The sequence below is a fragment of the Zea mays genome, chromosome 7 (assembly GCF_902167145.1).
Source record: "Zea mays cultivar B73 chromosome 7, Zm-B73-REFERENCE-NAM-5.0, whole genome shotgun sequence".
Classification (NCBI taxonomy): domain Eukaryota; kingdom Viridiplantae; phylum Streptophyta; class Magnoliopsida; order Poales; family Poaceae; genus Zea; species Zea mays.
The window spans coordinates 170,178,487-170,250,575 of record NC_050102.1 but is presented as its reverse complement, the minus strand read 5'-3'; the positions used below and the strand labels follow the sequence as shown (position 1 = coordinate 170,250,575).

The 72,089-nt window shown below is 45.7% G+C and overlaps 3 protein-coding genes, 1 long non-coding RNA gene and 1 pseudogene across 6 annotated transcripts; 4 read left to right on the top strand and 1 right to left on the bottom strand.

Moving 5' to 3' along the window:
* Positions 1-10,148: 10,148 nt before the first annotated feature.
* Positions 10,149-14,213, bottom strand: LOC118472997 (uncharacterized). The gene is made up of 2 exons (XR_004851591.1): positions 13,159-14,213; positions 10,149-11,704 (listed from the first exon to the last, which is right to left on the bottom strand). It is a non-coding gene; the product is annotated as an uncharacterized lncRNA (long non-coding RNA).
* Positions 14,214-43,625: 29,412 nt separating this feature from the next.
* On the top strand, positions 43,626-47,256 carry LOC100381468 (uncharacterized). Of its 2 annotated transcripts, none has more exons than XM_035960639.1 (3): positions 43,626-43,862; positions 45,009-46,199; positions 46,798-47,256. In XM_035960639.1, the coding sequence occupies exons 2-3, from the start codon at positions 45,917-45,919 to the stop codon at positions 46,842-46,844; spliced, it is 330 nt and encodes a 109-aa protein (XP_035816532.1). In that variant the 5' UTR covers positions 43,626-43,862; positions 45,009-45,916; the 3' UTR covers positions 46,845-47,256. The 2 variants fall into 2 exon arrangements, with proteins under 2 accessions (XP_035816532.1, NP_001313620.1); NM_001326691.2 differs by having other exon boundaries at positions 43,705-43,862; positions 46,046-46,199.
* Positions 47,257-48,687: 1,431 nt separating this feature from the next.
* On the top strand, positions 48,688-50,607 carry LOC100285008 (uncharacterized). Its single transcript, NM_001157903.1, is given in 3 exon segments — positions 48,688-48,776; positions 49,161-49,291; positions 49,457-50,607. Coding segments are annotated over 2 exon segments (1,266 nt in total). The 5' UTR covers positions 48,688-48,776; position 49,161; the 3' UTR covers positions 50,593-50,607.
* A 2,926-nt stretch (positions 50,608-53,533) lies between these two features.
* LOC100501319 (uncharacterized) lies at positions 53,534-55,900 on the top strand. Of its 2 annotated transcripts, XM_008653573.4 has the most exons (2): positions 53,534-53,943; positions 54,035-55,900. In XM_008653573.4, the coding sequence occupies exons 1-2, from the start codon at positions 53,835-53,837 to the stop codon at positions 55,453-55,455; spliced, it is 1,530 nt and encodes a 509-aa protein (XP_008651795.1). In that variant the 5' UTR covers positions 53,534-53,834; the 3' UTR covers positions 55,456-55,900. The 2 variants fall into 2 exon arrangements, with proteins under 2 accessions (XP_008651795.1, NP_001182999.1); NM_001196070.1 differs by lacking the exon at positions 53,534-53,943 and having other exon boundaries at positions 54,213-55,485.
* Positions 55,901-66,548: 10,648 nt separating this feature from the next.
* Positions 66,549-69,728, top strand: LOC103633357 (protein FLX-like 2; annotated as a pseudogene).
* Positions 69,729-72,089: the final 2,361 nt, after the last annotated feature.

Sequence of the window (72,089 nt, the reverse complement as noted above, 5' to 3'; positions counted from 1 at the left end):
CCGAGTTAAGTGAGCGTGAGCATGTTGCACCACCTTAAGTCGTTGTCGACTTAAGCCGATTGCTCCGTTAGCAGGGTATAGTGGTCACCCCGAGTTAAGTGAGCGTGAGCATGTTGCACCGCCTTAAGTCGTTGCTGACTTAAGCCGATTGCTCCATTAGCAGGGTATAGTGGTCACCCCGAGTTAAGTGAGCGTGAGCATGTTGCACCACCTTAAGTCGTTGCCGACTTAAGCCGATTGCTCCATTAGCAGGGTATAGTGGTCACCCCGAGTTAAGTAAGCGTGAGCATGTTGCACCACCTTAAGTCGTTGCCGACTTAAGCTGATTGCTCCGTTAGCAGGGTATAGTGGTCACCCCGAGTTAAGTAAGAATGCAAGTCAATCATGAACAAACTGAGTATCTTTGAAGCCTTTTTTATTGATGACCTATTTCCCATTTTACAGAGTACATCGTCGTCCCGATAGCTTTTGAAATACAGCTAGGGATAAAACTTCCTGAGGTGTTCTATATTCCAGGAGTTCCCAATTTCTGTGCCGTCCATCTGAGTGAGACGATATGATCCTGGCCGAGTGACTTCTGCTATTATGAAGGGTCCTTCCCATAAGGGCGATAACTTGTGCCGTCCCTCCCCCGTTAGAATTCGGCGGAGGACGAGATCTCCTACTGAGAAGGATCGCTGTCGCACGGCCTTGTCGTGAGAGCGCCTTAGAGTCTGCTGGTACCGTGCTGATTGGATTACTGCATCCAGCCGTTCTTCCTCATGATAGCTATGCTTTCGAAGATCAACCTTGGCGCCCCGAACTTGAGATCGGCGGGTAACACTGCCTCCGACCCATAGACCATGAAGAAAGGAGTGTTTCCATGCAGAGCTCGGCTAGGTTGGGTTCTTAGGCTCCAAACGACGTAGGGCAATTCCCTTATCCACTTTCCTGCAAACTTTTCATTCTTATCGAAGACCTTTTTCCTGAGTGCCTCCAGTATCATCCCGTTGGCTCGCTCAACCTGCCCGTTGGCTCTTGGGTGTGCTACAGAAGCATACTTGATCTGAATGCTTTTTTGCTCGTAGAAATCGAAGAACTCTGAACTTATGAAGTTGGATCCTAGGTCAGTTATGATGCTATTTGGTATCCCGAATCTGAATATTATGTCTTGTATGAATTCCACGGCCTTAGCTGAGGTTAAAGAAGCAATGGGTTTGAACTCTATCCATTTGGTGAATTTGTCGATTGCTACCAGTACATGAGTGTATCCTCCTTGAGCTTTCTTGAAAGGTACAATCATATCGAGTCCCCAGCATGTGAAGGGGCAAGTTACTGGTATGGTCTGCAGTTGCTGTGCTGGTAGATGTTGTTGCTTCGACAAGTACTGGCAAGCTTCGCACCTCTGAACTAACTCGGCTGCGTCATTCTTCGCTGTTGGCCAATAGAATCCTGACCTGAAGACCTTCCCGACTAGTGTCTTGGATGCTGCGTGTATTCCACATTGCCCAGCATGGACCTCATCCAGAAGTCGCTTCCCGGTAGATGAGAGAATGCACTTCATGAAGACGCCTGATGCACCCCTTCTGTATAATGTCTCTCCAATGAGTGTGTAGTGAGCCGACTGTCGGGCGATACGCTCGGCTGCATTTTTGTCATCTGGTTCCTCTTCATTCTTTATATACCTGATGATTGGCCTTCTCCAGTCATCAGAGTCTGACTCTGGTTGATTCACGATATTACACTCTTCTGCTTGATCCATTGAGATGCTCGGCTATAGTATTTCTTGCACAAAGACTCCAGGTGGGACCTGAGTTCGACTGGATCCTAGCTTGGACAATACATCGGTCGCCGTGTTCCGATCTCTTTCTACATGATGAAATTCCAGACCCTCAAATTTATCCTCTAGTTTTCGGACGGCAGTGCAGTACTTTCCCATTGAATCGCTTGAACAATCCCATTCTTTGTTTATCTGGCTTATGACTACCAGAGAGTCTCCGTACACCATCAGTCTCTTGATGCCCAATGATATGGCGATGTTCAGTCCATGGATCAAAGCTTCATACTCGGCTGCGTTGTTGGAGGCTGGAAACAGCAACTGGAGGGCATATTTGAGGTGCTCGCCTCCAGGTGCGGTGAAGAGAATTCCTGCTCCTGCTCCCTGCAGCTTCAGCGAGCCATCGAAATACATTCGCCATACTTCTGCAGTCTCTGGGTTATCTGGTGCTTGCTGTTCAGTCCACTCTGATACGAAGTCAACCAATGCTTGAGTTTTGACGGCAGTGCGAGGTCGAAATTCGATGTCATGAGATCCCAGCTCACAGGCCCACTTGGCTATTCGGCCAATGGCTTCCTTGTTGTGAAGAATATCCCTGTCGCAGAACCTCCCAAGTTATCAGGCCCACATGCACCTGTCCTTGTCTCAAAGACCTCAGACAGCTATGCGTGTGCACCAAACAACTTAACAGGATCTGTCCGAGTGCCCCGAGGACCCCGGATAAACGACTTATCGCCAAGATCGCATGATTAAGTAAATACAAATCACACACAAACATTTGCAGCGGAAATAAATTCTTTATTACAAAATGATTACATGTTACAATAATTTTACATTATACAATTATCGGAGTGATTACAAGAGAAAATGATTCAAAAGAATTACAAATTAAAATGTATAAAATATTTATAGGTTTTCAAATACATGCTAGCTTAAGTGACAATCCTCAATAAAGAAGCTAAAGATGGGATATACTTATATAAGAAGGCCGAGCCCACCAGCACTTAGCACCATCCACAACAGAACAAACTTATAACCTGAAAAACAACAGGGAATAAAGCCCTGAGTACGCAATTACTCAGCAAGACTTACCCGACTAAAGAAAAGACTCTCAAGGGTATGCTGGTTTAAAAAGGATTCAAGGTAAGGCTCATCAAGTTTCAAAGACTCATTTTTGCAGAAAAGCTTACTAGTAGTGGATCCTTATGCCAAAACTTTTACTTCACAAATTAAGTACTTTTCCTGAATCTAGATTTGCCTAATCTAGAGCATTCACTTGTCCTATACTAGCTTCATTTTAGCAGCTTTAGTTTCACTTGTTATCTACGATGCAGGGCAGTGATCCAGTCTTCATATCCGAGAAGTAACGGCGATCCGAATCGATTAATACTCAGCTGAGGATCTCCAACCACACGACATATGTAGCACTTAACCCTTGCATATGTCAACTCACCCACAGGTTTCTCAAGACCAGAACGGGTTCACGCGACCCGAGAGCACAGTACTCCACCGTCCAGCCATTGGCCTGGTTGGTACACGTTACTCTCGCCATGGTGCCCGCCATGTTTCCGAGAGTACAGCACCCCACCTTCCAGTCTCTTGCCACGGAGGGTACAAGCTACTCTCGCCATCTCTCCACTCCCAGTGCGTGCGAGCTGTTCTGGTATTGGTCCGACCGAGGCAAAGCTTACCCATGATGAGGCATGTGGCCAGTTAAAGGGTCCTAGATCAGCAAGCCTACTTTCAGTACGGTCCTTAGTCGACACAGACGGGCGACCTTTCCTGCTCAACGTCTGGTCTCATCTTATTATTTAACACCCAAACCATGTACCTGACAGAGGTACCTTACTTGAATGATGAATTCATCACTGCAGATGATGCACTCACCATTACAAGTCCTTTTTCATAAAACAAACCCATACCAGTGTTACACAACATTCTTTTAAAAAGAATCAAGTTTTAGTTCTTTAGGCAGGGCTAAGCCTCATTAGTTCTTTTTGTAAAACAGGTATCAAGGAGGATAATCAAATTCCAAGGAATGGTAATGCATCAACTGTTTCATCACTCAACTCCTATCACCTAATGCAGCATATAAGTGATAAAAGTTTTAAAACAACAAGGAGGTGGCAAATGCACCGGGGCTTGCCTGGAATAACACTAGGTTAGTGTTTGTTAGACGACGTCCACTTGGCGATCAGCTTTTGGTCTGGCACTTGTTCGGGTCATCCATCCTTAAGTTCGTTCGTCCGCATCGCCTTGCGAAGAAGCCCACGATTAACAGCATCTTGTGGTCGACTCAGCACTGGTCCTTCGCATCAAGCGCTCAACTAGCGCACCTAATGAAATGCAAAATGCACATGTATGAATATAAGAAATAGCACAATACTAGACAACATTACACGGTCGAGGATTACACGCTACTAACAAGACCTTAGAACCAATTACAAGAAGCGCCAGCTGTCGATAAGATTAACTATAATATTCGCGCTTCTTATGCTCATCCGGTGCTAGCTCAAACATCACGAAACAACACACTAAGCATAAATTTTATTTCTTTCTTAACTAACACCTAACACCAAAGACTAACAATACTTAGGTTAATTAATCTAGTATACCTCGGACTTAGGGTAACAATTAGTAGCTTTACAATTAGCTTTAAAATTACTATTCTAAAATATTATGCAAAGCATATCGACTAAATAAAGCACCCAACTAATGGTTCTAATAAGTAGAACATAATCCTATCGCATAGAGTTCTACAAAACGAATTTCCTAACAACTAAAGATCTAGAGCGTTTATAAGCACTCTCCACTGGCAGTTCTCAAGCTTTCACATAAACGAACTTATCGATCTTACTCGCCTCCTAATTATTTTGGGTAATAACAATTATTTATTTATGACATTTAATATATTAATAAACCTATAGAATGTGATGTCTGATATGATAAGGTATCATCTCTATCCGACAGCACACTAGGCATAAATAACAATAATATAAGTTATCGACTGATTGCTAGAAACATCAATCCATCCTACTCATTACCGATATGCCATTCCCTACAAACATAGAACCAATTCCATCACACTAGACGTAGTATTTCAACAAGCATTCTACATAATATTAATCGTACCACTTATCACATGCATAACATATAGTTAATCATACTCGACACATACAGTTATCAAAGCATCCTTCACATAACCTATGAGCTAACGGTTATTAGACGATGTGATTAAATCACCAGGTACCACTCTTGCTTTTAAAAAAAATACGAGAATCATCACAATTAATATATATTATTAATAAAACAAACCAGATAGCTAGAGCAATGATTCCGTACACCGCAACTAATTAGAACTCGAATTAACGAGATCGACGACGATCTACAGTTTCCCCATTTTACCGAACATCCGAGGAGTGCTGCGCTAGAGCTATTTTCACCACCCAACAGTACAACAGCACACCGGCACGACAACGGATCTAGCCATAATTACCAAGGGCACATATACTAAATTAAGGGATCACCACACTAACCCATTAATTTATTTAATGATCTAATTATCACGAATACCCATCCGCTCACCATGACCAAAACGATTTGATAAATTGCAAATCGACGGTGAATCATGGTTTGGGCGTTTTGCCGAACACATAACGGACGCTGCATGGACCTTCACTGCCTACACACTCTAGCCTTCCACGACAGTCGTATACTGCTACACACACATACCATACCACCACAGGGAAATACAGATCACTACACACGGATTGAGATTTTGTCGATCATACCTGCTGTCCTAACCACGGACATCAGCAGTGGTTGCTGGTATGAGACCGCTGTGGCGCCATACGAACACGCAGAGGCGAGCTCAGATGTGAGGGAGAACAGGGATGACGAGGCATCAGGGAGCCGTGGCCACGAGCTTGACGAGAAGACACGCTACTGATGTAGGGCCCGATCAGATGAGGGAGGTCAGCAGCGATGCATGTCTGGTGACCGAAAGGAACTCGGAGGGCGAGACCTACAGGAATCAAGTGCAATAGGCGGAGAAGCAGCTGACGCGCGTGAGCATCAGGGAGCCGGCGGAGGTATCGCTGGTCGGACCAAGGCAGATTCGCTCGCGCAGAGGACGCATGAGGGAGATGCTAGAGTGGACGCATAGGTGATGGGGATTGTGAGCACGAGCTGGGAGTTCCACGGGGTCGCGGCAGGGGAAGACGGAGCGCGCGTAGGAGCTGGAGGCCGAGCGCTGGAAGGAGCACTGGTAGAGGAGACGTCGGCCATGGGGTGAGCAGGGGAGGAACGAATCCGACGACTCGACGGCGGCCGCGACCAGGGAAGGAGCAGCGGCCATGGAGGAGCACTAGGCGCTGGCGAGCTGGGAGACGTCCATGGAAAAGGGCAGGAGCGGCGGCGCGGGAGCAGGAACGGAGTGCTGGGCGACAGAAATATCCCAGGCGCAGAGCGGCGCGGCCAGGAGATAAGCGTGCGCGTGTTGAGAGGAGCTCACCGTGCTGTAGTCCAGGAGACGTACGGGAGACTTCTGGAATTGAAGAATGTACGCGAGAGAAGATCCTAGAATAGAACGATGTGAATAAGCGAGAGGGAGATTCCAGGAACCTGCACGTCATTGGAATAGAGAAGATGTACATTAGCTTCTAGGGAGAAAGGATGAAAAATATGATAAAGACGGTGGAAGGATAAGGAAGGAGAATTTTCTTTTCCTTTTTACTTGAACAAAAAGTGTATAGATAAATACGGATTTTAGAATTAGAGTTTAAAAGGTTAATAAAGTGTGGAACTAAAACAATATCAGGTATAATATTTAGAAAAGATTTGATTTAGTGAATACTCTCAGAGTCAGATCTAGATCTCGACGAGAAACATATGGACCGAACTAAATGAGATCGGCTTGGATATTTCAAACTATATCAAATCTAGTTTAAAACAGATAAACGTCATCGGTTCTGAATATTAGGATTTAGATTTAAAACGAGGAGTAAACGGGCCAATTTAAAGCGCTATCGCCAATTTAAAGCGCTATCGATTAATAGATTATTTTCTCGGGTTTTTAAATAGGAAAGCGAATCGGCTAACCGTTGTTCTAGTTTCATTTAGTTCAAGTTTGTTTTATTCTAAACAGTCCACCCTTAATATTATCGCTACAGAGTTCGTAGAGATCGCTCGAACAAGAACGAAATAATTAGGTGACATTTCTAATTCTCCTTAATCGATAAATTTTAATTTGCATTCGTTTCGGTTAGATTTAATAAATTTTGCCCGCTATCTAAACATTTGACTAGAGAGCAATTCGACTAATAACTCTGCGCCTTATATTTCTTGGACATGAACCCGGTCGAAATTATAAACTCGAACTAATTCCGAAATTGCATTCACGCACCCGATAAATTTGAATATCACCGGACTCGATATTTTGGAAGATCGATAAAGTCTAAACTTCACAACATATTTTGGAAAATCTAGATATTTGGAGACATATGGTATATCGAAATCATGATAGGCGAGAATGTCTAGGATTTAGATATAGAGATTATTATTCTCATCGATAGTTCGTGCTTAAGTCCACACTGCTTAACAAGGGGTAAACACCTGGGGTGTTACAACCCTCCCCCCTTTAAAGAATCTCGTCCCGAGATTCGGAGTAAAAAAAACTTTTAAGAGTAGAGAAGCATGTAACCCTGTCTATAATAGCGTTAGCATAAGACAGTTCCGAATAGAGATGAGTACCCCAAGATGTTGGTTTCTCTAGGGAATATAGCATGTATCACATTATCGATGCAAGGTTCCATGTGTGCAGTTGCCACTAAGATCAAGAGAAAGGAGTCTCCACATGAAAAGGGTGATTTTATCACATGATTAGACACAGATAGGTTTCGATTTTCGATGGAGATTTCTGAATGGGTAGAAAATTTACCAAGGAATACATCAGAGTTATATACTCTTTTGATCTAACAATGATGGCATATGTGGCTTGATCATTCTGACAAACAACATAGAAATCATTTCAAGGAAGCAGTCTACGGAAGATAACATGTCAGTGTAGTTCCATAATGCATCATAGCTAGAGACTTCGATACCAGCATACCGAACAGCACTACCATGTGTCGGCCGCCACATGAGACTTTCGGCTTTACGCGGCACCATAAGTCATTAACTGGGACACCATCATCGAACTAGCACCGATAATGAATCTCACGTGGTAAGAACAATTTGCGCAAAGATAACATATCGATATAGTCTCATAATGGATTATGACTACTAACTGTGATACTAGCGCGTGCCAAGTAGCGCAACCATGTGTTGATCACCCACAGGAGGCCCTCGGTTTCGTCGTAGCACCATCAGTTTTAGCCATAACACCATTGCGAGACGTAATCAATAAGAAATCTCACATGGCACAGATAGACTGAGCAAGGGTGACAATATACAAAGAGACTCTACCTATAAGAATGATTACAAGTAGAGAGCCAAATAGATCATGGCCCGGTGAAGTGAACACGATACGACCAAAACCAAAAATTGGTTGATTAGGGAGTACGATGGGAGACTGTTACTTTAGCCCCAAGCATATTTCTATGTCCATCGCAGAGATTATCATGTCAATAATTAGCGTCCAATAAGATATGGAAGGGAAACAATCATAAGATTCAATTGATAAGCCTTCGAGAGATATGAAAAAAAACGAAGGCATTAAATTCAACAAAATGATTGGGCACTGCTTTCCTAGGTTGGACTGAGAAAGCAACAAGATGATCCTGATGGAGACGCAAACTGACATAGAGATATCAGCTTGCACCAACCGAACAAAGGTACGTTTTAGGATGAAAATATGACCATAAGAGCTACAAGTTGGCTGTTAAGATCAGGGACTCGAGATTATTATTATTTTTTAAGTTTGAGTGCATCTTAGGTCCAATAAGGGGATTACCTAAACATCTATTTATATGACCCTGATCACAAAGTAACGATGGAAAAATTCAGACTCGTCCACGTTTGGAAACTGGGGAAAAATTTCAGGGAATTAACATCGATTTGGGTCATGGCTCCTAGATGAGGACATGGCCAAATTTTTAGTTTACACAAACATACCACCAACATTCTACCGGCACAAACACACCAGAACAAACACAAGTTGGACTAGCGGTCAAATTAAGAAGAACCACAAACCACATAAAGACATGTCTAAAGGACATAACAAACAAAACTAAAAATTTCTTATAGAACAGTAATACTTCATACAGTTTTCAATTATTTATTATCAGAATAAAGATGAGAAAAGCATGTTCGTTCACAATCACCAATTATTAGAATAAGGGTGAGAGAAGCATATTTGTGCACAAACAACAAACACAATGCAACAATCAGGATGCATGCTCGTCCTATTCGTTCTCACGAATTTCGCCAACATAATGTGGCAATTGCGTTCTATATCGGTGGCATACCTACGTTCTCTCTCGATATATTGCTAGTCGTTAGCTACACATACGAGTTCGAAGTTAGTGTACCTGCAGAAAATTTCATCACATCCCAGTTCCCAATGGTGCAATTCACACATGACAGTTTATCACAGTTTATACTCCATATATTTCTATATAGAGGCCAGCTCCTCATTAAGCGCCGAGCCACGCATAGGCGCCGCTGCCACACTTTAACCATAGGGCAGCTCATTATGGTAACTCACCTTCTTACCTGAGCGTAGGTGCGTCGTTGCAAATACATTACACTTCTCAGTATTCCCATGTCTGTATACCCATACACATCCATGGGGTACTGAATCCCGGAAAAGTAATTACTCCACATCGCAGCCTTCATATATACATATGTGTAACATGTATATAATCAAGCGCCACAATTAAGCACTCCCCTAGACCGACGTTTGTTCGGTCATGCTCTCACAACTCACGTTACCTGAGCGTCGATCCATTCAAAACTGAATGGCCTCAAGAATAACAATACACATGTATGCAATACCCTTCCCTGGTTGTGGGTTAGTATTCGGAACTAAGCCACCTAGTAGTCCTTAACTTAGGGCTTAACAGAGGATGTCGCTAGCATTATAGTTTTTCAAATCTGTTTTTCAAAACCAAACAATGTGTTTAGTTGAAAATAAGTTTTTCGAAACCAAAACTTTGTTTTAAAAATATGTATGTGACCGTATTATACTTAATTCAGCTCCGATACCAGCTATCGCAGAACCTCCCAAGTTATCAGGCCCACATGCACCTGTCCTTGTCTCAAAGACCTCATACAGCTATGCGTGTGCACCAAACAACTTAACAGGATCTGTCCGAGTGCCCCGAGGACCCCGGATAAACGACTTATCGCCAAGATCGCATGATTAAGTAAATACAAATCACACACCAACATTTGCAGCGGAAATAAATTCTTTATTACAAAATGATTACATGTTACAATAATTTTACATTATACAATTATCGGAGTGATTACAAGAGAAAATGATTCAAAAGAATTACAAATTAAAATGTATAAAATATTTATAGGTTTTCAAATACATGCTAGCTTAAGTGACAATCCTCAATAAAGAAGCTAAAGATGGGATATACTTATATAAGAAGGCCGAGCCCACCAGCACTTAGCACCATCCACAACAGAACAAACTTATAACCTGAAAAACAACAGGGAATAAAGCCCTGAGTACGCAATTACTCAGCAAGACTTACCCGACTAAAGAAAAGACTCTCAAGGGTATGCTGGTTTAAAAAGGATTCAAGATAAGGCTCATCAAGTTTCAAAGACTCATTTTTGCAGAAAAGCTTACTAGTAGTGGATCCTTATGCCAAAACTTTTACTTCACAAATTAAGTACTTTTCCTGAATCTAGATTTGCCTAATCTAGAGCATTCACTTGTCCTATACTAGCTTCATTTTAGCAGCTTTAGTTTCACTTGTTATCTACGATGCAGGGCAGTGATCCAGTCTTCATATCCGAGAAGTAACGGCGATCCGAATCGATTAATACTCAGCTGAGGATCTCCAACCACACGACATATGTAGCACTTAACCCTGCATATGTCAACTCACCCACAGGTTTCTCAAGACCAGAACGGGTTCACGCGACCCGAGAGCACAGTACTCCACCGTCCAGCCATTGGCCTGGTTGGTACACGTTACTCTCGCCATGGTGCCCGCCATGTTTCCGAGAGTACAGCACCCCACCTTCCAGTCTCTTGCCACGGAGGGTACAAGCTACTCTCGCCATCTCTCCACTCCCAGTGCGTGCGAGCTGTTCTGGTATTGGTCCGACCGAGGCAAAGCTTACCCATGATGAGGCATGTGGCCAGTTAAAGGGTCCTAGATCAGCAAGCCTACTTTCGGTACGGTCCTTAGTCGACACAGACGGGCGACCTTTCCTGCTCAACGTCTGGTCTCATCTTATTATTTAACACCCAAACCATGTACCTGACAGAGGTACCTTACTTGAATGATGAATTCATCACTGCAGATGATGCGCTCACCATTACAAGTCCTTTTTCATAAAACAAACCCATACCAGTGTTACACAACATTCTTTTAAAAAGAATCAAGTTTTAGTTCTTTAGGCAGGGCTAAGCCTCATTAGTTCTTTTTGTAAAACAGGTATCAAGGAGGATAATCAAATTCCAAGGAATGGTAATGCATCAACTGTTTCATCACTCAACTCCTATCACCTAATGCAGCATATAAGTGATAAAAGTTTTAAAACAACAAGGAGGTGGCAAATGCACCGGGGCTTGCCTGGAATAACACTAGGTTAGTGTTTGTTAGACGACGTCCACTTGGCGATCAGCTTTTGGTCTGGCACTTGTTCGGGTCATCCATCCTTAAGTTCGTTCGTCCGCATCGCCTTGCGAAGAAGCCCACGATTAACAACATCTTGTGGTCGACTCAGCCCTGGTCCTTCGCATCAAGCGCTCAACTAGCGCACCTAATGAAATGCAAAATGCACATGTATGAATATAAGAAATAGCACAATACTAGACAACGTTACACGGTCGAGGATTACACGCTACTAACAAGACCTTAGAACCAATTACAAGAAGCGCCAGCTGTCGATAAGATTAACTATAATATTCGCGCTTCTTATGCTCATCCGGTGCTAGCTCAAACATCACGAAACAACACACTAAGCATAAATTTTATTTCTTTCTTAACTAACACCTAACACCAAAGACTAACAATACTTAGGTTAATTAATCTAGTATACCTCGGACTTAGGGTAACAATTAGTAGCTTTACAATTAGCTTTAAAATTACTATTCTAAAATATTATGCAAAGCATATCGACTAAATAAAGCACCCAACTAATGGTTCTAATAAGTAGAACATAATCCTATCGCATAGAGTTCTACAAAACGAATTTCCTAACAACTAAAGATCTAGAGCGTTTATAAGCACTCTCCACTGGCAGTTCTCAAGCTTTCACATAAACGAACTTATCGATCTTACTCGCCTCCTAATTATTTTGGGTAATAACAATTATTTATTTATGACATTTAATATATTAATAAACCTATAGAATGTGATGTCTGATATGATAAGGTATCATCTCTATCCGACAGCACACTAGGCATAAATAACAATAATATAAGTTATCGACTGATTGCTAGAAACATCAATCCATCCTACTCATTACCGATATGCCATTCCCTACAAACATAGAACCAATTCCATCACACTAGACGTAGTATTTCAACAAGCATTCTACATAATATTAATCGTACCACTTATCACATGCATAACATATAGTTAATCATACTCGACACATACAGTTATCAAAGCATCCTTCACATAACCTATGAGCTAACGGTTATTAGACGATGTGATTAAATCACCAGGTACCACTCTTGCTTTTAAAAAAATACGAGAATCATCACAATTAATATATATTATTAATAAAACAAACCAGATAGCTAGAGCAATGATTCCGTACACCGCAACTAATTAGAACTCGAATTAACGAGATCGACGACGATCTACAGTTTCCCCATTTTACCGAACATCCGAGGAGTGCTGCGCTAGAGCTATTTTCACCACCCAACAGTACAACAGCACACCGGCACGACAACGGATCTAGCCATAATTACCAAGGGCACATATACTAAATTAAGGGATCACCACACTAACCCATTAATTTATTTAATGATCTAATTATCACGAATACCCATCCGCTCACCATGACCAAAACGATTTGATAAATTGCAAATCGACGGTGAATCATGGTTTGGGCGTTTTGCCGAACACATAACGGACGCTGCATGGACCTTCACTGCCTACACACTCTAGCCTTCCACGACAGTCGTATACTGCTACACACACATACCATACCACCACAGGGAAATACAGATCACTACACACGGATTGAGATTTTGTCGATCATACCTGCTGTCCTAACCACGGACATCAGCAGTGGTTGCTGGTATGAGACCGCTGTGGCGCCATACGAACACGCAGAGGCGAGCTCAGATGTGAGGGAGAACAGGGATGACGAGGCATCAGGGAGCCGTGGCCACGAGCTTGACGAGAAGACACGCTACTGATGTAGGGCCCGATCAGATGAGGGAGGTCAGCAGCGATGCATGTCTGGTGACCGAAAGGAACTCGGAGGGCGAGACCTACAGGAATCAAGTGCAATAGGCGGAGAAGCAGCTGACGCGCGTGAGCATCAGGGAGCCGGCGGAGGTATCGCTGGTCGGACCAAGGCAGATTCGCTCGCGCAGAGGACGCATGAGGGAGATGCTAGAGTGGACGCATAGGTGATGGGGATTGTGAGCACGAGCTGGGAGTTCCACGGGGTCGCGGCAGGGGAAGACGGAGCGCGCGTAGGAGCTGGAGGCCGAGCGCTGGAAGGAGCACTGGTAGAGGAGACGTCGGCCATGGGGTGAGCAGGGGAGGAACGAATCCGACGACTCGACGGCGGCCGCGACCAGGGAAGGAGCAGCGGCCATGGAGGAGCACTAGGCGCTGGCGAGCTGGGAGACGTCCATGGAAAAGGGCAGGAGCGGCGGCGCGGGAGCAGGAACGGAGTGCTGGGCGACAGAAATATCCCAGGCGCAGAGCGGCGCGGCCAGGAGATAAGCGTGCGCGTGTTGAGAGGAGCTCACCGTGCTGTAGTCCAGGAGACGTACGGGAGACTTCTGGAATTGAAGAATGTACGCGAGAGAAGATCCTAGAATAGAACGATGTGAATAAGCGAGAGGGAGATTCCAGGAACCTGCACGTCATTGGAATAGAGAAGATGTACATTAGCTTCTAGGGAGAAAGGATGAAAAATATGATAAAGACGGTGGAAGGATAAGGAAGGAGAATTTTCTTTTCCTTTTTACTTGAACAAAAAGTGTATAGATAAATACGGATTTTAGAATTAGAGTTTAAAAGGTTAATAAAGTGTGGAACTAAAACAATATCAGGTATAATATTTAGAAAAGATTTGATTTAGTGAATACTCTCAGAGTCAGATCTAGATCTCGACGAGAAACATATGGACCGAACTAAATGAGATCGGCTTGGATATTTCAAACTATATCAAATCTAGTTTAAAACAGATAAACGTCATCGGTTCTGAATATTAGGATTTAGATTTAAAACGAGGAGTAAACGGGCCAATTTAAAGCGCTATCGCCAATTTAAAGCGCTATCGATTAATAGATTATTTTCTCGGGTTTTTAAATAGGAAAGCGAATCGGCTAACCGTTGTTCTAGTTTCATTTAGTTCAAGTTTGTTTTATTCTAAACAGTCCACCCTTAATATTATCGCTACAGAGTTCGTAGAAATCGCTCGAACAAGAACGAAATAATTAGGTGACATTTTTAATTCTCCTTAATCGATAAATTTTAATTTACATTCGTTTCGGTTAAATTTAATAAATTTTGCCCGCTATCTAAACATTTGACTAGAGAGCAATTCGACTAATAACTCTGCGCCTTATATTTCTTGGACATGAACCCGGTCGAAATTATAAACTCGAACTAATTCCGAAATTGCATTCACGCACCCGATAAATTTGAATATCACCGGACTCGATATTTTGGAAGATCGATAAAGTCTAAACTTCACAACATATTTTGGAAAATCTAGATATTTGGAGACATATGGTATATCGAAATCATGATAGGCGAGAATGTCTAGGATTTAGATATAGAGATTATTATTCTCATCGATAGTTCGTGCTTAAGTCCACACTGCTTAACAAGGGGTAAACACCTGGGGTGTTACAACCCCCTATTGGAAAACCAGTGACTATTATGACTTTGTGGTCGGCAAAGTAGTGACGTAGCTTGCGGGCAGTTAGAAGTACTGCATATAATAGCTTCTGAACTTGAGGATACTTTTTCTTCGAGGGACCCAGAACTTCACTGATGAAGTAAACAGGATGTTGCACTGGGTAGGCATGTCCTTCTTCTGCTCGCTCGACTACCAACGCGGTGCTTACCACGTGAGTCGTGCAAGAGATATACAGCAGCAGATCTTCAGCTGGTTGTGTTGACGTGGCTCGCCGTGGCGGCTTCAGCACTGGTGGTGTTGTCAAGAATTTTTTCAGTGCATCTAGAGCTTCCTGTGCTTCTGAGGTCCACTGAAACTTATCCACTTTCTTGAGTAGCTTGTAAAATGGTAAACCTTTTTCTCCCAGCCTGGATATAAATCTGCTCAGAGCTGCCATACATCCAGTAAGTCGCTAAACCTTCTTTTGTGATCGTGGTGCTTCCATTTTCATGATAGCTTCAATCTTATCCGGATTAGCCTCAATTCCCCGGTGGCTGACAATAAATCCGAGTAACTTTCCTGCTGGTACCCCAAAAACACATTTTTCGGGATTAAGCTTCCATCGATACCGCCGTAGACTGTTGAAAACCAGCTGTAAGTCTTCAATGAAGCTTTCCGAGTTCTCCGTTTTGATTACCACATCATCTACGTAGGCTTCCACACGCTTGCCCAGTGATCGGCTAGGCATGTTTGAATGGCTCTCTGATAAGTCGCTCCAGCGTTTTTTAGGCCAAACGGCATGGAGGTGTAACAGAAAGCACCAAATGGAGTGATGAACGCTGTTTTTTTCCTCGTCTTCCTTCGCCAAGCTAATCTGATGGTATCCGGAATAGCAATCTAGGAAAGATAGCACAGAACATCCAGCGGTGGAGTCTACCACCTGATCTGTCCTTGGGAGCCCGAAGGGATCCTTTGGACAATGTTTGTTGAGATCAGTATAGTCGACGCACATGTGCCAATCCACTTTATTCTTTTTGAGTACAAGAACAGGGTTGGCTAACCACTCGGGGTGTAACACCTCTCTAATAAATCCAGCCGCGACCAAGCGAGCTAGCTCGACGCGAATGGCTTCTCTCTTGTCGGACGTGAAACGACGTAGTTTTTGCCGGATCGGCCTTGCCTGGGGATAGACCTTTAGTTTGTGCTCGGCCAGTTCTCCTGGGACTCCCGGCATATCCGCAGGTTGCCATGCGAATACGTCTCGGTTATCTTGCAGAAACTGGACGAGCGCGTCTTCCTATTTGTCGTCTAGGCTGGAGCTGATGATGGCAGTCTTGCGTTCATCAGCGAACCCCAGGTTGATCCTTTTAGTTTCTTCAGTCGGCCGCATAGAGGTCGCGGCCTGAGCTTCATTCGCCGGTGCTGCAAGGTCCTCCTCAGGCTTAGAGTTCGCCTGTGTTGAAGAAGTCGTCGACGGCTTGGTGGTGAGGGCCGCTTGGATGGCCACTCGAAAACACTCTGCGGCGCCTTGGAAGTCAGCGCGCACAGTTATGATTCCTCGTGGTCCTGGCATCTTCAGTATCATGTACGTGTAATGCGGAATGGCCATGAATTTTGCCAATCCCGGCCTCCCGATGATGGCGTTGTACCCGCAGTCGAAGTTCGCCACTTCGAACCTCAGGAACTCGGTTCTGTAGTTATCCGGAGTTTCGAAGGTGACGGGCATGTAGATGTGGCCCAGCAGGTATTCTCCCTCAGTCGGCATGATGCCGAAGAATGGAGTGTCGGACTCGTGGAGCTCTTTGAGGTGAACTCCCAAGCCTTGGAGTGTCCGGAGGAAGGTGACGTTGATGTTGCTCCCCCCGTCCACTAACACCTTCTTCACCCTGCTCTCTCGGATCACCGGATCGACGAGGAGCGGGTATTTGCCTGGGTGGTCGAAGTTGAGCCATTGATCTGCCCGAGTGAAAGTGATCGGGTGCTCCGACCACCGGTATGGGGCGGGAGGACCGGTGGTCGCCACCAATATCCGGCGATCATTGAGCTTTTGTTGTCTTCTATTCTCCTGCGATCCGTGTCCGCCGAAGATGACATTGACCTCCCTATCAACGCGCGGGAAAGCTCCTCCTCCTCCCTCCTCCTGCTGCTGGGGTTGTCGTGGTTCTTCTGGCCCTCCCCGCGGCGGAGGAGGAGGTAGAGGTTGGAAGGGTCGACCGTGCCCGATGGAGTGCTTGAAGTCCCGGCAGTTCCGAAGAGTATGGCGCATGTCCTTGTGGTACGGGCACTGGGCGTCGAGGATGTCATCCAGCGTGCGCTCGCCTCCGCGAGGTCCTCCCCGGGCGCGAGAGGCTGGTGGTCCGGCGGCGTGTACTTCTTCGCGAGGTCTCTTCTCCCAGCGTTTGTCGGGTTGCTGGTTCGCGTCGCGTCGTGGTGCTGCTGGTGCGGACTTCGCTCCTCCGATGAGGTCCTGGGCTCGCTCGTCGGCGGTGATGTAGAGGTCGGCTTCCCGGAACAGCTCCTCGGAGGTAGTCGGCGCCTTCTGCAATATGGCTCGGACGAAGGCCGAGTCATTGGATCCTCTGTAGAAGTCCTCGATCACGGCCGCCTCCGTGACCTCAGGGATACGATTTCTCATGGTCTGGAACCTTTTGAGGTATGACCGGAGAGTTTTGTCCCCCCGGCGCTTGATGGATTTGAGGTCCCACGGTTGCGCCGGTTTGTCGGAGAGGGACTGAAAATTGGCGGTGAAGCGTCGACTGAAGTTGCCCCAATCATCGATGCAGTGTCAGGGTAGATGTCGCAACCATTGCAGCGCGTCTTGCCCGAGGACAATGGGTAAGTATGTGGTCATCACGTCCTCGGACGCCCCGGCGGCCCGAGCAGCGGTGGTGTAGACGGCTAACCAGCCCCCTGGATCCTGCTTAGGTTCATATTTGTCGACATTGGATACCTTGAAGTTAGGGGGCCATTGAATGGCCCTAAGGCGTGGAGTAAGAGCAGATACTCCACACGTATCCTCCTGTCGTCAGGGATGATGTCTGTCCTGGGGAGGGGAGTAGTTGTTGTGGTTCCTCGACCGTCCCCGGGTAGTGCCGCCAGTTGAGGCCGTTGCCGGCTCAGTTCTGGTGGCCTGGCTCCGAGCTGGGATGCCATGATCCCTGTCGTACTCCACCCGGCGGCGGATCTCGTTCTCATGCTGTCGTTCACGTGAAGCATTGATGGAGCTTCACGTGTCCCGACGACTGTTGATAGCGTGTCGTAGATCGTTCGGCGGGTGAGCAAGCGGTAGAAGATGGTTGGCCGCCTGGGTGAACAGTCATCGATAGCCCTCGGCGTCAGGAGTCCGAGGGAGTCCATCAGCTATCCAAGCTAGTACTCCTCCGACTTCACTCAGCGTGTTCATGGCTTGGGCGAAGTCGGGATTCAGGTTGCGCTCGAAGAGTGGATTCTCCCGGCGTTGCCTTGCATCTTGCTCGGCTTGTTCCTGAGCCCGGCGGCGATCACGTCGTCGGGAGTTCCTTCGTTCTCTGAAGACGCGTTCCTCCGGAGTTTCTCCTATCTCTGAGACCTCGTCCCACGAAACAGGTTGCTCTGGATCCCGTTCTCCGGCCTCGTGGTGTCGCCGAATGTTTCGGCGTCGGTTTCTCCGTCGGCGGGATTCTCGCTGAGGTGGTTCTTCTCCAGGCGCGGTCGGCTCGTCGTCGAAGACGGGAGGCGACTCCACTCTCCCGATGAAGAGGACGTCGGGGTAGAATGGTACGATGGTCGTGACGATCTCTTTTCCGTTCTCCTTTGAGGGCGGAGGAACGGAAAGAACAACTTGTTTCCTCCTGGCCTCCTTCTTCCTTGCGATCTGTGTCCATTCTTTCGTCAAGGAAGTAGACAGTGGAGTTCTCCAGGTCAGCGGGCTCTCGGCCCCTGACTTTCCGAAGGCGATCTTTTTTCGGAGAGCTGGAGGTTGCGCTTCTCCGGTATTTTCGGAGTTTGTTGGAGGAGACTTCTTTTTCGGCGGATTTGCAATGCGGTGTAGAGTTCCATCTTCATCTGCTATGGATGAGATTGTTCCAAAGCAGAATACGGATCCGGGACGGAGGGTGATCTTGTTGTGGAAGGTGATGGCCATTGAGCTAGCTTGGATCGTCGACACACCCCCTACCTGGCGCGCCAGCTGTCGGTGTTTTGGGTCCGACCGCACACCCGGGGTTGCCCCTCTAGGTGTTTTTAGGAGCAGGACGGTGTCGCCGACTGTAGCAAAATGGTTCGTGCCAGATGCACGAGGGACAATGGATAGTGTTTACAGGTTCGGGCCGCTTAGAGACGCGTAACACCCTACGTCCTGGTGAGTATGCTTTGTGTAATAGGTTACAAGGTAGCTCTCTAAAGCGAGAACGTAGAGAGTTGAGGTGGATGGCTGAGTGATGGGATCGATCGTTCTGAAGGGGTGCCCCCTAGGCCTTATATATTCGACCGTGGGGCAATACATGTGGATATGATAACAATGTGCACCTAAAAGATAGTGAACTGTTTGAGTCTATCTTCCTATGGTTCTGCCGACCTATCCTCGGCTGGTTCCGTTGCATGGGGCTCCAGCGCGGGAAAGTCGGATCTTTGTTGTGGTCGCTTGCTCAACGCTGTGGGCCGTCCGGGCTTGCACCAATCCGGCCTTACGTCAACCTGCTTTACTGATTGTCCCTCCCTAGGCCCACGAAGGAATGGCCTTACGATTTATTGGGCCCTTGGGCCTCTCGTGAGGTCTTTTGCCCTTCCAGTGGACCCGGGGGATATCTGTCCCCCACAGGCTGGGTCCCACATGTCATACGAGCTGACCCGAAACGCGAGGAGGGCGGACCACCGCACACGAAGCACGCAGCTACCCCGCGGGTAAGCACTCCCTCATCCTCGCCGAAACTAGCGGTCGAAAGGGCGGACCGCCACGCAAGAAGCATGCAACCGCACCACGGTTGTGTACCCTTTCGGCTTCGTCGTATCCGGCGATCCAGCATGGAGGCCCGGGCCCACATGTCATGTAACCGGCGCGCCGGTTACTACGTGCAAGGAAACCGCACCGCCACTTGTGTCAATGCCACGTCTTCTCGACTGCAGAACCAGTGTAGCGACTCGAGGCAGCCCTGCGCGTTACCCAACAGTGCCAATTAAGTGCGACAATCACAGGTCACCAGCCGCGGGCCGGCAGTAATTGCAGCAATAGACGTGCGGAAGCAGCGGTCCAATCACCTATAGGCTCGCATCCTCTCCTGAAGCGGCAGGGGAGCCCACTCCCACAGCGTAAAGACGACGCACCCGTGTTCCGTTCCTCGAACGACTCGCGCACACGCAACAGATGCCCCGCGAATCGCCCGTCCCGTCGCATTAACTCCTTGGCAGGGCAAGCGACACCTCTGGCAGGCGAAGCGGGCGCCGTTTCACCTCTGTCATGATGACCGCGTCAAAAAAGGTGCGCCACATTATTTAAATTCATATCCTTTTTCTTTTCCTCTCTCTCTCTCTTTCTTGCCACAGAGATCGGGAAAGGGGATATTTCGAAAAAGGATCCTTCTCAGCGAAGGAAACGGGCCTCGAGCCCTCCTACTGATAAGGGGTTCGAAGGTTGCGCCCTGCGGGGTTCGGCAACCGCCCTAGAGCACTCGGGCTCCGAGCCCTTTACTGATCAGGGGTTCAAAGGCTGGCCCCTCGAAAGGGTTCGACAGCCGCCCCAGAGCACGCAGAGTCAGGGATGACCCTCAGTACGTCCGTTACATGGCCGAGGCTCGGGCTACACTCCCGAGGTACCCTAGGACATTTCCGAGACCAGCGGGAACGATTTGTAATGGAATCCCACCGGAGGGAGGCACCGAGCCCTCGGACCCTATCAAATGGGTCCGGGTTCAGCAAATCACCTGCAGGTACTTTTGGAGCGCGCCTCTGGGCCACTAGCCGACCCTTATCGAATGGGGCTCGGGCGTCCACTCGGATCACCCGTTAGAAACTCACTGGAAACACCGTGTTCGGTGCCCTCCGAGGGTAACATGGTGCTTTCCCCCCTTCCACCATGCGGAAAGGCGATGAAGGGGCATACAATAAAAGTCGAGACAGTCCTTGATCGTGCTCTCGCTCCGTGCAGAGGCTCGGGGGCTGCTCTCGCACCAGGCTACGACCAAACTATTGACCACGTCAACAAACCAGCTTAAAAACTTGGAGCCTGACCGTGCACCCGGGCTACGGCCAGGCCGCATGAGGGAACAACAAGGCCGACCGAGGCATCGAAAAAAGAATTAAGACCTCAGAGGAGTCAAACCACTCCTCCGAGGCCTCGGGGGCTACACCCGACGGGTGCGCTCGCGCGCACCCATCGGAACAAAATATAACCGAGAAAGGCTGGTCCCCTTGTAAAAAATCCGGCAGAACCTCCAAGCGAGTACCTACACTCCCTTCGAGGCTCGGGGGCTACTGTCGGGTACAGTAATTAGGGGTACCCTCAATACTCCTTAACATGGCTGGAAAACATCTTCAGAACAAACCGTAAAGACTGATAGGCACGATTCAAGTCAAGGCCTCGTCTACCAAGGGACGCTATCTCGCCTCGTCCGAGCCCGGCCTCGGGCGGGAATAGTAGTCCCGGACGGATTCACGCCTCGCCCGAGGGCCTCCTCAGGCAGTGGGCGCACCCTCGGCTCACCCGAAGCCAAGCTCGGGCAAACTTTGTCGTGCAGCGACCTCGGCCAAATCGCCTTACCAACCGACCGTATCGCATGCGCATTTAATGCGGGGATTGCCTGACACCTTATCCTGACACGCGCGCCTCAGTCGGCAAGGTCGAAGTGACCGCAGTCACTTCACCCCTTTACTGATCGTTCTGACAAAAAAAACAGCGCTATTCACCTCATTCCGACTACTGTGCCAACCACCAGGGTAAAACTGACAACAGTAAGTCATGACCTCCCCCGGGTTCAGCCTCGGGCGCAACAGGGAGCTCCGCCTCGCCCAACCCCAGGCCTCGGCCTCAGCCTCGGCCCCGGAAAAAGGTCTCCGCCTCGCTCGACCACGGGCCCCGGCCTCAGCCTCGACCTCGGGAGGAGTCACAACCTCGCCCGACCTCAGCCTCGGCCCCAGGAGAAGTGAAAGGGAATTAGGCTTACACCTAGTTCCTAAATAATTTTGGTGGTTGAATTGCCCAACACAAATCTTTGGACTAACTTGTTTGCCCAAGTGTATAGATTATACAGGTGTAAAAGGTTCACACTCAGCCAATAAAAAGACCAAGTTCTGGATTCAATAAAGGAGCAAAGGGGCAACCGAAGGCACCCCTGGTCTGGCGCACCGGACTGTCCGGTGTGCCACCGGACAGTGCACAGTGCCTGTCCGGTGCACCAGGGGACTCAGACTCAAACTCTTCACCTTCGGGAATTCCAGGGGCGACTCGGCTAAAATTCACCGGACTGTCCGGTGTACACCGGACAGTGTCCGGTGCGCCAAAGGAGGTCGGCCTCAGGAACTCGCCAGCTTCGGGAAAAGCCAACGGCTCGTCCGCTATAAATCACCGGACTGTCCGGTGTGCACCGGACTGTCCGGTGCAACTCCGGGACAACGGTCGTCTCCGCGCCAACGGCTCTCTGCCGCGCATTCAATGCGCCGTCTGCGCGCGCAGAAGTCAGAATCGCCCATGCTGGCACACCGGACATCAAACAGTACCTGTCCGGTGTGCACCGGACACCCAGGCGGGCCCACAAGTCAGAAGCTCCAACGGTCAGAATCCAACGGCAGTGATGACGTGGCAGGGGCACCGGACTGTCCGGTGTGCACCGGACTGTCCGGTGCGCCATCGAGCAGACGCCTCCAGCCAACGGTCAAGTTTGGTGGTTGGGGCTATAAATACCCCAACCACTCCACCATTCATTGCATCCAAGTTTTCCACTTCTCAACCACTAACAAGAGCTAGGCATTCAATTCTAGACACACTCAAAGAGATCAAATCCTCTCCAATTCCACACAAAACCCTAGTGACTAGTGAGAGTGATTTGCCGTGTTCATTTGAGCTCTTGCGCTTGGATTGCTTCTTTTCTTTCTCATTTGTTCTTGTGATCAAAACTCCATTGTAATCAAGGCAAGAGGCACCAATTGTGTGGTGGCCCTTGCGGGGAAGTTTTGTTCCCGGCTTTGATTAGAGAAGAGAAGCTCACTCGGTCCGAGGGACCGTTTGAGAGAGGGAAGGGTTGAAAGAGACCCGGCCTTTGTGGCCTCCTCAACGGGGAGTAGGTTTGCAAGAACCGAACCTCGGTAAAACAAATCTCCGTGTCTCACTTGCTTATTCGCTTGGGATTTGTTTTGCGCCCTCTCTTGCGAACTCGTTTATTATTACTAACGCTAACCCCGGCTTGTAGTTGTGCTTATATTTGTAAATTTCAGTTTCGCCCTATTCACCCCCCCCCCCCTCTAGGCGACTATCAATTGGTATCGGAGCCCGGTGCTTCATTAGAGCCTAACCGCTCGAAGTGATGTCGGGAGATCACGCCAAGAAGGAGATGGAGACCGGCGAAAAGCCCACTACAAGCCAAGGAAGTACTTCATCGGAAGAGTCCCGCACCAAAAGGAGGGAGAAGAAGAAGAGCTCCTCCAACAAAGGGAAGGAGAAGAAATCTTCTTCTCACCACAAAGAGAAGAAGGAAAAATCTTCTTCCCACAAGCCGCATCGGAAAGGCGATAAGCACAAGAGGATGAGGAAGGTGGTCTACTACGAGACCGACACCTCATCAACTTCTACCTCCGACTCCGATGCGCCCTCCGTCACTTCTAAGCGCCAAGAGCGCAAGAAGTATAGTAAGATCCCCCTACGCTACCCTCGCATTTCCAAACATACACCTTTACTTTCCGTCCCTCTAGGCAAACCGCCAACTTTTGATGGTGAAGATTACGCTAGGTGGAGCGATTTAATGCGATTTCATCTAATCTCGCTCCACAAAAGCATATGGGATGTTGTTGAGTTTGGTGCGCAGGTACCATCCGTAGGGGATGAAAACTATGATGAGGATGAGGTGGCCCAAATCGAGCACTTCAACTCTCAAGCAACGACGATACTCCTCGCCTCTTTAAGCAAAGAAGAGTATAACAAAGTGCAAGGATTGAAGAGCGCCAAGGAGGTTTGGGATGTGCTCAAAACTGCGCACGAGGGAGATGAGCTCACCAAGATCACCAAGCGGGAAACGATCGAGGGGGAGCTCGGTCGGTTCCGGCTTAACAAAGGGGAGGAGCCACAACACATGTACAACCGGCTCAAGACTTTGGTAAACCAAGTGCGCAACCTCGGGAGCAAGAAGTGGGACGACCACGAAGTGGTAAATGTTATTTTAAGATCTCTCATTTTTCTAAATCCCACTCAAGTTCAATTGATTCGTGGTAATCCTAGATATACTAAAATGACCCCCGAGGAAGTTATCGGGCATTTTGTAAGTTTTGAGTGCATGATAGAAGGCTCGAGGAAAATCAACGAGCTTGGCGAGCCATCCGAAGCTCAACCCGTTGCATTCAAGGCGACGGAAGAAAAGAAGGAGGAGTCTACACCAAGCCGACAACCAATAGACGCCTCCAAGCTTGACAATGAGGAGATGGCGCTCGTCATCAAGAGCTTCCGCCAAATCCTCAAACAAAGGAGGGGGAAAGACTACAAGTCCCGCTCCAAGAAGGTTTGCTACAAATGTGGTAAGCCCGGTCATTTCATTGCTAAATGTCCTATGTCTAGTGACAGTGACCGAGGCGACGACAAGAAGGGGAGAAGAAAGGAGAAGAAAAGGTACTACAAGAAGAAGGGCGGCGATGCCCATGTTTGTCGGGAATGGGATTCCGACGAAAGCTCTAGCGACTCCTCCGACGACGAGGACGCCGCCAACATCGCCGTCACCAAGGGACTCCTCTTCCCAAACGTCGGCCACAAGTGCCTCATGGCAAAGGACGGCAAAAAGAAGAAGGTTAAATCTAACTCCTCCACTAAATATGAATCTTCTAGTGATGATAATGCTAGTGATGAGGAGGATAATTTGCGTTCCCTTTTTGCCAACCTTAACATAGCTCAAAAAGAAAAATTGAATGAATTGGTCAGTGCTATTCATGAAAAGGATGACCTTTTGGATTCCCAAGAGGATTGTCTAATTAAAGAAAACAAAAAACATGTTAAGGTTAAAAAGGCTTATGCCCTGGAAATTGAGAAATGTGAAAAACTATCTAGTGAGCTAAGCACTTGTCGTGAGATGATTGACAACCTTAGAAATGAAAATGCTATCTTAAATGCTAAGGTTGATTCACATGCTTGTAATGTCTCAATTCCCAATCTTAGAGATGACAATATTGACTTGCTTGCTAAGATTGATGAATTGAATGTATCTCTTGCTAGCCTTAGATTAGAGAATGAAAGTTTAATTGCTAAGGCTAAAGATTTTGATGTTTGCAATGCTACTATTTCCGACCTTAGAACTAAGAATGAAATGTTGCATGCTAAGGTTGTAGAACTTAAATCTTGCAAACCCTCTACATCTAATGTTGAGCATGTTTCTATTTGCACTAGATGTAGAGATATTGATGTTAATGCTATTCTTGATCATATGGCTTTAATTAAACAACAAAATGATCATATAGCAAAATTAGATGCTAAAATTGCCGAGCACAACCTAGAGAATGAGAAATTTAAATTTGCTCGTAGCATGCTTTATAATGGGAGACGCCCTGGCATTAAGGATGGCATTGGCTTCCGAAGGGGAGACAATGTCAAACTTAATGCCCCTCCAAAGAACTTATCTAACTTTGTTAAGGGTAAGGCTCCCATGCCTCAGGATAACGAGGGTTACACTTTGTACCCTGCCGGCTATCCTGAGAGCAAAATTAGAAAAATTCATTCTAGGAAGTCTCACTCTGGCCCTAATCATGCTTTTATGTATAAGGGTGAGACATCTAGTTCTAGGCAACCAACCCGTGCTAAGTTGCCTAAGAAGAAAATTCCTAATGCATCAAATGAACATAGTGAAAGGGAATTAGGCTTACACCTAGTTCCTAAATAATTTTGGTGGTTGAATTGTCCAACACAAATATTGGACTGACTAGTTTGCTCTAGTGTATAAGTTATACAGGTGCAAAAGGTTCACATCTAGCCAATAAAAAGACCAAGTGTTGGATTCAATAGAGGAGTAAAGGGGCAACCGAGGGCACCCCTGGTCTGGCGCACCGGACTGTCCGGTGTGCCACCGGACAGTGCACAGTACCTGTCCGGTGCACCAGGGGACTCAGACTCAAACTCTTCACCTTCGGGAATTCCAGGGGCGACTCGGCTAAAATTCACCGGACTGTCCGGTGTACACCGGACAGTGTCCGGTGCGCCAAAGGAGGTCGGCCTCAGGAACTCGCCAGCCTCGGGTTCGCGCGGCAGCCGCTCCGCTATAATTCACCGGACTGTCCGGTGTGCACCGGACTGTCCGGTGTGCCAGCGGAGCAACGGCTCCCTGCGGCGCCAACGGCTCCCTGCGGTGCATTAAATGCGCGCGCAGCGCGCGCAGTCGTCAGACTCGCCCATACCGGTGCACCGGACATCAAACAGTGCATGTCCGGTGTGCACCGGACACCCAGGCGGGCCCACAAGTCAGAAGCTCCAACGGTCAGAATCCAACGGCAGTGATGACGTGGCAGGGGCACCGGACTGTCCGGTGTGCACCGGACTGTCCGGTGCGCCATCGAGCAGAAGCCTCCAGCCAACGGTCAAGTTTGGTGGTTGGGGCTATAAATACCCCAACCACCCCACCATTCATGGTATCCAAGTTTTCCCACTTCTCAACCACTTACAAGAGCTAGGCATTCAATTCTAGACACATACAAAGAGATCAAATCCTCTCCAATTCCACATAAAATCCTAGTGACTAGTGAGAGTGATTTGCCGTGTTCATTTGAGCTCTTGCGCTTGGATTGCTTCTTTTCTTTCTCACTTGTTCTTGAGATCACAACTCCACTGTAATCAAGGCAAGAGGCACCAATTGTGTGGTGGCCCTTGCGGGGAAGTTTTGTTCCCGGGTTTGATTTGAGAAGAGAAGCTCACTCGGTCCGAGGGACCGTTTGAGAGAGGGAAGGGTTGAAAGAGACCCGGCCTTTGTGGCCTCCTCAACGGGGAGTAGGTTTGCAAGAACCGAACCTCGGTAAAACAAATCTCCGTGTCTCACTTGCTTATTCGCTTGGGATTTGTTTTGCGCCCTCTCTTGCGGACTCGTTTATTATCACTAACGCTAACCCCGGTTTGTAGTTGTGTTTATATTTGTAAATTTCAGTTTCGCCCTATTCACCCCCCCCCTCTAGGCGACTTTCAATTGGTATCAGAGCACGGTGCTTCATTAGAGCCTAACCGCTCGAAGTGATGTCGGGAGATCACGCCAAGAAGGAGATGGAGACCGGCGAAAAGCCCACTACAAGCTACGGGAGCACTTCATCGGAAGAGTCCCGCACCAAAAGAAGGGAGAAGAAGAAGAGCTCCTCCAACAAAGGGAAGGAGAAGAAATCTTCTTCTCACCACAAAGAAAAGAAGGAAAAATCTTCTTCCCACAAGCCGCATCGGAAAGGCGACAAGCACAAGAGGATGAGGAAGGTGGTCTACTACGAGACCGACACTTCATCAACTTCTACCTCCGACTCCGATGCGCCCTCCGTCACTTCTAAGCGCCAAGAGCGCAAGAAGTATAGTAAGATCCCCCTACGCTACCCTCGCATTTCCAAACATACACCTTTACTTTCCGTCCCACTAGGCAAACCACCAACTTTTGATGGTGAAGATTACGCTAGGTGGAGCGATTTAATGCGATTTCATCTAATCTCGCTCCACAAAAGCATATGGGATGTTGTTGAGTTTGGTGCGCAGGTACCATCCGTAGGGGATGAAAACTATGATGAGGATGAGGTGGCCCAAATCGAGCACTTCAACTCTCAAGCAACGACGATACTCCTCGCCTCTCTAAGCAAAGAGGAATATAACAAAGTACAAGGGTTGAAGAACGCCAAGGAGATTTGGGATGTACTCAAAACCGCGCACGAGGGAGATGAGCTCACCAAGATCACCAAGCGGGAAACGATCGAGGGGGAGCTCGGTCGGTTCCGGCTTAACAAAGGGGAGGAGCCACAACACATGTACAACCGGCTCAAGACTTTGGTAAACCAAGTGCGCAACCTCGGGAGCAAAAAGTGGGACGACCACGAAGTGGTAAATGTTATTTTAAGATCTCTCATTTTTCTAAATCCCACTCAAGTTCAATTGATTCGTGGTAATCCTAGATATACTAAAATGACCCCCGAGGAAGTTATCGGGCATTTTGTAAGTTTTGAGTGCATGATAGAAGGCTCGAGGAAAATCAACGAGCTTGGCGAGCCATCCGAAGCTCAACCCGTTGCATTCAAGGCGACGGAAGAAAAGAAGGAGGAGTCTACACCAAGCCGACAACCAATAGACGCCTCCAAGCTTGACAATGAGGAGATGGCGCTCGTCATCAAGAGCTTCCGCCAAATCCTCAAACAAAGGAGGGGGAAAGACTACAAGTCCCGCTCCAAGAAGGTTTGCTACAAATGTGGTAAGCCCGGTCATTTTATAGCTAAATGTCCTATGTCTAGTGACAGTGACCGAGGCGACGACAAGAAGGGGAGAAGAAAGGAGAAGAAAAGGTACTACAAGAAAAAGGGCGGTGATGCCCATGTTTGTCGGGAATGGGATTCCGACGAAAGCTCAAGTGACTCCTCCGACGACGAGGACGCCGCCAACATCGCCGTCACCAAGGGACTCCTCTTCCCAAACGTCGGCCACAAGTGCCTCATGGCAAAGGACGGCAAAAAGAAGAAGGTTAAATCTAACTCCTCCACTAAATATGAATCTTCTAGTGATGATAATGCTAGTGATGAGGAGGATAATTTGCGTTCCCTTTTTGCCAACCTTAACATAGCTCAAAAAGAAAAGTTAAATGAATTAGTTAGTGCTATTCATGAAAAGGACGACCTTTTGGACTCCCAAGAGGATTGTCTAATTAAAGAAAACAAGAAACATGTTAAGGTTAAAAAGGCTTATGCTCTAGAAGTAGAAAAATGTGAAAAATTGTCTAGTGAGCTAAGCACTTGTCATGAGATGATTGACAACCTTAGAAATGAAAATGCTATTTTAAATGCTAAGGTTGATTCACATGCTTGTAATGTTTCAATTCCCAATCTTAGAGATGATAATGTTGACTTGCTTGCTAAGATTGATGAATTGAATGTATCTCTTGCTAGCCTTAGATTAGAGAATGAAAGTTTGATTGCTAAGGCTAAAGATTTTGATGTTTGCAAAATTACAATTGCCGATCTTAGAGATAAGAATGATATACTTCGTGCTAAGATTGTTGAACTTAATTCTTGCAAACCATCTACATCTACCATTGAGCATGTCACTATTTGTACTAGATGTAGAAATATTGATATTGATGCTATTCATGATCATATGGCTTTAATTAAACAACAAAATGATCATATAGCAAAATTAGATGCTAAAATTGCCGAGCACAACCTAGAGAATGAGAAATTTAAATTTGCTCGTAGCATGCTTTATAATGGGAGACGCCCTGGCATTAAGGATGGCATTGGCTTCCAAAGGGGAGACAATGTCAAACTTAATGCCCCTCCTAAAAATTTGTCTAACTTTGTTAAGGGCAAAGCTCCCATGCCTCAGGATAACGAGGGTTACATTTTGTACCCTGCCGGTTATCCCGAGAGCAAAATTAGAAAGATTCATTCTAGGAAGTCTCACTCTGGCCCTAATCATGCTTTTATGTATAAGGGTGAGACATCTAGCTCTAGGCAACCAACCCGTGCCAAGTTGCCTAGAAAGAAAACTCCTATTGCATCAAATGATCATGCCATTTCATTTAAAACGTTTGATGCATCTTATGTGCTTACTAGTAAATCCGGCAAGGTAGTTGCCAAATTTGTTGGGGGCAAACACAAGGGTTCCAAGACTTGTGTTTGGGTACCCAAAGTTCTTGTATCTAATGCCAAAGGACCCAAAACAGTTTGGGTACCTAAAGTCAAGAACTAAATTTGTTTTGAAGGTTTATGCATCCGGGGGCTCAAGTTGGATACTCGACAGCGGGTGCACAAACCACATGACAGGGGAGAAAAGGATGTTCTCCTCATATAAGAAAAACCAAGATCCCCAACGAGCTATCACATTCGGGGATGGAAATCAAGGGTTGGTCAAAGGTTTGGGTAAAATTGCTATTTCACCTGACCATTCCATTTCCAATGTTTTTCTTGTTGATTCATTAGATTACAACTTGCTTTCTGTTTCCCAATTATGTCAAATGGGCTACAACTGTCTTTTTACTGATATAGGTGTCACTGTCTTTAGAAGAAGTGATGATTCAATAGCATTTAAGGGTGTGTTAGAGGGTCAGCTATACTTAGTGGATTTTAATAGAGCTGAACTCGACACATGCTTAATTGCTAAGACTAACATGGGTTGGCTCTGGCATCGCCGATTAGCCCATGTTGGGATGAAGAATCTTCACAAGCTTCTAAAGGGAGAGCACATTTTAGGATTAACAAATGTTCATTTTGAGAAAGACAGGATTTGTAGCGCATGCCAGGCGGGGAAGCAAGTTGGAGTCCATCATCCACACAAGAACATCATGACGACCGATAGGCCGCTTGAGCTACTCCACATGGATCTATTCGGCCCGATTGCTTACATAAGCATCGGCGGGAGTAAGTACTGTCTTGTAATAGTGGATGATTATTCTCGCTTCACTTGGGTATTCTTTTTACAGGAAAAATCTCAAACCCAAGAGACTTTAAAAGGATTCTTGAGACGGGCTCAAAATGAGTTCGGCTTAAGGATCAAGAAAATAAGAAGCGACAATGGGACGGAGTTCAAGAACTCTCAAATTGAAGGTTTCCTTGAGGAGGAGGGCATCAAGCATGAGTTCTCTTCTCCCTACACACCTCAACAAAATGGTGTAGTGGAGAGGAAGAATCGAACTCTATTGGACATGGCAAGAACCATGCTTGATGAGTACAAGACACCGGACCGGTTTTGGGCCGAAGCAGTCAACACCGCCTGCTACGCCATCAATCGGTTATATCTTCACCGAATCCTCAAGAAGACATCATATGAACTCCTAACCGGTAAAAAGCCCAACATTTCATATTTTAGAGTTTTTGGTAGCAAATGCTTTATTCTTATTAAAAGAGGTAGAAAATCTAAATTTGCTCCTAGAACTGTAGAAGGCTTTTTACTTGGTTATGACTCAAACACAAGGGCATATAGGGTCTTTAACAAGTCCACTGGACTAGTTGAAGTCTCATGTGACGTTGTGTTTGATGAAACTAACGGCTCTCAAGTAGAGCAAGTTGATCTTGATGAGATAGGCAATGAAGAGACTCCATGCATCGCGCTAAGAAACATGTCCATTGGGGATGTGTGCCCTAAGGAATCCGAAGAGCCTCCAAATGCACAAGATCAACCATCCTCCTCCATGCAAGCATCTCCACCAACTCAAAATGAGGATGAGGCTCAAGTTGATGAAGGGCAAAATCAAGAAGATGAGCCACCTCAAGATAATGGCAATGATCAAGAGGGAGATGAAAATAATCAAGAAAAGGAGGATGAGGAAGAACCAAGACCGCCACACCCAAGAGTCCACCAAGCAATCCAACGAGATCACCCCGTCGACACCATCCTCGGCGACATTCATAAGGGGGTAACTACTCGATCTCGGGTTGCTCATTTTTGTGAACATTACTCTTTTGTCTCCTCTATTGAGCCACACAGGGTAGAGGAAGCTCTCCAAGATTCGGATTGGGTGGTGGCGATGCAAGAGGAGCTCAACAACTTCACCAGAAATGAGGTATGGCATTTAGTTCCACGTCCTAACCAAAATGTTGTAGGAACCAAATGGGTCTTCCGCAACAAGCAAGATGAGCATGGTGTGGTGACAAGGAACAAAGCTCGACTCGTGGCCAAAGGGTATTCACAAGTCGAAGGTTTGGATTTCGGTGAAACCTATGCACCTGTAGCTAGGCTTGAGTCAATTCGCATATTATTGGCCTATGCTACTTACCATGGCTTTAAGCTTTATCAAATGGACGTGAAAAGTGCCTTCCTCAACGGACCGATCAAGGAAGAGGTCTATGTTGAGCAACCTCCCGGCTTTGAAGACAGTGAGTATCCTAACCATGTTTATAGGCTCTCTAAGGCGCTTTATGGGCTCAAGCAAGCCCCAAGAGCATGGTATGAATGCCTAAGAGATTTCCTTATTGCTAATGGCTTCAAAGTCGGCAAGGCCGATCCTACACTCTTTACTAAAACTCTTAAAAATGACTTGTTTGTATGCCAAATTTATGTTGATGATATTATATTTGGATCTACTAACGAGTCTACATGTGAAGAGTTTAGTAGGATCATGACACAGAAATTCGAGATGTCGATGATGGGGGAGTTGAAGTATTTTCTGGGATTCCAAGTCAAGCAACTCCAAGAGGGCACCTTCATTAGCCAAACGAAGTACACTCAAGACATTCTAACCAAGTTTGGGATGAAGGATGCCAAACCCATCAAGACACCCATGGGAACTAATGGGCATCTCGACCTCGACACGGGAGGTAAGTCCGTGGATCAAAAGGTATATCGGTCGATGATTGGTTCATTGCTTTATTTATGTGCATCTCGACCGGACATTATGCTTTCCGTTTGCATGTGTGCAAGATTTCAATCCGACCCTAAGGAATCACACCTTACGGCCGTAAAACGAATCTTGAGATATTTGGCTTTCACACCTAAGTTTGGGCTTTGGTACCCTCGGGGATCCACATTTGATTTGATTGGTTATTCGGATGCCGATTGGGCGGGGTGCAAAATTAATAGGAAGAGCACATCGGGAACTTGCCAGTTCTTGGGAAGATCCTTGGTGTCTTGGGCTTCAAAGAAGCAAAATTCGGTCGCTCTTTCCACCGCCGAAGCCGAGTACATTGCCGCAGGACATTGTTGCGCGCAATTGCTTTGGATGAGGCAAACCCTGCGGGACTACGGTTACAAATTAACCAAAGTCCCTTTGCTATGTGATAATGAGAGTGCAATCAAAATGGCCGACAATCCCGTCGAGCACAGCCGCACTAAGCACATAGCCATTCGGTATCATTTTCTTAGGGATCACCAACAAAAGGGAGATATCGAGATTTCTTACATTAATACTAAAGATCAATTAGCCGATATCTTTACCAAGCCACTTGATGAACAATCTTTTACCAGACTTAGGCATGAGCTCAATATTCTTGATTCTAGAAATTTCTTTTGCTAAGCTTGCACACATAACTCATTTGAATACCTTTGATCATATCTCCTTTATATGCTATGACTAATGTGTTTTCAAGTCTATTTCAAACCAAGTCATAGGTATATTGAAAGGGAATTGGAGTCTTCGGCGAAGACAAAGGCTTCCACTCCGTATCACATACTTCGCCATCACTCCGAGCAACTCTCTATTCTTTGGGGAGAAATGAGCATCAAAGAAAAGGACTTCATCCTTGGGGGAGAGAGTAAAAGCTCAAAAGCAAAAGGATCGAACTTCATCTTTGGTATAATCTTAACTCGTTACTTATGACCAAAGGGGAAGAAATTACTTCGAGGGCTCTAATGATTCCGTTTTTGGCGATTCATGCCAAAAAGGGGGAGAAATGAGCCCAAAGCAAAAGGACCGCACCACCACCACCAAATTCAAAAACTTAGTGCTTTCCAAAAGTCTTTATCATTTGGTATCCTATTGTGTTCAAAAGGGGGAGAAAGTAGTATTTCAAAAATGGTATATCAAAACCCTCTTGAACACTAAGAGGTGGATCTCTTTTAGGGGGAGTTTTGTTTAGTCAAAGGAAAAGCATTTGAAACAGGGGGAGGAAATTTCAAATCTTGAAAATGCTTTGCAAACTCTTATTCATGTACCTTTGACTATTTACAAAAGATCTTTGAAATGGATTTACAAAAAGAATTTGCAAAAGCAAAACATGTGGTGCAAACGTGGTCCAAAATGTTATATAAGAAAGAAACATTCCTTGCATATCTTGTAAGTAGTTATATTGGCTCAATTCCAAGTAACCTTTGCACTTACATTATGTAAACTAGTTCAATTATGCACTTCTATATTTGCTTTGGTTTGTGTTGGCATCAATCACCAAAAAGGGGGAGATTGAAAGGGAATTAGGCTTACACCTAGTTCCTAAATAATTTTGGTGGTTGAATTGTCCAACACAAATATTGGACTGACTAGTTTGCTCTAGTGTATAAGTTATACAGGTGCAAAAGGTTCACATCTAGCCAATAAAAAGACCAAGTGTTGGATTCAATAGAGGAGTAAAGGGGCAACCGAGGGCACCCCTGGTCTGGCGCACCGGACTGTCCGGTGTGCCACCGGACAGTGCACAGTACCTGTCCGGTGCACCAGGGGACTCAGACTCAAACTCTTCACCTTCGGGAATTCCAGGGGCGACTCGGCTAAAATTCACCGGACTGTCCGGTGTACACCGGACAGTGTCCGGTGCGCCAAAGGAGGTCGGCCTCAGGAACTCGCCAGCCTCGGGTTCGCGCGGCAGCCGCTCCGCTATAATTCACCGGACTGTCCGGTGTGCACCGGACTGTCCGGTGTGCCAGCGGAGCAACGGCTCCCTGCGGCGCCAACGGCTCCCTGCGGTGCATTAAATGCGCGCGCAGCGCGCGCAGTCGTCAGACTCGCCCATACCGGTGCACCGGACATCAAACAGTGCATGTCCGGTGTGCACCGGACACCCAGGCGGGCCCACAAGTCAGAAGCTCCAACGGTCAGAATCCAACGGCAGTGATGACGTGGCAGGGGCACCGGACTGTCCGGTGTGCACCGGACTGTCCGGTGCGCCATCGAGCAGAAGCCTCCAGCCAACGGTCAAGTTTGGTGGTTGGGGCTATAAATACCCCAACCACCCCACCATTCATGGTATCCAAGTTTTCCCACTTCTCAACCACTTACAAGAGCTAGGCATTCAATTCTAGACACATACAAAGAGATCAAATCCTCTCCAATTCCACATAAAATCCTAGTGACTAGTGAGAGTGATTTGCCGTGTTCATTTGAGCTCTTGCGCTTGGATTGCTTCTTTTCTTTCTCACTTGTTCTTGAGATCACAACTCCACTGTAATCAAGGCAAGAGGCACCAATTGTGTGGTGGCCCTTGCGGGGAAGTTTTGTTCCCGGGTTTGATTTGAGAAGAGAAGCTCACTCGGTCCGAGGGACCGTTTGAGAGAGGGAAGGGTTGAAAGAGACCCGGCCTTTGTGGCCTCCTCAACGGGGAGTAGGTTTGCAAGAACCGAACCTCGGTAAAACAAATCTCCGTGTCTCACTTGCTTATTCGCTTGGGATTTGTTTTGCGCCCTCTCTTGCGGACTCGTTTATTATCACTAACGCTAACCCCGGTTTGTAGTTGTGTTTATATTTGTAAATTTCAGTTTCGCCCTATTCACCCCCCCCCTCTAGGCGACTTTCACATAGCATTTCATTTAAAACTTTTGATGCTTCTTATGTGCTTACTAACAAATCCGGCAAGGTCGTTGCCAAGTTTGTTGGGGGCAAACACAAGGGTTCCAAGACTTGTGTTTGGGTACCCAAAGTTCTTGTATCTAATGCCAAAGGACCCAAAACAGTTTGGGTACCTAAAGTCAAGAACTAAATTTGTTTTGTAGGTTTATGCATCCGGGGGCTCAAGTTGGATACTCGACAGCGGGTGCACAAACCACATGACAGGGGAGAAAAGGATGTTCTCCTCATATGAGAAAAACCAAGATCCCCAACGAGCTATCACATTCGGGGATGGAAATCAAGGTTTGGTCAAAGGATTGGGTAAAATTGCTATATCTCCTGACCATTCTATTTCCAATGTTTTTCTTGTTGATTCCTTAGACTACAACTTGCTTTCTGTTTCCCAATTGTGTCAAATGGGCTACAACTGTCTATTCACTGACGTAGGTGTCACTGTCTTTAGAAGAAGTGATGATTCAATAGCATTTAAGGGAGTGTTAGAGGGTCAGCTATACTTGGTAGATTTTGATAGAGCTGAACTCGACACTTGCTTAATTGCTAAGACTAACATGGGTTGGCTCTGGCATCGCCGACTAGCCCATGTTGGGATGAAGAATCTTCACAAGCTTCTAAAGGGAGAACACATTTTAGGATTAACAAATGTTCATTTTGAGAAAGACAGGATTTGTAGCGCATGCCAGGCAGGGAAGCAAGTTGGAGTCCATCATCCACACAAGAACATCATGACGACCGACAGGCCGCTTGAGCTACTCCACATGGATCTATTCGGCCCGATTGCTTACATAAGCATCGGCGGGAGTAAGTATTGTCTTGTAATAGTGGATGATTATTCTCGCTTCACTTGGGTATTCTTTTTACAGGAAAAATCTCAAACCCAAGAGACCTTAAAGGGATTCTTGAGACGGGCTCAAAATGAGTTCGGCCTAAGGATCAAGAAAATAAGAAGCGACAATGGGACGGAGTTCAAGAACTCTCAAATTGAAGGCTTCCTTGAGGAGGAGGGCATCAAGCATGAGTTCTCTTCTCCCTACACGCCACAACAAAATGGTGTAGTGGAGAGGAAGAATCGAACTCTTTTGGACATGGCAAGAACCATGCTTGATGAGTACAAGACACCGGACCGGTTTTGGGCCGAAGCGGTCAACACCGCCTGCTACGCCATCAACCGGTTATATCTTCACCGAATCCTCAAGAAGACATCATATGAACTCCTAACCGGTAAAAAGCCCAACATTTCATACTTTAGAGTTTTTGGTAGCAAATGCTTTATTCTTGTTAAAAGAAGTAGAAAATCTAAATTTGCTCCTAAAACTGTAGAAGGCTTTTTACTTGGTTATGACTCAAACACAAGGGCATATAGGGTCTTTAACAAGTCCACTGGACTAGTTGAAGTCTCATGTGACGTTGTGTTTGATGAATCTAACGGCTCTCAAGTAGAGCAAGTTGATCTTGATGAAGTAGGTGAAGAACAGGCTCCATGCATAGCGCTTAGGAACATGTCCATTGGGGATGTGTGTCCTAGGGAATCCGAAGAGCCTCCAAATGCACAAGATCAACCATCCTCCTCCATGCAGGCATCTCCACCAACTCAAAATGAGGATGAGGCTCAAAATGATGAAGAGCAAAGTCAAGAAGACGAGCCACCTCAAGATAATAGCAATAATCAAGGGGGAGATACAAATGATCAAGAAAAGGAGGATGAGGAAGAACCAAGACCGCCACACCCAAGAGTCCACCAAGCAATCCAACGAGATCACCCCGTCGACACCATCCTCGGTGACATTCATAAGGGGGTAACCACGAGATCTCGTGTTGCTCATTTTTGTGAACATTACTCGTTTGTTTCCTCTATTGAGCCACATAGGGTAGAGGAAGCACTTCAAGATTCGGATTGGGTGGTGGCGATGCAAGAGGAGCTCAACAACTTCACTAGAAATGAGGTATGGCATTTAGTTCCACGTCCTAACCAAAATGTTGTAGGAACCAAATGGGTCTTCCGCAACAAGCAAGATGAGCATGGTGTGGTGACAAGGAACAAAGCTCGACTCGTGGCCAAAGGGTATTCACAAGTCGAAGGTTTGGATTTCGGTGAAACCTATGCACCAGTAGCTAGGCTTGAGTCAATTCGCATATTATTGGCCTATGCTACTTACCATGGCTTTAAGCTCTATCAAATGGACGTGAAAAGTGCCTTCCTCAATGGACCGATCAAGGAAGAGGTCTATGTTGAGCAACCTCCCGGCTTTGAAGACAGTGAGTATCCTAACCATGTTTATAGGCTCTCTAAGGCGCTTTATGGGCTCAAGCAAGCCCCAAGAGCATGGTATGAATGCCTTAGAGATTTCCTTATTGCTAATGGCTTCAAAGTCGGAAAAGCCGATCCTACACTCTTTACTAAAATTCTTAAAAATGACTTGTTTGTATGCCAAATTTATGTTGATGATATTATATTTGGGTCTACTAACGAGTCTACATGTGAAGAGTTTAGTAGGATCATGACACAGAAATTCGAGATGTCAATGATGGGGGAGTTGAAGTATTTTCTGGGATTCCAAGTCAAGCAACTCCAAGAGGGCACCTTCATTAGCCAAACGAAGTACACTCAAGACATTCTAACCAAGTTTGGGATGAAGGATGCCAAACCCATCAAGACACCCATGGGAACTAATGGGCATCTCGACCTCGACACGGGAGGTAAGTCCGTGGATCAAAAGGTATACCGGTCGATGATTGGTTCATTGCTTTATTTATGTGCATCTCGACCGGACATTATGCTTTCCGTTTGCATGTGTGCAAGATTTCAATCCGACCCTAAGGAATCACACCTTACGGCCGTAAAACGAATCTTGAGATATTTGGCTTACACACCTAAGTTTGGGCTTTGGTACCCTCGGGGATCCACATTTGATTTGATTGGTTATTCGGATGCCGATTGGGCGGGGTGCAAAATTAATAGGAAGAGCACATCGGGGACTTGCCAGTTCTTGGGAAGGTCCTTGGTGTCTTGGGCTTCAAAGAAGCAAAATTCGGTCGCTCTTTCCACCGCCGAAGCCGAGTACATTGCCGCAGGACATTGTTGCGCGCAATTGCTTTGGATGAGGCAAACCCTGCGGGACTACGGTTACAAATTAACCAAAGTCCCTTTGCTATGTGATAATGAGAGTGCAATCAAAATGGCCGACAATCCCGTCGAGCACAGCCGCACTAAACACATAGCCATTCGGTATCATTTTCTTAGGGATCACCAACAAAAGGGAGATATCGAGATTTCTTACATTAACACTAAAGATCAATTAGCAGATATCTTTACAAAGCCTCTTGATGAACAATCTTTTACCAGACTTAGGCATGAGCTCAATATTCTTGATTCTAGAAATTTCTTTTGCTAGCTTGCACACATAGCTCTTTTTGAATACCTTTGATCATATCTCTTTTATATGCTATGACTAATGTGTTTTCAAGTTTATTTCAAACCAAGTCATAGGTATATTGAAAGGGAATTGGAGTCTTCGGCGAAGACAAAGGCTTCCACTCCGTAACTCATACTTCGCCATCACTCCGAGCAACTCTCTATTCCTTGGGGAGAAATGAGCATCAAAGAAAAGGACTTCATCCTTGGGAGAGAGAATAAAAGCTCAAAAGCAAAAGGACCGGATTTCGTCTTTGGTATAATCTTAACTCATTCATTTATGACCAAAGAGGAAGAACTTACTTCGAGGGCTCTAATGATTCCGTTTTTGGCGATTCATGCCAAAAAGGGGGAGAAATGAGCCCAAAGCAAAAGGACCGCACCACCACCAATTTCAAAAACTTAGTATTTTCAAAGAAGTATCTATCAATTGGTATCCTATTGTGTTCAAAGGGGGAGCAAGTAGCATTTCAAAATGATATATCAAAACCCTCTTGAACACTAAGAGGTGGATCTCTTTTAGGGGGAGTTTTGTTTAGTCAAAGGAAAAGCATTTGATTCAGGGGGAGAAAATTTCAAATCCTAAAAATGCTTTGCAAACTCTTATTCATTTACCTTTGACTATTTGCAAAAGATCTTTGAAATGGATTTACAAAAAGAATTTGCAAAAACAAAACATGTGGTGCAAACGTGGTCCAAAATGTTATATAAGAAAGAAACATTCCTTGCATATCTTGTAAGTAGTTATATTGGCTCAATTCCAAGTAACCTTTACACTTACATTATGCAAACTAGTTCAATTATGCACTTCTATATTTGCTTTGGTTTGTGTTGGCATCAATCACCAAAAAGGGGGAGATTGAAAGGGAATTAGGCTTACACCTAGTTCCTAAATAATTTTGGTGGTTGAATTGCCCAACACAAATCTTTGGACTAACTTGTTTGCCCAAGTGTATAGATTATACAGGTGTAAAAGGTTCACACTCAGCCAATAAAAAGACCAAGTTCTGGATTCAATAAAGGAGCAAAGGGGCAACCGAAGGCACCCCTGGTCTGGCGCACCGGACTGTCCGGTGTGCCACCGGACAGTGCACAGTGCCTGTCCGGTGCACCAGGGGACTCAGACTCAAACTCTTCACCTTCGGGAATTCCAGGGGCGACTCGGCTAAAATTCACCGGACTGTCCGGTGTACACCGGACAGTGTCCGGTGCGCCAAAGGAGGTCGGCCTCAGGAACTCGCCAGCTTCGGGAAAAGCCAACGGCTCGTCCGCTATAAATCACCGGACTGTCCGGTGTGCACCGGACTGTCCGGTGCAACTCCGGGACAACGGTCGTCTCCGCGCCAACGGCTCTCTGCCGCGCATTCAATGCGCCGTCTGCGCGCGCAGAAGTCAGAATCGCCCATGCTGGCACACCGGACATCAAACAGTACCTGTCCGGTGTGCACCGGACACCCAGGCGGGCCCACAAGTCAGAAGCTCCAACGGTCAGAATCCAACGGCAGTGATGACGTGGCAGGGGCACCGGACTGTCCGGTGTGCACCGGACTGTCCGGTGCGCCATCGAGCAGACGCCTCCAGCCAACGGTCAAGTTTGGTGGTTGGGGCTATAAATACCCCAACCACTCCACCATTCATTGCATCCAAGTTTTCCACTTCTCAACCACTAACAAGAGCTAGGCATTCAATTCTAGACACACTCAAAGAGATCAAATCCTCTCCAATTCCACACAAAACCCTAGTGACTAGTGAGAGTGATTTGCCGTGTTCATTTGAGCTCTTGCGCTTGGATTGCTTCTTTTCTTTCTCATTTGTTCTTGTGATCAAAACTCCATTGTAATCAAGGCAAGAGGCACCAATTGTGTGGTGGCCCTTGCGGGGAAGTTTTGTTCCCGGCTTTGATTAGAGAAGAGAAGCTCACTCGGTCCGAGGGACCGTTTGAGAGAGGGAAGGGTTGAAAGAGACCCGGCCTTTGTGGCCTCCTCAACGGGGAGTAGGTTTGCAAGAACCGAACCTCGGTAAAACAAATCTCCGTGTCTCACTTGCTTATTCGCTTGGGATTTGTTTTGCGCCCTCTCTTGCGAACTCGTTTATTATTACTAACGCTAACCCCGGCTTGTAGTTGTGCTTATATTTGTAAATTTCAGTTTCGCCCTATTCACCCCCCCTCTAGGCGACTATCAAGAAGTCTCCGCCTCGGGCTTGGACCGACCACGCCACAGGGGATACATCATTACCCTACCCCTAGCTAGCTGCCTCAGGCTACGAAGGAACAAGACCGGTGTCCCATCTAGATTACTTCGGTAACAGGTAATGATGGTTCCTCGCGTGCGTCCATGACGTCGGTTGTTCTCAACTCTCTACGAAACCAAAGAAACGTCAGCAGGACCCCGGGCCGCACCGTCAGCTACGCTTCTATAGGGCTCAAGAACTTCTCCGACGGCCACGTTAGCACATATACAGGGCTCAGGCACTTCTCCGTCGGCCACGTTAGCACATAGCTACACCCCCATTGTACAGCTGGGCCATCTCCTTGTATCTATAAAAGGGGATGTCCAGGGCCTTCCTAGAGGAGGCAAGGCGAGCAGGCAAAAGGCGAGCAGAGGCAGGCAGAGTGGGAGAAACGCAGAGGAGGCTAATTCAGACAGCTCACCTCAGGGCCAGACTCTCTCTCTCTCTCTCTCTCTCGCTCTCGCGACGCTTGTAACCCCTACTACGAGCACCCCGGTGCAAGATAATATAAGCCTCATCCTCCCTCTTGTGTTTCATCTTGCATCAACCCATCTGGGCAGGGACACGCAGCGACAAATTTACTAGTCGGTTGAGGGTCCTCGTGGGTCCAAAACGCCGACAATGGCCTTTCCAAAAGTCTTCCCTAACTCAAAGTGTTTTTTAGAAGAAAAAAACACAAAAACTTCTCCAGCAGTTTTCCTAAAGTGTCTCTATTTTTTATAGCTCTTAAAACTCCCTCATTTATAACTAGACTAGAGAAAGGGGATTTTTTAGGCTCCCGAAAACACAAACGCGCGCAGAATCCAGCAGATTTTCTTTTTTGTTAACCATTCGCGTGTTAATTTATTGCTTATCTACATGGTGCTCTAATTTTTCCTAGTTTGTAAGAACTATCGGGTTGTCCGTCACCGCGGTCGTGCAACTTCGTTGTCTACCGCCACTAGCACAAGTGCACAACCTCGTCGTTCACGCGTTTGTGCATCCTCGTCGTCCATGCAACCTTGTCGTCTGCTGTTGGCAGCACACTCCCGCTATCCGGCTTGCTATTAGACCTCCGTCATCGGTTGCGCCTCTACTATCGTTCGGTCCTGCCGTTGGTTCTCTCTTGCTAGCCACACCCGCTCGCGTACTACCAACAACCTTTGATAGCAGTATAGGTTTGATCGTTGGGCAGACGTCAACGTTACGAAAGAAGAAGATGCATCCATAACAACATATTAACATGGGTCTAAGACTGGTTTAGTCTAGTTTAAGTTTTTTATACGCTTTTAAAGGAATCGTTGGTGAAAGAGTTAAAATCTACTTCCAATAATTTTAGATACTTATAAAAACATATTTTTAGAAGTTATTTTTGAGAAGCTTTCGGAGATGCTGGAGATGCTCTTATTTGAGGAATGGATCAGTGAGCTTAACGTGTGCCTTTTCTTTCGCAAACGTGGTTGTAGCTTCGATTTGTGTGAATAGACTAACAAAAGTGTATTCTTGGTGTGACGCACACGGTCGTCGTAGATATATCGTCACAACTATACTATCATATTTCTGAAATAAATTATTTTTATAGATGCCTAATTCTTAATAGCCGTATTTCTGGAATAAATAAGACCTCCAATTTCAAAAAAATAAATAAATAAATAAGACCTAGTTTGGGTAATCTAGTATTGAACTTAATTCACTTGTATTGAGGTATATTGAGGTGTAACTTAAACTAATTTATACTCCAATCCAGTTCAACACATGTGGATTGAGGTCAGAGTACCCAAACAAAGCCTAAAGAGACTGTTCACTGCGACAATTTGTTGTAGCTTCAATTTATAAAGATAAAATATTGTAGAAAAGATAGAAGCTAATGGAATAAAGTCGCAACGAACACGATGAAATTTAGAAATACCTAAATTCTTAACAGCTAACTAATAAAGTAATAGTTAACTGTCTAATATTAGCTATGTTATTAGTTAGCTAGTTAGTACCACTATCATGTAAACAGGGCCTTATTGTCGACAAATCTTGGAAGATACGGCCAGTGTATACATACTTTGTCAACATTGATTATATTGCATGGACTCTCACATGGAAAGTACAGAAACGTCGATGCCCAAGAATAGAAGAGGAATATACAAGTATGTCCATCAAAACAAGCAGATTTTCCTTTCAAAAAAACTAAGGCCCTGTTCGGTTGTTAGGTATTGAAGCTCCGGATTAATTCCTAGCCGGATTACTTCTCTAATTTATATAGATTTTGACGAGCCGGAACGAATCCATGTTTATTCCTGTGGAAGCGAACGAGCCCTAATGATTTTCGATTCCGATCACGCATGTCACGGGATCATCGGCCGGGCCGCCTCGTTTGGGCACCGTCAGAGTAGAGTACACGACTCACGGGATCACCGCGCAGGTTGCATGCAGCGGGTGGTGTGGCCCACGGGAAGTCTCGAGAGGGTTCCTTCCTCCGTCCTGGGTCAACAAAACCCGACGGAGCAGCCCCGGTCCCCGGCACTTCACACGTAGCGCGCAGCCGCAGAGTCACCGTCTCGCTTCGCAGTCCTACTCGCACTGTCGCACACACCCGTCCCCATCCTCTTCCGGTCTCGCCCTCCCCTCACGCCGCTCGCCGCGTCCGGCCGCGGCAACCCGACCTGCGTCAATCGCCATGGTGAGCCCGCCCTCCCTCGGTCCTCTGCCATCGCGTATTCGATTGTTTTTTTTCTGTCACTTGAAGAACCAGAGCGGGGATGAGAAACGCTTGCTGGGTAATCCGCGTTGTATCGTCGCAGATCAGCTTGCGATTCAGTCCTCGCTCCCGTCTAAACGTGGTCGTATTCTGTCGCCGATCCGTCCACGGCTCGACGGGATCTTTGGTGAATATTGTAATGCGTATGTAGAATCGAGGTTCTGTGTGTCTGTGTGCTATATATATTTTTCTTGTGCGCGAGAAGATTCGCCCACAAAAATCTGGTCTAGATTTTTAGAAGGATCCAGTTTGTGCAATTTCTTTATTTCTGGCAGCCTCTACCTTTCGTCCCTTGTTTCTAGTTATTACTACAGGCATGATTCTGATTCCATGAGTACCAAAGGAATCCAGGTTACAATTCAAAGGCAGAGCTCGGCATGATTCTGCTGCCTGGCTTGGGGAGTCGGAGCTGCTCGTTTTTTTTTTGTTGAGCTCGGCAACGATGTCTTTAGAGGGGCTCAGTGAGTGAGGCTGTTGTCGTCTAGGTCGCTTTCGTCTTGTGCATCCTGTATAGGTTTTAGGCTTTTAGGCCCGGTTTCCCTTAAAATTAGGTCATTTCTACTCCTTAATTAAAAGGCAGAGCTCCTGCCATTATGTTAAAAAAAACAATTCAAAGGTGAAGCCCCTTATTTTTACGGGTCGAGAGCGGTTTCATCCTTGTGGGAAACGTTGCATAAAGATCTGTGTAGAAGCTATTAGCTATGCATCAATGCCATTTGTATTCTTATGAATTCAGTTAGCCATCTACGTTCTTCAGAGTTTTCTTTAGTTCGAACGTTAGCCATCTACGTTCGGCAGTAAGTGGTCAATAATTTCTGGCTCGCAAAAAACAAGGTTTGGGAAACCAACTAGCCACGTGTTAGTTTTTCATAACGAGAACCAGTGTGCTTGTCAGCTGGCGTATGATAAGTTTCGCATCATGTTTGCATGCAAACACATGCTTCATTGCTATTATTGTCTTTTATTGACAAGTTGATTTTACCCAGCTTTTCTTGGGCCAGGCATTCCATTAGCTGTATATGATAGGGCACTTCCATGATTTATGAAGAATTTCATTTGTCTCTTTAGGATACTTTCCAGAGGTGATCGAGAGTACTAATTCGCCATGCTTTAGTTATTTGTTTCTGATAAGATGGAACGGCCACAAGTTCATTTTTGGCAGCACCAATGAAAAGCAGCGGGCTCAATGTTCCGTTTAAATTATTTCTCATAAGAGTTTGCAGTATATTTCTTATAAGACTTTGTTAGGCTAACTGCTCACATGGATGAGATGCAGTTAGGGAACTGAGGACTTCCCCTCCTGCCAAGGCCCAAGTGGAGCATTCTCCCACTATCTCTGCAACTATAGCCTGAGGAGATTTTCGACTTCTTGAAGATTATCACGTTTCTCTGTTTCCAATTCTAAGTTTCGGTAGCATATCAATTATTTTCTTTTAGGGCTCGTTTGTTTTCCTTCATTTTAATGAATTGGAATCTAACTAATGGAATAGACTATTTTTTTAGAATGTGACATTCCACTACTTTCCAAAGTTTATATATAAGCCTATCTCAAATTCATGAGGTGAGAGATGAAAATTGATTCTATAGATTAACATAATTACATGCTACTTCTCTAATGTACAACTTATAGCACACTCTTTTATTTGCTTGTCTATAGCATAAGTGTAGTGTATAACTATCTCTCTCATGTGATTTAGGATAATATACAAATATATTACATATACAAATATATTAACTTAAGTAGTTTGTGTCTAAATTATGATTATTAGAATGGAATTCAAATCCAATGAAACAAACGGGCCTTAGGGAAATGGGAATTTTATTGCCTTAACAAAGCAAATAGAAGAAACCTCTGGTTTTCAAATGATAGGCCAGATCTGAGCAAATCTGCCAATGGCACTGTAGGACTTTGTACATCAATTATCCTTTCCCGAAGTATACAGGGTGTGTAACATATTTGTTTAAGTTACTGTTCCATGTGTCATGTTAATTTGCATTTCAGTTCCTTGCATTGCACTGACCAAACGCAGTGTTTCTTTGTATCATCTCTTTGGACATGTTATTGTCACATCATGTGGAATGATTTTTTTAACGATTCTGAACAGACTACCTCAAGGCGTCTTGCCGATAGGAAGATAGCACGATTTGAGAAGAATATCACAAAGAGGGGCTCTGTTCCTGAGACAGTCAAGAAGGCAAATGATTATCCTGTTGGACCTATTCTTCTTGGGTTCTTTGTCTTCGTTGTTGTTGGATCATGTAAGTCCTTATGTTTCTGATGTTTTGTGGTTGATGGTCTTCCTGGACACTCTTTCGCCTTTAACAGTTGAATGCATCTGCTGTCTGCCATCCTACCAAATCAGCTCGGAATCATCATCAATCCTAAGTTCCTAACACAGTTTCTTGTCAGTTGTTATTTGTATTACAGTAACATGCTTATTATTCTGAAGGGTAATGCTTTATGTGCCTTGGCCAGCTAAATTGTGGTACATGACTAATGAGCAGCAGTTCTTTGCAAAGTAATCAGCACTTCTGTGCTTTGAATTTTGAATTTGGAAGTTTGGACTTGTTGGACCTAAAATGTTCTCTTGGTTTACTCTAAGATGTATTGGCTAACAACCATAGCCATTAACTGTACCACTCTGATAACGACTTACAGTGGAATAGAGAAGTACAAAAATTGCAGGGCAAGGGTTTTATACCGTAGTTATATACTTGCTCAATCTAATATGAATATGATGCTTCCAGAGAATTGTGAGTTTTATGTAGCCTGATCATTTTTTACCCTAGTGTTAGAAAAATGCTTATGAGCTATTTGAATTTGCGGTCTGAGTTATTTACTCTCTCCTTCATGCAGCTCTCTTTCAGATCATCAAGACAGCATCAAACGCTGGTTTATTCTGAGGACAATTGGTCACTTACTTTTAGTCACTCTAAAGTCGAGGAACAGGGTTGACATATGCAGTTTGTCACTTAAAAACTATACAAGTGTATGGCGTAGCTGGTACTCTACAATGTCGCCTTTCTAATGCTGTACCATGGAGAGTTTTAAGTTATAATGTATAGTCCATATATATATATATATGCAATGGAAGTGCTAATTTAAGTCACTTAGCTGACAGGGAATACGTTCAATCCATAATACATTACATATCGAGTAAGGTCTAGTTTGAGTATTCTAGTATTAACCTCAATTCACATGTATTGAGGTAGTTTGATGTGTAATTTAAACTAATTTACACTTCAACACATGTGGAACATGTGGATTGAAGTCTAAAGTACTCAAACAAAGACTAAAGTTATTTTTATGCTCAAATTGGTCTTACCATTGGGGTACTGTACTGTTTGATCTGCGGACTAACCTGGTAATCCTCCGCGAAATTTTATATTGGGTGTACTATATTTTAAACTGTAGTATTCTAAAACTGTTGTAAAAAATACCATGAGTACGTCATGACATTCCAAAACTGTGGCGTGGTATTTCGAAACTGTGGTTTTGAAATATTTTACTCCCAAACTTTAGTATTGTCTGCATTCTGAATTTGTGTTTGCTATTATTTATATCGTAGCTTCAACCTCGAAGAACGTTCTGCCTAACAGCAACTTACATCGGACACCGCGTAAGTACAATTAATGTGGGCTTCGTGGGCCGCTTTGACTTTGCACATGCTCGAAAGCACATTCATTATAAATACAAATACATGTTCGTAGTTTTACGATACTATATTTGAAATTGTCGTGACAGCATTATAGTTTTTATCAGCACCAAAAATACCGTAGTTTCACAATGCTGTTTGGATAATGCTATGAAAATTTTAGGTTGGTGTGGAGTTTTAAATACTCCAAAAAAATCATAGTATCTAGAATATCATAGTTTTGAAAACTATTGCAACCAAACACCTCATCGCGGAAAATACTATAGTATTCTTGTAAACGTGGTATTGCCTAGAAACTACAAAAATATTTTGCTTCTAAACATGCTCTTAGGTTTTGTTTTAAATCAAACTTCTCTAACTTGGATTAAGTTTTTGAAACAGAACATCAATATTTCTTATGCAAATATTTAATGTCGCAGATGCTGGGTGCTGTTTGGTTCACGAAATGTAACGTAAAGGGTAATGGTAATGGTTTACACTTGATTACGGGCGGTAACAAATTTGAATAGTCCGGTATCAAATTTTAGTACGGTATCTGATTACGGTTGGACTAAAACAAACATGATTTAACGTAATCACTTACCCATTACGTTACAAAATTTGAACCAAACGGTACCCTGGTTGTACTTTTTTCCCTCTGTAAATTAAGTTGAAGTTGAGAAAATTGAATTTTTGACTAAGGCAAATACAAAGTGTGTGCTGTGATGTGGAACGTCCAGAGTATGAGGCATTTGTGCCCTGTAAAGGCCCACCGATAGACGATAGTTACGTCCTCTGTGCAGCATGCACACTTTGTAGCAACAAACTAAACAAGAATCGACGTCCACATGATCGCTACGAGAGACGGTGTTGATGCGCATGAAAGTGCGTTCTGATGCCCTAGTCACCGAAGCCCGTAAAATTTTGGCGCCCCGAGGTTCGAGAGCCTGACTCGACTGACGATCTGTTCGCCCGTATCTCGAATACCTGTTGCCCCAGATGCGCCCATCTCAACAAACTGTCGAGTTGATTTCTCGGCCGTGGTTTATGCTACCTCTCGTCAATCTTGCAAACCCCAGTTCATATCTGCAGATTGCAGCAGCCGAGGACTCAGAGAGTGACGCTGATTCCAACTCCCTTCAGGAAATGGAGAGCTGATCGTTGTGGAGACTGCAGAGATCGTTTCACGGCCAAAAGCCAGGTAAATTTCTCCTCGGGATCCAACAATCCACCCCCATTTTTCCCTGTCTTTTGTTCTTCTGCACCCCCTGGTTCTTATCTGCATTCGTGGAAAACGCCAATCAAAACTACATCGCTTTAATTTCTCCACAACGATCTACAGGCTAAGACCTTATTTATATAACATAATATCCACCTCAATCTGTACCAATCCATCCCAACGTATATGGATTGAAGCGGATGATTACAGATGCATCAAAGCGGCTCGGATTAGATATACGGAGGTAGTCTCACTGCGTTCGATCAGCAGTTGCAGTTCTTGTTGGAGATATCATGATGCAATGCAACTGCATACACCCGCATCTTGTTCTTGATCCATCGCCTCACATGAACTCGCCGTACGCAGAATGCTCGGCAAAAGGAACTCCAGAGACAGGCGTTCTCCAGATGCGGTGAAGCCCATGAGGCGTCCTCTCAACAAGTACCCCTTCGCCACCGCCGTGCTTTGGTCGGCCACGCCCCTCTTCTTGGGCTACGGTGAGTATGTATCATCAACTCATACAGGGCTATAACGAAGTCGGATGGAAACTCCGAAAATTTCGATACGATGGTATCCGATTGAAACAAACGGCGGCCTCATAGCTCCAAAGCAGCGAATTTAATTCGTCTGTGCTATACATATCTCATTTGATTCCGATGCAGACCTCGCCGTCGTCTACAACACGGTCGTCAGGGCGCAGGCCGACCTGAAGCTGCTGGCGTGCACCGTCGCGCTCTCCTCTAGCCTCGGCGCGGTCGCGGCCGTGGGAGCGCAGCGCCTCATCGGAGGCCGCCAGGCCGCGCTCCTGTCGGGCGCCGTGCTCTGCGCCGGCGCGATCGCCCGGGGCCTCGCCACCGGCTCCGCGGCGGCGTTCACGGCCGGCGTCTTCGTCAACGGCGTCGGGATGGGCCTGGCGCTCGTGGCCGTCCCAGCCTACGCCGCGGAGCTCGGCCCGTCCTCTGCGCGCCGCGCGCTCGCCGCGCACCCCGACGGACTCGTGTACCTCGGCTGCATCCTGGGGTCGGTCGTCTACTCCATGCGGCTCGTGAGGGTTCCTGCCCACCACGCGTGCTGGCTGACAGTTGCCACTGGTATAGCCGTTCCGGCGTTGCTCAGCGCCGTCGTCCTCTTCATGCCCGACGCGCCCCGTTGGCGCGTGTCCAGGGACCGGGAAAGCAAGGCCCGGCGTATGTTGAGCAGAACATCGGCGACACTGGAGGAGGCTGAGCTCCGTCTGGTCGAGATAAAAGTCGAGTGCGGCGGACTGCTGCAGGACGGCTCCGACGAGCCGCTGGCGGTGTCCAAGCGGGCCCTGTGGTGGAGGGAGGAGATTGAAACATTGAGAGAGCTCCTGGTGTGCCCCACGGAGCCTCTTCGCCGCGCTGTCCTCACCGCGCTCGTCGCCAAGGTCTTCCAGCAGGTGTCCAGCATCGGGTCCATTCTCCAGTACGTGCAGCGCGCCTTCCGCGACTCGTCCAGGGGGGCGCTGGTGGTGTTCGTGTTTGTGATGTCCTACCCTATGTCGCTCGTGCTCGTGGAGCTCGGCTGGCTCCTGGTGACGGCGCTCGCCCGCAGCTGCCGCCTGGGCAGGCGCGTGCCGACGGGCGGCGTGACCCGGCGGCAGGAGCAGCTGAAGTGGGTGAGGGGCCTGTCCGCGACAATGCTTCTCTCGCTGATGGCTCTGGTGTGGATCGCGCTCGGCCCAGCGCCGTGGGCGGGCGCGTCGTCACGCGGCTGCCTGCGGTGGCTGCGGGCAACGGTGGCGGTGGTGAAAAAGTCTGTCATCTCGGCGATCTAGTATCTTGTTTCCGAAGTGTACGGCTACTTGCATTTGATCATCGTCCTCGACTCCTCGCCGTTTCGTTCTCATACGCGCAGGCAGTCTCACGGTACTGCTAGTGAACACGTTCCAATCTTTTATAACGAGTAGCTGACGAGCGGCTTAAAAGAACGGTGGCGGTGGAGTCCTCTTTGTATCCCTGAAGTCTTCAGGCCTCACAAACTTGGTGGGTGGCGACATCGCTTCCGTACTCATCTAAACAAATATAATATCAAATCAAATCTCACTAATTCTAAATTTATCAAATCGAAAACTCATGTACCTTAATATATGACTTGATAATTCTATTGCTCTGATACTTAGTAACCCCGCTTGTACGGACCCTTGCTTGCGTCACTGTGTGTAAGAGCGTATCACTATTGTATGAGTATACATGTGAAAATAGAATAGTTTTGTTGGTCGGTCTGACCTGATGAACTTGTCATGTCTAAGCCTTAGATACATGAGTACATCACATCGAACTAGACCTGACACTCTTTTTTTATTTTCCCTATTTTCTCATAAAATATCTATATTATATTTAAAAAAGGTATAAAAAAGGTTCCCCTAGGTGTATATGCACGAGGATCATTCCTCGACAGTATAGTTGTTGGAAGGAAATCTGTATGGCTCTCTTGTCCCCCTCTCTTTTTTTGTGGACAATCCACGACCCAACGAGCATATAATAACACTTACATTTAAATGGTAAAAATAAGCTAAATCTAGCTTCCCATTTTACACTTAGGGGAACCTTTTCTTCCATGTGTCTCGCGTACGGGCTTCTAGCTGAGTTAGTTAGATCATATTCAAGAAATCCCATAAACCAACCTAAAAATGTTTTAAGCGAAGAAAAGACATTTTAAGCTCTCTAAGGGCTACTTTAAAAACCTCAGATCCCTTTCGAGATTAAAGGGAATTAAGGTGAAAATCAACAAATTTTCTCTCCAATTACTTTCAATCTTGAAAGAGATTTAAGTTTTTAAATTAGCCTAACAATTCCTTCTTTCCCTCCATATTTTTCGCATCTCGCATCTGCTGGCCACCGTTCCTCAAATATGCGCGTCATGGATCCTTCCCCGATCGCTCTACCTCGCGCACAGTTAGCTGCTTCCCACCTTTTTTGCCAGCAGCCAACAAGCTTTGTATGTCATATGGCGGAAGTCGAGCAAAGCGTTTGTTGTGGCCCAGTATTTGTTTTAAAAATATTAAGGATTGCTTATTAGCAGTCCGCTGCTGTGTGTTTAGCTTTTTTAGTTTTTTTTTAACGTCAACCCCAATAAAAAATTTCGGAAATAAATTTTTAGTGTTATTTTGGAGTTGCTCTTAGCTCTAAGTAGTACTCGTCAGGTCTTAGATTCAACTCATGTGGGAGTAAATTTTAGGCTATGTTAAAAAAATGTCACACTTTGATTCCTGTGCACACGATGGAGGCCAGAAGGCTAGGGGTTCGAAGCACGTGTAAAATTTTACCTACAGAGGGCGGGCCGTTATAAGAACGGGGAACTTTCACGACATTTCTTAGTTAGGCTTTCTTAATAATATCGTAGAGGCGGTCTTTTCCCACCGCCTGAGTTTTTTTTCCATCTTCGCCTCTATCTAGGGAATTTATCCCCATAAAAATTCATCCAAATGCAATATTTAGGGGTAAATTTAAATTAATTATATCAAATCAATATAAATTTTACAAACAAGATTTAAAATTATAAAAAAACATCTGCTTTAGAGTTAGCTACTTTTATAATAAGCTATGTACTGAGTTCTTAGTATAATATTAACATGTTGATGGATTAATTTAGATTAAGAGAAGTTTGTGGGACAGGTATGAGATGGTTCTCTATCTGCATCCTCACGAACCCAACCGGGACTAATTTTCCTCTGTTTCAATCCCTAGAGGACCTATTTGGTTATGTACTTAAGGTATCAAAAATTGTCACATTTTTTATGTCACACTTGTCTATGGTTAGGTGCTCAAATTATTCGCCACATTGGCATGCCTAAGAAAATCTTACCACACTTTTATAAAGTTATTGACGAGTAAAACCTACATAACAGGAGAAAAATCTTACCACAACTATAGCTATAAACTAAACACACGCCTAATTCCGGTAGTATAAGTCGGTCAAACCTCCACAATTTTAGACATACTCCCTCCATTCCCTTTCATAAGGCAACGAAGGTTTGTCCTAAGTTAAAGTTTTGAGACTTTGACCAACGATATTTAGAAAAATAATTATTTTTAAATTAAAGAAATAATATATTGTGCTAGATGTTTTAATAATAAATGTAACAGTTTCATTTTTAGCTAATGTTTATGAATATTTTGTTATTAATGGTCAAAGTTTTAAAACTTTGATTTAAGACAAACCTTTGTGACCTTAAGATAGGGAACAAAGGGAGTAACAAATTTCGGCAAGTGATGCCGCAAAACAGAGAAACCCTAAATTACAATAGTTGAGGTCATAAATATGGGTGTCAATTCTATTCTACGTAAGTTACTTGCAATAACTAGCTGATGCCTCACATGCCAGCTCTTCAATTTGTCATTTTTAGTTCAAACGACTCTGATAAATAGCACCAATAGCAAACAAGATAGCAACACTCATAAGAAACTTCTTTAGAAAAAATTATATTGCACGAACCTGAAGTGGTCACCCTAGTGAACTAGAACCTGCCCCGAAGAGCTGAGGAGAAGATGAGTCGTGGTGTCCGTGAGTCGATCTTTCTCAATTTTCACGGACGTCTAATCGGACTCGTTCTTGTTCAAAGTTAAAAATAAAATACAGCAAGGCGTTAGTAGTCCCCAAGTTTTTACGTGAACAAGAAGTCTTATAGTAGCTCCAGCCCATACGAAAAATTTGGTACGGAAATCCTAAACTAAATTATCACATCGCTGAGGTTCCTTGATCACCCATCAAGTGTAAGATTTTTAATTGACCCCGAAATCTATCAATACTTCACAATTTTCGAACTTGTTTGCACGCACAAGCTTCCCACAATTAAAAAGGGCTCTCCTTACGGATCTTCTGATACGACCACGCCATAGTAATTGGTCTGACTCTGATCTGCGACAACAATTTTTTTTTTTTTTGGAAGGGTCGATCATACGTTCCTCTCGGAAATGGAACACTACTACTGCTAGCTAATCACTACACCATCAGCAGTACTACCATTTTCAGATATAGACTGCAACACTTGAAGCAGAAAACAAGGAGGTGCCAAAGATGGCTTCGGCGGAGCTCCCGGGGGTCGAGCGCAAGAAGAAGAGCAACGTCACGTATGCCTTCATCTGCTCCATCCTCGCCTCCATGGCATCCATCATCCTTGGCTACGGTACACAGACTGACGATTCACACGTCACGCAAATCATCGTTCTTTTGATCTACATGGCTCACGATATCTTTCGTTCTGTTCATCTTGGAAGACATCGGGGTGATGAGCGGGGCGGCGCTGTACATCAAGAAGGACCTGAAGATCACTGACGTGCAGCTGGAGATCCTGATGGGCATCCTCAACTTCTACTCGCTCATCGGCTCCTTCGCGGCGGGGCGGACGTCTGACTGGATCGGTCGCCGGTTCACTGTCGTCGTCGCGGCCGCGTTATTCTTCGCCGGCGCCCTGCTCATGGGCCTCGCCGGCGGCTACGCCACGCTGATGCTGGGCCGCTTCGTGGCCGGCGTCGGCGTGGGCTACGGGCTGATGATCGCGCCGGTGTACACCGCCGAGGTGTCCCCCGCGTCGGCCCGCGGCTTCCTCACCTCCTTCTCCGAAGTGTTCATCAACGTCGGGATCCTCCTCGGCTACGTCTCCAACTACGCCTTCGCACGCCTGCCGCTCCGCCTCGGCTGGCGCGTCATGCTCGGCATCGGAGCGGCGCCGTCCGTCCTGCTGGCGCTCATGGTGTTCGGCATGCCCGAGTCCCCCCGCTGGCTCGTCATGAAGGGCCGCCTCGCGGACGCCAGGGTCGTGCTGGACAAAATCGCCGAGACGCCGGAGGAGGCTGCGGAACGCCTGGCCGACATCAAGGCCGCCGCCGGAATCCCCCGCGAAGGAGCCGATGGCGACGTGGTCGCCGTGGCCAAGAGGAAGAGCGCCGAGGAGAGGCGGGTCTGGAAGGAGCTGATCCTGTCCCCGACGCCGACCGTGCGGCGCATCCTGCTCGCGACGCTTGGTCTCCAGTTCTTCCAGCAGGCCTCAGGCGTTGACTCCGTCGTGATGTACAGCCCCCGCGTGTTCCAGAGCGCGGGCATCACCGATGACGACCAGCTTCTTGCCACCACCTGCGCCGTGGGCGTCACCAAGACGGTTATCGTGTTGTTGGCCGCGGTCCTCCTGGACCGCGTCGGCAGGCGCCCGCTGATGCTGACCAGCTCCGGCGGCATGGCTGTCTCGCTCGTCGGCCTCGCCACAGGGCTCACCGTCGTGGGCCGGCACCCGCACACCGAAGTTTCCTGGGCCGTGGGCCTGTGCGTCACGTCCACTCTGGCCTTCGTGTCGTTCTTCTCCATCGGCCTCGGGCCCATGACGGCGGTGTACACCTCGGAGATCTTCCCGTTGCGTGTGCGCGCGCTGGGCTACGCGGTCGGCGTGGCGTGCAACCGCGTGACGAGCGGCGTCGTCTCCATGACCTTCCTGTCGCTGTCCAGCGCCATCACCATCGGCGGCAGCTTCTTTCTCTACGCCGGCATCGTCGCTCTCTCGTGGGTGTTCTTCTTCACGTGTCTCCCGGAGACGCGCGGCCGGACGCTTGAGGAGATGGGAGAGCTGTTCGGCACGATTGACGCGGGCACCGAAGCAGATCGTGACTCCGCCGCGAGACTCCTTTCGTCAGAGTTGACCACATGATACTCCTTTTGCGCTTTGGTTTGTCTGCAGTAAGGCTGGCTGCAACGCTGCCCTGCCCATCCCCTCCCCTTTATGACGCCTATAGGGGCACTCTACAGCGAGCCGCAACACTGCCCCTTACAGCGTCCTCTACGCTCGGCCCCCTTTTCTCTCCCCTCACATATAGTGTGTCACTGTTCATCCCTCAAAACACTGTGATGTGGGTCCACGAGTAATTATTAGTATATAAAATATTGATAGTTGATATAGAAAATGATATTTTATAGTTGTAATGGGGTATAGGGGGAGTATTTAGGGGGAACCGCTGTGTGAGATAAAAAATATGGAGAAAAATAGGGAGAAAAAGTGATATAAGAGGAAAAATTTAAGTCTATCCGCAACCGTTACCCCTAAATTTTTCCCCCTATATCACTTTTTCCCCCTATTTCCCCCCCTATTTTTTCATCTCCTGCAACGGTTCCCCCTAAATACTCCCCCTATACCCCACTACCACTATAAAATATCATTTTCTATATCAACTATCAATTTTTTATCTACTAATAATTACTCGTGGACCCACAGCACAGTGTTTGGGGATGAACAGTGACACGCTATATCTGGAGGGAGAGAGAAGAGGGCCGTCGCGTAGGGGGCGCCGTAGGGGCACCGCTGCGGCCGTAGAGTGCCCCCTACGCGTCGCATGCAAGGGGAGGGGCTGCCAAGGGGGCAGCGTTGCGCATAGCCTAAGACTGTCTGCAACGGTTATCCCTAAATTTTTCCCCCTATATCACTTTTTTGCGTCACATTATCAACATTTCATCTCCTACTTTTTCATCTCCCGCAGCGGTTCCCTCTATATTCTCCCCCTATACCACACTACAACTATAAAATATCACTATCCAAACCTACTCATCATTTATTATCATTTTTCTTCACCTATTAAAAACTCACCCAACAAACAAATAGTGGGAGGAGGGGTCACGCACTCACGCTATCTGCAGCATGCTCCTGTTCCCTTCCCCTGCGTAGAGGGGCTTCCAAAGGAAGCGCTGTGCGTGCGGGGGCGTGTCTGTAGCCTGCATGCAAGGGGAGGGGAGGGGAGGCCGCGCGGCTACCGCTGCACTCACCCTAAGCGGTGCAATCATATGTGCAGGGGCGGATGCCAGATGGAGAGAGGGGATAGGGCCAGGCACACCCCATGCTTGGTGTGTACGTTATTTTCTGGCTCCCCCTAGGTGTTTGTGATTGTGAATGTACTTTACTCTTTACTATGGATAGCAGTATGTCTGTGTTACAGTTAGGTGGCATTCACACACATATATATATACTAGTTCATTGCCCGTGTGTTGCGACGACGCACAACGCACACAGTCATAGCAATAGAGAGCTATATTGTTTAGAAACTCTAAGAAAACATCTAGTCTTTCGTGGTCACGACATACAAAATCGTGATGGAAATAAGAAAATGCAATGAAAAATATTATGTGAGTATACATTGCATAATTCTATCTCACAAATATATATAATTAGAAGTAGAGATTGGAACTGAAAATATTAGTGAAACTCTTTGTCTTTATTAATAATTCAGACCCCGTTTGCCAACATTACATGTAAACCCACTCCCTGTTTCAAAATTCGACAGCTCCGACTCCGAACTCAAATATCCGTAAAAAAGAGTAGCAAAATCACTGGTTCCAACCAGAAACAGCTCCGAACATGCCAACCCCCACCCCACACAAATAGCCCAACAACTCTATTTCCACACCAGGAACACAACTTCAGATTTTAGAATCAAGCACATAAGATTTAGACCATAATATTAATGTGTTATTTTTCCGACCAGTAAGTCACCAGTATCGGGACACCTCAGTCTTGGGAGGAGGTGAAACAACTTCATTAATAGGTGGTACAAGAACAAGATCTTCAACTGGTGCCATTTCCTCTTCGAGAGGAGCAGGCTCAAGAATTTCCTCTGATTCTTCAGGTTTGTATGTAAGAAGCAGCCTCTTAGGAAGTTACTGATGAAAAATGATAAATTGACCTTATTCCAATACTCAGAAGAATATCTAATACAAGAAATAAACAACAAAATCTCAAGATGCTACAAGGTTGATTGTGAAATTAAGTTTACTAATAGAAGCAAATAAAAAATCAGTTGATGTGTACACCTATAATTGAAACAAGAGATTAAAGAAAACTGGTGAAGAAATTACGGAGGTTTCAGCTACAGCAATGTGTGCTTCAAAAAAAGCAGTGCCTAAAAAGCAGCAGCGGAGCCGAAGAGACCAACCCCTCCCAAGTGACTCCCTGAGACCAGAACCAGAGCCACGCAGAACGGAGCTGCAAGTCGCCTCCAGAGACCCATCGCTACAACATAGCCCCAACCTAAACCGCAGGCGCGGAGACGAATCCCTGGTCAGAAACTGAGTGCCAAAACGCGCATGCGTCGGAGCAGAGCCGCAACACGGATCAGAGGCGGAGGGCAGGCATTTGGAGCTCACCTCGGCAGGGGGGGCACGCGGAGCGGATCTCGCGCAAGGGGGCGCCAAGGACGAGGGGGGCACGACCTCACCCCTGTGGATGGCTCCCTTAGCCCCTTAATAGGAGTAGAGATATTGTGCCCTAAAACAGAACAGACCTATATCCCAATCACTATGTCTTCATTGAGTATTGATTATTTTTCCTAACTTTCAAGACCACATAATAGTTAAAAACATCAAGGGAGATTATATAAAGCATTTAATATGTTGAGAGATTGCACACAAGTAAAACAATAGGAAGGAACATCCTAACGAGGCATCTCCATGTAGCGCCACCTAGCAAAATACTTTCAGTCTGGTGCTTTCGCATGCCCCGAGAAGCTCTCTTGTAATTGTAACCACAAAGATCTTCACTTATGCAAGCGGCAAGCCACCAAGTAGCCTATTATAAAAGGCAGTATTTGGTATAAATTCTAAATCAAGCATTTCATCCAACACAACCTCCCATCCCTTTCTTTTCCTATGCCTCCCAAATCCCTGCACCAGCACATGATAAGTTTCACCATCAGCCTCAAAACCCTTCTCCTTAGAGCATTTCCAAGAGGGACTTCTATAATTGGGACCTAAAAAATTAGGAACTGATTTCTAGGGATTAGGACTCAACATTTTTTACTCCAACAGCTACTCCTAAAACCAAATAGTTAATATTGGTCTCATCCCTGCGATTTGGTGGCACCGCATTGACATTTTCCATCTGCGCGTTTCTGCTAGATGCGTATTTTTCACGCACTGCATCCATCACTTCGCTGATAGCCAGACTGTGGCGCACAACTCAAGTGCAACGCCACCATGTAATCTGCAGTTCCAAACCACACCAAAAAGATCATCAACATTAGAATCTCTTCGGCAACCCTGAGCATCGTGTTAACACCAACAAGGAGCTCCTCCTTGTATATCTCAGGATAAAGACATGTCCAGTAACACATTAGTGCAAAGGCATAGCATATAAATTCTGAAGGGCTCTTTATTATCTTCTTTTAGAAACAAGCTTTATTTTTATTGTTTCTTTAAGATTGCCCAATATATGACAGCAACTCCCCACACATTCACAAATATCACTACCCATCTTAGATGCCCATGCAGAGTTCGAAGAAAGCACCTTGTATAGAGCTCTCCTTGTGTCAATTGGTGCAAACTGAACACAATTATTAAAGGAGAAGTCGAGAGAGTAAATCTCAGCTTGGAAGAAGATCTGTATTTGTTGCTAGGTAAATTGCTTAGCTCCGCTAGTGGCCTCCCATACCTAGAAATATACAATATTCAGAGCTTCATGCCAGGCTTTGTGTTTATTTGACTCAAGAGTATTCTGAATAAAATGATTAGTCCAAGAGCTAAACCATCACAAAGACTCGCCTTAATTGCCTTATCATCTCCAAATGTAATTATACATAGCTGCAAATGTGATATCACACCAAACAACTATGAGGTAGAAAAAACTATGATACGTCAAACCTCCAAGTGTTGTCTAATATCATCACCACCATTACAGGAATAAATTTGTACAGTATGCCTTGAATAAACAACACCTATTATAATGATAAATACATTAGAGATCTGCAGTCATAAAAGGACAACAAAACACTGATTAAATCATCTCATCTTAGTAGTATCTTACCAAACAAGGTTCCACCATGACTCCAAATTATGATATTAACTGACACAGCTAGATCCTTGACCACACATGCTTCAGTGTAGAAGAATGAGTTAGATTTATATGAACTGTGCAGCCACCTCCTTGCTGTTGGTTGGCCATGTATATTGCTTAGATTGCTCGAGCTGGCAGAGCACCACGAAATCCTAAGCAACCCCCATTTCTCCGACGAATGAATGTCTAACGCACAAAAACAAAAACAGAAGCAGAAATTGGTGATGCATGTGCTTACCCTGATGCGTATGGTGTTCTGTTTGTCTCAGAGGAGCGTGGTGATGTAGCAGCTGCTGGGCTTATTAGCCGCTCAAGCGTGGCCATACGCAGAGGCGGAGAGGCTGGTGGGCGGTGGTCACAGCCGTAACAAACGGGCAATCGACTGGCGGCGGCGCGACGGCCCGGCCGGTGCGGTGGTGTGGACATGGATGCGAGAAACTGGGAGGCGGGTCACCTGGAGGCGGAGACGGCATGAGCAGATGTGGAGTCGCGACTCGCGAGTGAAGCGTGGATGCCTCATCGGTCGTCGCCTAGGGTCTCGTGGCCTCGTGGTTGGGGTGGACGGCGGCTGTCTCGCAGAGAGGGCGGTCGCGGCGATGGTATTGCGCGGGGATGGCGTCCGTGCCCGTGCGGATCGGGGGGAATGGTGGACGGGCCAATGACGGGCCGGGGCGCCGCGTTGGCGTTGATGGGGGGTCTATCGGGGGCACGGCGGGAGACGGGAGCGGGGGCAGCAGGGTGTGGACGCACTCTTTGCTCTCTTAATAGAGTAGTATAGATATATATATATAGGGTAAGTATAACGGGAGCTCTGGGCTTCCAATAGTTAAAGGAAGCCCAGGCCGACCACCCCTACAAACTGGTTCAACCAGCGCGCCCAAACAGGTTGTCGGGTGCGCCACCTGCCCCACGTCTGTTAGCGCAAAAAAAGGAATGCATGCATGAGTCAAACACGATCCAATGCATGCGCATAAATTTAGGAAAGATATGTGCGGCAGTTTCTGTTTTTAAAATCCTTTATTTCCTCCATAAATTTAGGATCGCTGCAACAGCCATGCAGCTAGACGCGTAAGGACCATTTTATGATATATACTGAGACTAAATATGCTACACTGTGTTAATAATTATGCAATTCGATATACTGCGTAAAAATCTGTTACCAGCTGCATGACACGAATTTATGATAAAAATAATGTGCAATGAAAGGAAATGAATTACACGCATAGAAACAAAAAATCGTATTTAATGTTTTATTTCCTTCATAAATATAAGATCCCTCCAACAGTCATGCAGCTAAAACACATTAAATCTAGTTTATGATATATATTGATACAAATTATACTATATGGTGTAGGTATTTATGCAATTCGTTACACTGCGTAAAAAATCTGGCATGTTGTTCACAGGTGGACGCACCTCCGGGTTGGAGCGTAATAACCTTAAGTTTTGAGCATAAAATCCCTCAAATATAAGTGTATATACCGAGCCAATGTGAGAGGTTGATAGCTCTAGTAGGTTGTTATTACGATCCTATTTTTATGGCAGATCCGAAAAACATGGCAGTCGCATGCATGCGGTTATACAGATCCTAAAATTATGGCAAAATGCATGCATGAGTCAATCACGTTCCCTTGCATGCGCGTAAATTTAGGAAAGATATGTGTGGCGGTTTCTATTTTAAATGCTTTATTTCCTCCATAAATTTAGGATCGCTGAAACAGACATGCAACTAAAACTCGTAATGACCATTTTATGTTATATACTGATACTAAATATGCTACACTGTGTAGATAATTATGCAATTCGGTATACTGCGTAAAAATCTGCTACAGGCTGCATGCACACGAATTTATGATGGAAAGAATATGCAATGAAAGGAAATGAATTGCATGCATAGAAACAAAAAAATCACATTTAATGTTTTATTTCCTTCATAAATATAGGATCCCTCCAACAGCCATGCAACTAAACGCATTAGAACTAGTTTATGATGTATACTGAAACAAATTATACTACACGGTGTAGGTATTTATGCAATTCCTTACACTGCGCAAAAAATCTGGCATGTTGTTCACTGGTGGACGCATCTCCGGGTGGAGCGTAAAAACCTTAAGTTTTGAGCATAAAATCCCTCAATTATAAGCGTAAATACCGAGTCAATTAGAGGTTGATAGCTTTAGTAGGTTGTTATTACGATCCTATTTTTATGACAGATACGAAAAACATGGCAGCCGCATGCATGCAGTTTCTATTTTTATACAGATCCAAAAATTATGGCAAAATCGTGAGAGTTTCCATTGCATGCGCGCAAATTAAGAACAACATAAATCAAGGAATTGCCTTTCAAATGTGCATGCAGTAAACTGATATACGAACTCTGTGTTAAAGCATAAAAACATACAGTTTTTAGCGTAAATAATACATGTGGTAGGCATAAAACACAATAAACGAAAAGAAAAATGCGTCGGATCAGAGGATGTCACGCGCGATCATCGCTGTGCGCATCTCGCCCCTTCCGTGACGTCGCTCGCTCGAACATCGCGCCTCATGCGTCGCCGTCGCTACTCGCACGTCGACGGGCGTCGCTTGCTCGCCGGCCTTGTAAGTGCCGCCTCCTCGGGGCTTCGGGGACGCCGCCGCTTGCCTGCACAAGGGCCTCGCTGCGGATCGAGGAACCTCCGCCACCGCGCGTCGAGGTAATGGAGTTGCGGCCACCGGCCTGGGAATCGCCGCCACCGCACAAGGGCGCTGCCGCCGCTCGCCCTCTGGATCGGGGGCCGCCACCGCCGGCCTGGAAACCGCGACCACCGCAGAAGAGCGCTGCCGCCGCCACTCGCCCTCTGGATCGGGGGCCGCCACCGTCGGCCTGGGAACCGCCGCCACCGCCGGCCTGGCAACCGTCGATAATGAATCGAGATGGGGCGTAAAAACTGATCCCTAGCACTACGGATTTTCTTTTATAGACGTCTGGACCTGGTCCGGCTCGACCGGATTGCACTGTCTGGCATGGGCTTCCAATAACTAAAGGAAGCCCAGGGCTCCTAATATACAATATATATATATATATATATATATATATATATATATATATATATATATATATTAAAACAACTAAAATATGGTTTCTCTGTACAAGAATCGACTCAGAATATCTATAATGCGACATATAAAATTCTTTTAAAAATTAAAACGTGATATGATTCATTAACAATGTAGCAACAGTGACTTGTGTTTGGATCCATCTCAGTTTTTTAAAAACTGGTTTCTAGATTTGATTTCTAGAAACTAGCTTTTAGAAAGAAAGAAAAAAAAACTAGCAAAAGGTGTTTAAATTTACCTAGTTTCTTAGAAATTAGTTTTAGCTATAAGAGACCAGCTTTTAGTTTTTAAGAAACCGAGAAACTAGTTTTTAGAAACTAAATAAAAACTGACCTGTTTGGAGACTTTTTAACTTTTAAAAACCAATTTATAAAAAAACTAGGTGGATCCAAACAGAGCCTTAACAGATATATGTACATCGACAAACACAAGAGAGTAAATACATGTACCAAGGATACAATTAGCGTATTCTAGTTCCGGCTGACCCTAAAGAAAAAGAGAAAATAGTCAAATAGCCCAAAGAAGCACGAAGAAAATACTAAAAGGTCAGCTGCACTGCAACTCCGGCCGAGTTGAGGCGTGGTTTCATGTTCAATCTACTTACACAACTGTAAAACACTAAATTTCCAACCGCTTAAACCGTCGAAAATTATGCCTAAACCATCAAAAATAGATTATTTTTTACGACCTTCGTCTTATGTCTGACGGTGGACCGTCGAAAATAACGTGGCTGTCGGACGTTTGCCAGTTTGCTGTAGTGTTACTGAATTGTGATGCTATGGTACTTTCTAAGTCCATGCTTTACCACTGGAGCAATACATAGATCGACACTATGCACTTTTTATCCAATTTTCTCAATGGTTTTTTCAATGCTTTAACAAGACATGAGTTAGTCACGATATCTGTACTAATCCTTAAGACGGTAAGGAGGGCGTCCACCGCTTCACCGCGGCTCCGCCCTTCCCCCTGCCGCTATCTCGCGGTCGATCCGCGCCCAACCCATCCCCGCATCTCGCAGCCGTCACCAGCGGGGTCATCCACCCTCGCTTTCCGCCCCCCATCTCGCAGCCTGCCCGCATGTCGCAGCCGCGCCCCATCCATGGCGTCGCGGGATCCACGCCTCCGCCCTCGCCCTCGCCCTCCCGCCCATCCTCGCATCTCGCAGCCCACTCCATTCCCGCATCTCGCAGCCACGCCGCGGGATCCACGCCTCCACCCTCGTCCTCCCCATCCCCGCATCTCATAGCCCGCCCCATCCCCGCATCTCGCAGTCGTGCCCCATCTATGGCGCCGCGGTGGGGGATCCATGGCGCCCACCGGAGACGACGCCCTTGCCCCCTTCCCCACCGCATCCCCCACGTTCGAGCCTGTGTGTGGATGCTGAGCGCAGGATCTGGAGCACACACTCCTAGATTAACCTACCTCGTCGGTGGCTCCTTTCCCGATGAATGGGCAGGGTTCTCACGCAAGGCGTTCGACAGCCTCGGCGGCTTCGTCAGGCTCTCCGTCGCCTCGGTCGTCATGCTGTGGTTCGTATCCGTCTTCTGCTTCCTTATGCCAGCTTGACATATTTAACATGGCACATCACTTGCAGCCTGGAGATGTGGTATTATACGGCGGTGCTCATTCTGATGGGATGCCTGAAGAACCCAGAGATTCAAGTTGATGCAATTTCCATATGGTCAGTGCCATTTGTTTCTAACAGAATCTGCCTCTGCATTTCACTGAGAACACGACTCATCGGCCTGCCCCTCACGGCTATGTTTGGCTTCAAGCTGAAGCTCAATGCAATAGAAAGACAGGCCTGGACGATGTGATGCTGCTGCTGCATATTTGATGGCCTTCCTTCCTCGAAGGCAATCTGCTGATCCTGTATGGGTTGCAGGGGATTTGGGTGTTGATCGGAACTGTATTATAGACTGGGATTCTGTTCGTAATACTCAGCAGAACCAAGTGACAGAAAGAGGTACAATATACTCTGTCTAGCACCTACCTCTTCACCGTCATCTTCTTGATTTTTTTTGTGTGCTCTTGTTCCTATACTCTGAAACAATTTTTATGCTACTGTTTTCATGTTTTTTTTCTGCTCTTGTTTCCATAATCTGGAACATGGGAACATTCTGTGCAGGCTATGCTAGCAGAAGAGAGAATACGGGAGTGGGGAGGAAACTTTGAGCTGTCACAGACTCAAGAAACGGGGCCAAATGAAAGCACTGTCAAGCCAGACGCAAGAAACTGAAGAAACTGGCCAAAGTGAAAAACATCTGGCACCAGTTTGATAGGAAACTACTAAAGAATTGTGACTCATTTGATTAGTGTGCAAAGTGTGGAGTGGGAGTACTTGTAACAGATGGGAAAATGCGAGACACGGGTCAAACTGATGCCCTCCCTTTCAAGGGCTTATTCGGCTAGAGGGATTGGATTAGATTAAATCCTCTTCTATACAAATTTGTATAAAAGGGAATTAATTCTCTCCTATACAAATTTATATAGAAGGGGATTTAATCCCCTCCAATCTTCCTTAATCCACCTCAAACCGAACATGCCCTTAGAAATATTCCTTCCATCCCAAATTACTAGCCGTTTTGAATATCCATCTTTTTGTTCTAAAAAATGCTTTGTATTATTATTGTACTTTAGAGGCATTACATGAATATGCCAATTGTCGAAATTGAGGCTGCGGCACAGGAAGAACTCAAGATAACTGAACTATGACCCTCGAAGCTTTTCTCATTGGAGCCTATTGTTCCCTCCGCTATGACTGAAGGCCCCACCATACAATCAGATAAAGCATTAGGTATCAATCCACTCTATACCTTTGAAGTTATAATAAAATTTCTTCCTTTTTACTTTACATGTTTGTGAGTTTTCTTGTATCAATCACTTTATGCATTTCCAGTGTCAAATGTCCACATATACAATAGTGTATTATGAACACCATGGAATCTGTTCCTTGTCTGTTAAGTTTTGTTGTTCCAATCACTTTAGCTACTGTTGAGTGAGCAGTTAGACATGGAGTTTGGTTGCCTTTAGGAATATACATATACTCTATGCTCTATTTTGGCTAACACTCAATATTGTTATTGCATTGAATTAGTGCTAAGTTTTCCTTATTGTCATCTTCTTTGCTACGACTTGACATCATTTTGCAAGGAATATATTACAGCCATAAATAAAATAAAGAATTGAAGGAGGAAATTATTGCTTGTGTCTGTGTTGCAGACGATGGGGAAGTCAAAAAGGAAGGAGGAGACGAGGAGTACCTATGCTTCCTAGAGCACCTCTGCACCTGCTACTCATACGTCTACGACATTGTCGGGCATGACGAGTAGCTCAGTGTAAGTACCCTTACTGCATCTACTGCATCATGGACAAGAAAATTCTATATATGCAAATTTTGGGAAGATCAAGTTTAGATGGAGTAGCATTTGTCAGCTTTTAGCTCGTTGCTACTGAAATTGGAGCTGAATTTGGGCTATTATTTTTGTGTTTATATTTGTAACCTATTTTGCAGTCTTGATTATGTCTATTTTAAGTTCATATTCTAATTGATCTGTAATTTCTAGACATGTATATCTGAATCAGAGCTTTATGACTAAGATAAATATGGTTTTATGTGTCGTCACAATTTACTATCTATACTACTCCTTAAGAGCGCAACGAGGGCGTCCACTGAGCATCACCATGCCCCCACGGCCCCACCTGCTCCCGCAAGGCCGCACTATGTGCCCCCGCCCTCGTCAGCGTCCGCGAGCAACCCTCTACTGCGCTCGCGCGAATCCCGCCCGAGATCGCCGCCGATCCGAAGCAGCGGCATCGTGCCCCTCCCTCACCCACGGCCACGCCCCCGACCCCACCCCCGTTAGCCTCCTTGAGCAATCCTCCTCGCTCTTAAGGAGCCCCGCACCCTGAGATTGCCGCCGATCTGAAGCAGTGGCACCGTGCCCCAGCCCCCATCAACCTGCGCGAGCACCCCGCCACGCGTTGCCCGTCGGATCACCGCGGCCCTTGCCCTCCCGTGTAGATCCCCATTTCCCACGCCCCCTCCCTCACGAGACAGCCGCCACGCCCAACGATGCGCTAGATCTGGGCTGGGAGGCATGTGGTGGCCGCCGATGTCTCTACAGGCCAACGACGGCGGCGCGGTGATAGAGACCCCTGCCTCTCCCCTCCCTCAGGTGTGCCTCCCTCTCTAGCATCCTCCTCTGTTGTCCATCCTACCCATCCTGTCGCCGCCATCACCACCGCCGGTCGGAGGTGCCTGTCGCCACTGCTCGGCTCCGGCCCGGAGCGTCCCTCCCTCTCCTCGTTCCGTAGTTTTCAACGGCGGTTGGGCCCCGTCAAAAATCTAATCCTACTGTCTCTCTGAAGCCGGCTTTCTTGACTAATCAGCGGCGGAATCTCGCGGTCTTGGTTTGGCCCCCTTGTCTGCTTCCTCCCGATTGGTACTTGCCTGGTGGTTGATACCTTTTATTCTCTTCCCTTGTTTGGTGCTAAAGGGCGCAATTTACACTTGGTTCTGGAGTAATAATTGCAAAGATCTAATGATTTCAATATGAAGCTATACCCATTTATGCACTTTGAGTCAGCCCGGTCCCTCAGATTTTTTACAGGTTAATAAATAAATGTCTAATTTGAGGGACTGCATTACCTGTAAACGTATTGTTTGCCTTATTCCAGGAGGTACATCGTGTGATCATTCATAAGATGCCTGCAAACCTATTTTTTCCTTCTTGAGGGTTTGGCATGCTCATCTATAATGTGAGAGGGTGACATTTAGTGCAAGATGCCCATGCAGATTATGTGGCCACTTTTGAAACACTGGCTCCCTGAGGGAGGATGCTAATGTGCACCTCAGAAGTTTAATGATTCATAGGAACCTGTTCACTCTATTGGATTTGGACATCATGATTGGATAGCTTGATATCTGATAACATCTGCTGATTTAATTTAAAGTGTAGTTGCTTTCTCTTTTTTGTGCAAACATTTTTACGGTTGTGCAATTTCTACTATGCAACCACCAAACCACATGATTTGTGATTTAGATAATCACACGCTAATTTTGTAACCTTTTTTGCACAATCTTTTAAAGATTGTGGAACTTTTACTCTGCAGTAGGTTTTAATGATTTAGATTGTGAGATGTAGTAGGTTTTTTTAGTGTAATCTTTCAATGATTGTGGAATTTCTATTTAGTGGTCAACAAGCCACATGAACTACAAGTGCAACCAGTATATAATTATGCACCTTTTTTAAGAACGTGCATGGGCACATGATTTATTTAGAAGGAAGCAGAGAGAACAAGCCCATTTTGCCCCTCTAAACAATGTGTTGGCAGTAGTTACAGTATGTGATTACACAAGGATGGATACAAAGCAACCCAGAGCAAAATAAGAGAACAATGAGAACATCAGCCCAGCAGTAGCGTATCTAGGACCCAGGCTGCGGGGGCTGCAACCCTGGTCTTGGACAAGAAAAAACCAGTAGAGCTATTTAATAAAAGGTGAAGAAGTTATAAAATTACAAAGATTGTTTTATGGTGGCAAACAACTAAATGAGCTAATCCTTTAATTTATTGTTTTATGAAATACTAGAACTTCTTTTTACCTTAGATGTGTTTGTACCATGTCGTATCATGCTGTTTTGTGTACTGAAATGAAGTCATGCTTGTTTAGAAATGATACACAGTTTTGCATATCCAGATCCACAGTCACATACTTATGTCATTTCAACTATTCAAGATAGTTTTATTTTTTTATCCCATGTTATTCAAGCATATCCATCCATTCATATGTTGTGGGTCCTCTTCTTTCACACCATTGCAGGCACCATCAGAAAACCACATGGCTCGGCAACCTTGGAGCAATAATGGCCATAGAAATTCCCCTTCAAATTCATTAGATGGAGGAGTTCCTGGACCCATGCCTCTGCTACCTTTCCAGGACGAACTTGCAGTTGGTTGTTAAGAGATTTGTAGAATTGCTGCTGATAATACTCTTGTGCTAGAGGATATTCTGGGCCTTAGGCAAGAATTAGCTGTCATTGAAGACGAGATCCATATACTTGCCAAACAAACCATTCCTAGACTTCGTGTTGATAATGAAATGGAATACAGGGATATTATCCAGGGAGGCATGAAGTTAGAGGAACATATGCATGCTCTTAAACTTATCAAGGAAGAAGTGTTGGTCCTAAGTTCTGAAAAGATGGAGTTGGAAGCTTTGTGCAAAGAGCTATCTGTGAAGGTTCAGTCATTGTACAGGGAGCTGGAGCAGATCCAATCCGAGAACAAGCAGATACCTGCTATAAGAGAAGGGTTGCATGATATACAAGAGGAGATTTCGAGGGCCAGGTTTGTGTTTTGTGATCTTATGCATGGTGCATTGATGTGGAAAATGTCTCCATAATGTTATGCTTTCGTTACATTTTTTTTGAAAATGTCTCCATATATATTACTAAAGCATGCATGTTTTTAAGAATTAAAAATACCAATAATTTCTGCTTTGTTTGTCTTTCTAAATGTACCAAGGTTTGTAGGTATTAAACTACTGATAATGCTCCACATGGCTAAAATTCGTTTCCAGGATGGCATACGAGCATGAGAAACGTGCAAAAGTTGAGCTTCTTGAGGGGAGTCAGGCCATAGAGAGTGATTTTATCAACATAAAAATAGAAGCACAGAGATTACGAACAGAGCTGGAGAAGCGGAGGTCTCGTGTGTTCAAGCATCATGCATTTGGCTCATACTATAAAAAGATAGAGCATGGCATTGCATCCTCCAACTGGTAGGTGGGTGTCACAAAGTGTAGCTAAGGGTTTGGTGTCTATCCGAGAAATTAGTCGAACTCAGGAGTCAAGACCAAATGTGTTTGTCTTTCGGATGAGCAGCTGACAGTTATTTACGAACACATTGCTATTACTATATCTCATTATTAAGTAGGAGTACAAATTGGACGATTGAAAGAAGAATATTATCAATTTGGTCTTTATTGTTCTCCTACTTTTTTTTCTCTCTCGAAAAGTACTACTTATTTTTAATGGTTGTTTTATGTCTTATTATCCACTTCTACACTGTCCTTTGTTTTCCTTAAGATAAATCAACTGCGAGACACTCTTTTGGATGTCTTTATTTTTATGTTGATAAGGACATGAAGCTGGACGACAGCCTCTGCTTGCTGCCCAGGAGCTCCGCATAGCTGCTGCAAGGTCCAGGGGAAGCTGGACCGAGTGATAGGATCTGGGAGCAGCAAGGCACTGATTAGTGAATAGAGGCTGTCGTCCAGCTTTATGCCAATTTCATTTCTGTCGTGACTGGTAGTCTAACAAGCAGTTTGGTCCATTATTATATTGATCAAAATAGCTCTTGTCAGGCACTAAATTATTTGTTAAGACAGTTTTATGCCAATTTCACTTCTTCTCACAAGCACTAAATTATTTGTTAAGACAGTTTTATGCCAATTTCACTTCTCACAAGCACATACAAGATGTATGTCGTGACCGGTAGTCTAAAAAGCATAATCCAAAACAGCGAACTATTTTTTCTCCATGGTTGTGCAAAAGCATAATCCAAAACAGCGAACTATTTTTTCTCCATGGTTGTGCGATCCGAAAACTAAAACATTTGTTGTCAAACAACGAAGAAAGTATCGGCATGTACGTCGGAAAACCTCGACTTGTAATTATGTGTCATCGCAAGGTACGAGCACTTAACTATGGTATTATATGTTTCCGTTGCAACGCACGGGCACTCACCTAGTTCATCTAAGAAGTCTTGAGGGACGCTACGAAGGGTTATATAGGCTAATACCAAACGTATACCTAAGAGGCTCTATCTTTGTATATAATAAACGTGTACCTCTAATACTAAATCTAAAATAAGAGAAGAGATCATTCATCAGTACTTTTCCGAATATCCAACTAACTGATTAATTCCTTATAACATACTTATTTGCCAAATAAGCCAGCAAACGATGATGTTTTCTCACAAGTCTTCGTAGGTCTACGTGATTCTAAATGTGAATTAAGTTTCCTTTGTATTTTATTAGTGAAATCGAATATTTGAAATTCAACAGAACCCTTGTTTCCTTATTTTTCTTCTTTAACCATAGATCAACAAAATTTTCTACTTTCATGTATTTTCTGATCAAGGAAAATAAAAAAAACTTGTCAGTTATTTTTAAGTGCATTTACGTCGCCACAGAAAGAGAACGGAAATCAAAATCATCTGCACCTTTCTAACGTCTTGTTGCTAGCGGGAGCCGGGAGAGTTCATTAGCCTGTTGATTTTGTTGAGAACTACGTTACCACGGATCACCAGATCCGCTCCCTTCCCTCCCGTCAGCAGATTAGGCGCGAGAAGATGTGGATAACCCGTATCCCTTCCCATAAGCACGACAGATAGCACACGAGACACATGGATATATGGTTGAGCCTCTGGCCTCTTTCTCTTCTCTGTATTATGAGGAGGTATACATATTCCTTATATAGAGATGTGAAACCCCTCAGGGGCAAAGCCGGTATTTGCCCACATAACCCTAACTAGGGTTACTTAACACTCCCCCTTGGGCGAATACCGCGACCAACACATGCCTCGTTAAAACTCCGAAAAACCCAGTGGGAAAATGTGGAGAAAGAGTGCATGGTGATACAAATTGCATTTGCACTTTGTTGCCTCATTAAAAACCCTCATGTGAGAAACTTCAAGAAAACTCACCAAGGGAAAAAGAGTACAACAACTGTCATCAGGACAGATTTCGATCCTCTGGGATCTAGATTCTATCGAATCTTCTACAAGGGCTAACTTTAGAAATGTGCTCCCCCTGATCCTTGCAAATCCGTATCAATAAGGCAAAACATCTTCTTCTGGAAGTATATGCACATAAAGATTTAGCAAACGGATTGCATATCATTGCAAGAACTATTTCAGGAACTTTACCTCTACTCACTTCTAGGATATACGAGGTAAGTGCATGTATCAATATAAATAAGCCGCTTTGACTGATGGTGTTCGATCGACTAGATCTATATATTTGATAGAAAGTTCCATAAAGGTTCACATATTGATCATCAAGCTCACGCCTTCAGGGCATAGAATATGACATTTATTGTCTCACGATTGTGATCAATATAAACATTCGCTCCCCCTGACGATGACATCTGTCAAAGTCGTTATCCCTCATAACTCAAGCATATTCTTCAAGATATACGTCTCATTGTTCATCTGGAATAACGAGAATGGATGAGGTTGGGGTGCTATCATTTTCTATCTTACACCACAATTTATACATAGTTGTGCAAAGCAAATAACATGTCTTTCAATAAGACTTAGGGGATAATATAGTTGCAATAGTACATATTCTAAATATGACACAT

Bases quoted from the DNA above. Each gene is read 5' to 3' on its own strand.
- LOC100381468 (XM_035960639.1), top strand. From the start codon at position 45,917: ATGTGTCATGTTAATTTGCATTTCAGTTCCTTGCATTGCACTGACCAA. The intron at 46,200-46,797 runs GTAAGTCCTTAT...TCCTTCATGCAG, and splicing joins CTTCGTTGTTGTTGGATCAT to CTCTCTTTCAGATCATCAAG.
- LOC100501319 (XM_008653573.4), top strand. From the start codon at position 53,835: ATGGCTTCGGCGGAGCTCCCGGGGGTCGAGCGCAAGAAGAAGAGCAAC. The intron at 53,944-54,034 runs GTACACAGACTG...TCATCTTGGAAG, and splicing joins ATCCATCATCCTTGGCTACG to ACATCGGGGTGATGAGCGGG.